Below are 72,089 nucleotides of genomic sequence, written 5' to 3' on the forward strand. Positions count from 1 at the left end.
AACCATGAGGTTGCGGCTTCGATCCCTGCCCTTGCTCAGTGGGTTAAGGATCGGGCGTTGCCGTGAGCTGTGGTGTAGGTTGGAGACACGGCTCGGATCCTGTGTTGCTGTGGCTCTGGCGTAGGCCGGCGGCCATGCTCTGATTCGACCCCTAGCCTGAGAACCTCCATATGCCGCGGGAGCGGCCCAAGAAAAGACAAAAAGATAAAAGAAAAAAAAAGAATCATAAGCCCTTTATATTGGATATTAATTGCATGAATTTCATTTTTTGCTTTTGGAATAAGGGAAATAGATCCAGCAGTATTACTTTCAGTTACCAGTGGAAGAAGGAGGCTCAGAAAGGATGACCTGCTCGGTGCTTAAAACAACAACAACAACAAAACTAACAGGACATAAGAGACTAGATGCTCATCTTCATGATCATTAGGTGAGGGATCTGTCCAATACTTTCTATCATTCCCCAATGGTATCATTAAAAAAAACTCATTGGGTATTCCCACTGTGGCTCAGCAGATTAAGAACTCGACACAATGTCCATGAGGATGTGGGTTCAATCTCTGACCTCCCTCAGTGAGTCAAGGATCCAGTGTTGCTGCAAGCGGTGGTATAGGCTTGCAGCTTCAGCTCTCATTCAACTCCTAGTGGGAACGTCCATATGCCACAGGTGTAAAGAGAGGAACAATAACAACAAAAAAAACTCTTTGAAATTAACAGTCTTTGAGGCAAACCATGGTTTTGTTGTGGAGGACATTTGGTTGTGAGTAAAAGGTGATGCTCTAACATGTCCACTCTGCTCCTGGATAAACTACATCACAAAAGGTGGTACTGTTCTAAATGTATGTTTAAATAAGTAGGTCTTTCTTTAAGCACATTGAATTTTTCCAATGCCAACAGAAAGCAACTAGCTCTCTAAAGTGTTTATAAGATATCAATAGCAATGTCTAAAATGTGTGTTAGAATCAGGATAAATGTAAAGCTTTTATATCACAATAACCTGTCTTTCTGTGCTCAGATGCCCAGCACGGTGATTAAGTTTTCTATCCCCAGCCTTTCCCTGTTCTGAATCTTGACCCTACATGCCAAGGAGAGTCACTGAAACTGTTTTTAACTAATTTGGGTGTATGCTCTGCTACGATTAAAAAATGATTTTTTTGTTTCAATAATAAAATACTGAATGTATGGAATGTTCATGTGTGGAACTTTATACATGGTATAGAAGGGGATAGACTTGCTTAGTTAGAGGTAGCTAAAGTCAGGGGTAGAGAATGACCAATATCCTTTATAGAGGTGGACAAGAGCTGGAATTTCATTTGGTCAGTGATTGCTGTTGCATAATTCCCAAGAGCATGAAATCTAGTATCAGAGTCAGGTTCATCTTAAACTGCAATTTGAATCTTAATGATTTAGTGTAAATAACTGAAACTATTTTTTTGTTTGTTTGTTTTCAAAAATCTAAAATGAGTATCAGAATAGAACGTCGTGGTGTGTTGCTGGAGTTAAATGCCTGCAAAATGTTTACAAACTTCCACACATAAAATATGCTTTCATTAAATATCATGTCCTTAATCTAAAAAAGTAATGCAGTTAGCCTATAATAAATCTTCTACAACCTATATCTTTGTTCAATGTGTAACATTCCAAAACTTGTAAAAAGTGCTGTTGAAGATGTATTATGTTCTATATCATTTCAGATGAATTGAGCTTCTGTTGTATATTCTGAACTCAACTCAGCCTCATGGAAAATCAGAACAATGTCACAGAATTTGTTTTCATGGGGCTCTGGGGAAATAAGACAATAGAGCTATTGTTATTTTTCTTGTTCCTGCTCTGTTACCTGGCTGTCTTAATGGGGAATTTCATCATCTTACTCACAATCACATGCAGCCATCTAATCCAACAACCAATGTACTACTTTCTCGGCCACCTTTCCCTCATGGACCTCTGCTACACCTCTACTGTGGTCCCCAGGCTCATCAGAGACTTAGCTGCAGCGAGAAAAAACATTTCCTACAACAACTGCATGACCCAGCTCTTCACTGCCCACTTGCTGGCAGGTGTGGAAATATTCATCTTGGTGTCCATGGCTTTTGACCGCTATGTTGCCATCGTCAAGCCCCTGCACTACCTGGTCATCGTGAATAGGCAGAGGTGTAACATGCTAATCATAATGGCCTGGGTTGTGGGGTTTTGGCACGCTATTGCTCTCCTTCTCATGGTTCTCAAATTACCTTTCTGTGGTCCTAATCAGATAGATCACTACATATGTGATGTGAAGCCTCTTTTGAAACTGGTGTGCAGGGATATTCATGTTGTGAGTATCCTAGTGATTGCAAATTCAGGGATGGTGGCGGTTGTCATATTTCTTGTCTTAGCAGCTTCTTACATAGTCATATTATATAATCTTAGAACACACACCTCTGCAGGGCGACGCAAAGCTCTCTCGACTTGTAGTTCTCACATAACAGTTGTAGTGTTATTCTTTGTGCCCTGCATCTATACTTATGTTTTACCTGCAGGTAGTGAGAACAAGGATAAGGAAATCTCTGTGTTTTACACTGTGATTGCCCCCATGCTGAATCCTCTCATCTATACCCTGCGAAACGTGGAGATGAAAATTGCTATGCGGAAGGTATGGTCCAAAGTGGCACATTGGGTTTAAAGTACATAAGGTAATATTCATTGTGCTCTTGAAGCCCAGTCCCTAGGACATTTGTCGTGTGATGTATTATAGAAAGCATCTAAGCCTTCTTTGGGGAGTTGGACTAAATGAACTCTGACTCTATATTAGCCACAGAATCAAGGTACTATGATTGCGAATGCAATATGCTCTTTAAAGGGTCCAACTAGTTCCAAGTGAGACACCTGAATTTGAGGAAGGCAAGAAATATCCTTCTAAAGTACGCTTCAGATCTTATAGGCCTCTCCAAAAATTGCTAGGGAACCCTATTTGCCTTGTTACAAAATCCAGCCTTCTCACCTGTCCATTGAAATCTTCCAAAACTGGTCTGGGTATAACTAGCTAATCTCAGAAGTCACCTCATGGAAAGAAAGTATGATGTTACAATGACAGGCTCTGGGGTCAGGAAACCTGGGTGACTACTGGCTTTGTAAGTTTTTATGTCTTTGTCTTGGCAATCGGCTTTAATTACGTTAGTTTCCATTTTGAAATATCTGTGAAATTAGGTGATATTATCCTTCATAAAGATGTAATAATAATTGGGCTAAACGTGTGAGTTTTTGCAGGGGCTGTGGGTACCAGAAACTCGTGTTAGTTACTTCTTTTCGTTCTTTACCTTTTTCCCCTTGATTCCCTAGATGTTCCATCCAGCTGCACTGGGCCCCTCATAGTCTCTAAACACACCTTAAATTCTGTTACCTCTATGAGTTTTTTCTTCATACCCTCGGACTATAATGCTCCCTCCCTACACTTTAAGGTCCACATCTTACATTTAATTCATATTTCAGAACTTATTCAGAAATATTTTGGAGATCCTTGTGCAGGTCGGAAATATTGATGATTACTTCTCTGTTCTTTTTATTACTTTTCAGCTGTACATTTACTGCATGTCAAATAACCTTATGCCCTGCACTTGTGTTTCCACTTATGAAATGCATTTTATCTGTTTGACTGAGACAAAGAGTATATGCTATATCTTTATCTTGCTTTGTATCTCTCTGTTTTCTAGAACTACAGATTGATAGAATTAAGCAGTTACAGCGTTAAATTCAAAGACATTGTATTCCCTTTTTATTTGACTGTATACATTGCACTCACGAAGCTAGAATTTACCTTTATGTCATTAACAATTATATATTAATAATGAAATAAGTAATATCAGAAAGGCTAAAAATTTAACTTAATCCCCATGTAACTGTGGGGAAGGGAATGGAATTCATAAGACTCTCGGTCTGCTATAATACCTTTTAATTAATGTTATGCAGTGAGGAAGTACCTCTATTTTAAATATTGTTTACCCCCATGTCCTTTGACTCACATAGCCTATTTGAGCTCTGGTTCATGGTTCCCATTTGTATAGACATTTCTCTCGGCCAAAAGGCTTGCCTTTTCTCAACAGAAGGACAACATTGCTTCCATACAGTTCTCTGCATGAAGTTATTTCTGCCCTGCAACCATGGCAAAAGCCAGGAATAACCATAGATGCAGCAGTGTTTGTCTTTATTATCAGGAATCCTTCTTTCACTATTTCTACTCAGAATTTTCACACATTTGACTAGTAACTTTTTTTACTCCTGAAGCCATGTAAACTTCTGGAATATCAGTGGAAACATTCTGTCAATTCCATAAACAATTATCTCTGACTAGTTATTTACTCATAGTTCTGTTTCATCTGGTTTAAGCTCATAATTATCAGGAGTTCCTGTCATGATGCAGTGAAACAAATCCGACTAGGAACCATGAGGTTGTGGGTTAGATCCCTTGCCTCGCTTAGAGGGTTAAGGATCTGGCATTGCTGTGAATTGTGGTGTGGGTCACAGATGCAGCTCAGATCCGTTGTTGCTGTGGCTGTGGCATACAACAGCAGCTGTAGCTCCAATTGGAACCCTAGCCTGGGAACCTCCATATGCCACTAGTGCGGCCATGAAAAGCACACACACACACACAAATCACAATATTAAGATAGTAAACACACACACACAGATATATTAGGTTTATATTAGTATTAGAATTGTATGTATATATATATATATATATATATATATATATGGATTACATTTTTAAAATATATAATATGTATTTTTGTGCCTGTGTGTGTGATGATTTTTCTGCCTGTGTATAATATGGGGGGAAGTGTATGGAGGATCATAGGATGGATCAAGGAAATATGCAGTCCCTTCAGAAAGAATGCTCTCCAACAAAAACAACCAAACAAAAAAACACTTTTTATTATCACATGTTTTCTTTTCTCAAAGGATCACAAGGTTTTTACCGGCAAAAAGTATGACTATACTATATAGTAATATATTATACAAGTGAGCTCACAAAGAAGTCCATGTCGAATTAAAATTAGTTACCTATCTGTTAGGTGCTCTTCCTAGGATTCACTCTCCAGTCTACAGATGCCTAATATCTTCAGAAAATACATGTCATGTAAATGTATAGTACTTGTTAAGATATTTTGCTTAATACATGAATGCAAACAGATAATATTTAATACATATTAATGGTGGTAAGTATAACTTAAGAAATGCCATCTATTTATATATGAATTTATTGGCAACTTTAAAAGTAATCATTACTAAATTTTATTAAAGAAGTATTCCAGGAGTTCTTATCATGGTTCAGCAGTTAACACACCTGACTAGGATCCATGAGGATGTGGGTTTGATTCCTGGCCTCATTCAGTGGGTCAAGGATCCAGCGTTGCTGTGAGCTGTGGTGTAGGTCGCACATGGTGCTTGGATCTGGCGTTGCTGTGGCTGTGGTGTAGGCCAGCAGCTGCAGCTTTGATTTGCCCCTAGCCTGGGAACCTCCTTATACCATGGGTGCAGCCCTAAAAAGACAAAACAAAAAAAGAAATTTTGTCTATTACTATAAGAATTTACTGGAAATTTAAATGCCTGTATACCTATATTTTATTAATAAATAATACACCTGCTAATGAACACTTAAATTGCAGAGTCATGTTATTTAAAACATTAGGCTCGAAGAACCTTAGTATCGTGGAGGTGGCCCAAAGGAAAGATTAGAGGCAAATCTTACAAATGAATTCATATAATCCATGAAATAAGAAAAATTAGCAGGGAATTCTAGAAAAAAAGAGGGGTATAGAACAAAACCAACTCTCAGCAGAACAATTTCAGACGACTTGTGACAAACTCAGGAATAAGGCTTGTAAATGAGGCACTTGAATGTATTTCTAATCAGTAACCTTTGATAGGTGTGTGTCTGTGATGGGTAGAGAGGTGACCACCTATGTCCTTCTCTGTATTGACACAAGTGAGCTCGAGTGAGGCTTGATCAACATTGGGCTAAATGATGTTGAAACCATCAACCAGTAGAACACTGGGTTGCGATGCCCCTTCATTCTGAAGTTCTAGTATCTCATTTTCGAAAGTTTACTTAACTGTCAAAACCTAGAAGTAATTATTAAATGGATCAAAACCTGTTTCTTTCACTCACAGAAGGCACACAACCTTTGTTGGTGCTGTTTAACAACTCTGTGTGCTAGTCATGTTAACTTCTAGAGGCTCAAGTTCTTAGCACAATAGAGGTAATTCTATTTGTTATGGCGAGATGAAATTATATAATAAAACTGAAGCATGAAATAATCTGAATAAAGTGTTGTTAAAATGTGTTTTAGAATGATAAACATTCTAAACATTGATTTTCTTAAGTCTTATATATTCGAGTATGTGGATTTGAGTATGAAAGAAGGGATTGGTTACCTGAACTTCAGGCTGAACATTTGGGGCTGAATGTATATGACCTGCAGAAAGGAAGTGGCATGGATAAAAACAAAAGACACATACACCCACATGTTCATTGCAGCTCTGTTCACAACAGTCAAGGCATGGAAACCACCCAAATGTCCATCGACAGATGATTGGATTAGGAAGACCTGGTATATATACACAATGGAATACTATCAGCCATAAAAAATCCAGAATAATGTCATTTGCAGCAACATGCATGGAACTAGAGACTCTCTTACTGAGTGAAGTAAGTCAGAAAGAGAAAGACAAATACCATATGATATTACTTATATCTAGAATCTAATATGAGGCACAAATGAACTTTTCCACGGAAAAGAAAATCATGGACTTGCAGAATAGACTTGTGGTTGCCAAGGTGAAGGGAGCTTGGAGTTAATAGATGCAAAGTATTGCCTTTGGAATGGAATAGCAATGAGATCCTGCTGTGTAGCACTGGGAACTATGTCTAGTCACCTATGATGGAGCATGATAATGTACGAAAATAGAATGTGTACATGTATGTGTAATTGGGTCACCATGCTGTACAGTAGGAAAAAAATTGTATTGGGAAAATAACTATTAAAAAATGGTAAAAGAATAAAAGTTATACTGTTCAGTTAGCGCTTATTTCCCCTGATATTTTAGGTCATAAATAGTTTCTTCTTTGAAATGTGTATAAAAAACAGACTGGCAGAGTTCCCACAGTGGCGCAGCGGAAACGAATCCGACTAGGAACTATGAGGTTTCGGGTTCGATCCCTGGCCTTACTCGGTGGATTAAGGATCCGGTGTTGCCATGAGCTGTGGTGTAGGTCATAGATATGGCTCGGATCCTGCGTTGCTGTGCCGTGGTTTAGGCCAGCAACTACAGCTCTGATTCAACCAAGTGCCGTGGGTGTGGCCCTAAAAAAACAAAAAGACAAAAAAAATAACATGAAAAATAAAACTTAAAAAAAAAAAAAAAGACTGTCTATTCTTTCCTCTTTTCTGCTGCTTCCATTCCTGGACCATCAATTCTGTGAAAGTTCGTTCCTGCCAAAAATTAACCTGGTTCCCGTCCTGTGATTGCAGGTCACTGATTTTATTATGTAGAAGGATGTAATCTCCCCATGAAGGTTACTCTGCATAAAGATTCATATTTGAATTTTAGCTGCCCGCTTTGGTTCTCTTTATCTTTTCTCGTCTCATATTTTCCCCATATCTAACTTACACTATTCTATGCTGCATGATTTCCCCTCTTTTCCTTCAGAAAGCAAGTTGAGAGCAGGGCAGGCATTTCCTGAACTATCTGTCTGACTAGAGAGCCTTGTGGGGTCTCCAGAGAAGCGGTGACTAAGCCAGGCTAACGCAAGGATGGGGAGAAGGCTGTTGTCAGGCAGTGCCCACGACCTCAGGGACATTACCGTGGACAACAGTGAAGAGGCTTTCGGTGAAGCTCTGTTTAGAAATGCTTCTGGGAATGTAATTTATTAGACTATTCAAAGGCTTATTAATTCTTGTGTTGTATATAAGTCATATTCTCTTCTGAACTAAATTTCTTTTAGGCATCAGTGTAAAATAAGTGACTCCCAGGGCTGAAAATGTATGTTTGCTTTTGTGAGAAAATCAAAATATTTATTTATTTATTTATTTATGTGTGTATGTATTTATTTATTGAGTTGGGAGATCCACTGGTTCTTATGTCCCACTCCCCATGCAAACATTTAAAAATTTCGAAGACATGTTGATTTTCAGAATAATTTTAGATGAGTATCCTACCTGTCTTTGGATAATTGGTTTATAAATCACTCCTTTTTATTTCGGATTTAAATACTGGGAAGAATGAACAAAGTGAGCATCTTAGGAGGAAATTCTTCGTAACTGAACCTAAAATTAATCTTACAGCCCCTTGTATCTGATGGGCTGTGAATTAGTGTGTTAACCATGACACTTTTCTGAAGAATATTTTACCAACTGTGCTTTAGTGTACTTATACACCATTTAAATTTATTCTCTTTAGCTTAATTCTTAAGACTGTATTTTCTCATGTACCATAGGATGATTTGATTACTCTAACATTCTTAACTAACTTTAGTTTTAGTTGTACATTATGCACAGGCAGAATTCCAGTTTCAGAAAAAAACAGATGAGTTTAAGTTATAACATCTTCAAGTTGCAGTTTTGAACCCTATTTTGTATTGTACCTAATTGTATTGAACCCTATTTTGATGCTTTTATATTTTCCTTCATGTCCTTATCAAGGAATAGCCCAGTTTATGCTTGCACGTATCGAATGATGAGTAATTTTCTAACTTTCAAAAGCCTTGCCATCCTAAAATGGACTAGATCCATCTGATTCAATTAAGGTAAGTTTATAGCAGGCTATGATCTAATGCACCTGTAAGAAAATTGAACATATGCTAGAAATCCTACTTTAACTATAAGAGCAATTTCTCTTATTATTTTGCTAGCATAGTCTAAAAAGAATGCAGGATTTTTGTGCAATGCTACCAAAGAAATAAAAGTGATAATTTAACTATATTTTTAAAGTATTACTTTTAATACTTTAAAAACATCAATTTAGTGATTAGCACTAAGAAATACCCTAGGACAACCAGTCTCTTAGAGTAATTTAATTTTATTTTATTTTGTCTTTGCTAAGGGCCGCACCTGCAGCATATGGAGGTTCCCAGGCTAGGGGTCGAATCAGAACTGTAGCCACTGGCGTACACCACAGCCACAGCCACATCAGATCCAAGCTGTGTCTGTGACCTACACCACAGCTCAGGGCAGTGCCAGATCCTTAACCCACTGAGCGAGGAAAAGGATTGAACCTCCGTCCTCATGGATGCTAGTCAGATTTGTTTCTGCTGAGCCACAACGAGAACTCCTAATTTTATTTCTTTTCACTAACATATTGTCAAAATTAAAAAATTTCCTGATTGTCCTCATAAATGTATGTGTAATATTTTTAAAGTTTTCTTCCTTTCTTCATTGGACTTAGTTATAAATCTGTGCCTGGCAATTTCAGAAACTGTTCCTTCAAAAAATACAAAAAGTGAAATAAAATGTATGGTTTGGAACTCTGTATGAGACTGGAGTTTTGCAAATTATTTCTTGTCATATTTATATTAATTGTAAGATATATCCCTGTAATTATTCATAAAGACACATTAGGTGATCTGGTAGTCTGTCACCTTGCATATTTTTTTTTTTTTTGAGATTAGGACTCAGAAGACTCTCTCTCACTGTTACCCTCCATGACACCTCATCTTCCTTTGCTTTCAAACATGGGAAATAGCCACAAATTGAGTGGAAATTGAAATATCTGCCCTCTGGTTTTAACAATACTTTACTTTCTTATGCCAAGAAATTACTTCGATTATCTTGCTCTGCGTCTCTTTTACTGAAAATTGATGGTACGGATATATCAAGGGACACTCAGTTTAAGTTGTTCGCTAACATATCTAATAGTTATTTTTGCATCAATTTGTTGTAGCTAAATGAATGTATCACTGGCGTAAACGTTATGCTCTCTCCTAAACAAGGAATCGGCATTGGCTGTAATAAGGCAAGGAGGAAATTGATCAATGAAACAAAATTTACTAAACTCTATTGGGATGCTGTGAACTGTTGAACACTGTGAGCCTGATAGTTATCTTTCCTTTAAAAAAAAAAATAGAGGTTAAGATGTGTTATAACAACATTTGACTTAGGAAAAATTTGAGGGTTTTTTTTTTTCCTAAAATTAAAGTTGAATATTAATTTGAAATAGAATTTGGAATTGTAGCTCAGCAGGTTAAGAACCCAGCATAGTGTCCATGAGGATGCAGGTTTGATCCCTGACCTCACTCAGTGGGTTAAGGATCTGGCATTGCTGTGAACTGTGGTGTAGATGGCAGATGTGGCTCGGATTTGGTGTTACTGCAGGTGTGGCATAGGTCAGCGACTATACCTCTGATTGCACCCCTAGCCTGGAAAGCTCCATATGCCATGGATGTGGCCCTAAAAAAGACAATAAAATAAAATAAAATGTAAAATAAAGAATCCGGCATTGCTACATTTTGCGCCATAGGTTGCAGATGCAGCTTGGATCTGGTGTTGCCTTGCCTGTGTTATAGACCACAGCTGCAGCTCTGATTCAACCCTTAGCCCAGGAACTTCCATATGCTGCAGGTGAAAAAAGAGATAAAAAGAAATAAAAAATAAAAATAAAATCAAATTGGTTTCTCATAGCATTGAGCATTTTCAGCTGCTGTACTAATTTACCTATTTACAGTGAATTTGTAAGTCAATGTGCATGATGGCTTCCAAGTAACTTTGCTACAAAAGCAGTCTGTATTTTATAAAGTCCTCTTAGGTGCCCCAGATAGGGTGCCCACATCTGACCAGACTCTGGTTGAAAGTGTACTGTAGGATTTATATCTCCACAGGGTATCAGGTAACCCCTCAACACCTTATAAAATAGCTCCTGGAGAGCACTCTCTATATTTTATATGCTCTTTACCTCTGTATAAATAATATCTCAAGATTGTACAATAGATGAAAATTTTAAGTTTTCCTTCCATTATTGCAACAAACAGATCCTTTTGAGCTTTTTCTGTATTAACTTTTTAATTGAATTTTATTATATTTATTGCATATAAAACTCATACAATTCTTGAAAAAGTTATGAAATATGAATTGTTCAAATATGATCAGGCAAATTATCTTTAATTTGTCATTTTCCATCAGAAATTTTGATTGATTCTACATACAAGGTTTTTCTGTAAATAGGAGAAATGAATGAATTTGTTGATTGTTTTTCACAAATTCACTCAATTGAAATTTATATTTTGCTGCATAGTTTCAACCTTCTTTACTTTCAGTGTTCCCGAAACTATTAGTTTCAAACATCCAATTTATATTTTTTGTTCACATGGCAAGGGTGATCTTTTTTAAACAAATTAAGTAATTCAAGTTGATATAATTTCAATAAATTTGCATTCTTGAGGATACAGTCCCAAATAAAACAGAAAATCTGTCCATATCATCCTGGAAGAAGTGCAGTTGACCCAATGGAGAAAGCTTATGTATTTAAAAATGTGTATATTTTAAAAATTATATAAATTAAATTTTGTCATTATCTAAATAATTAACAACAATAAAATATTTTCTCTATCATTTAAATATCCTATGGTAATGTTGAAAATTAACTTCATTTTTCCCATGATGACATTATTTCACAATAAATTTGTAAAATAAGAGAAAAAATGAACTTAAATCTAAGAGATAACTAGTGTTACTACGAATGGATGTTGTTTTTCATAAAAGTAAAATTATTATTTATGATGCCAGTTTTAAATGCAGATTCATGATTTTTCTTTCCAGATATTTAAGCCCTCTGTTTATAATAGATGACAATATGAATTATATGGAAAGCCAGAGCAATGTCTCAGAATTCATTCTTTTGGGACTTTCTTCTGACCAGAACATACAAACATTTTGCTTTGTGCTTTTCTCATTCTGTTATATTGGCCTGTTGATAGGAAACCTTCTGATTCTTATTTCTATTAGATGTAGTCCTCTTTCTCAGCAACCTATGTACTATTTCCTCAGCCACTTATCTTCCATGGACATCTGCTATACCTCTAGCGTTACACCCAAATTAATTGGTGACCTGCCTGTGGAAAGAAAAACCATTTCCTATGGTAATTGCATGTTTCAGGTCTTTTCCATGCATTTCTTTGGGATGATTGAAGTCTTAATTCTTACAGTCATGGCCTTTGATCGCTATGTTGCCATCTGCAAACCTCTCCACTGCATGAGTATCATGAACCGGACAAGATGCAATTTCCTAGTCTTAGCTGCTTGGGCTGGTGGAGCCGTTCACTCCTTTCCTCAATTTTCTATGATAATCCAGTTGCCCTTCTGTGGTCCTAGTGAAATTGATCACTATTTTTGTGACATCTTCCCTTTGCTTAAAGCTGCCTGTACCGATACCTACATCACCGGTGTCATTATGCTTGTCAATTCGGGAATGGTGACCTTAACGACGTTTGTGGTTTTATTTTTTTCTTATGTCGTTATATTATTCACTTTAAGACATCACTCAGCTGAAGGAAGGCGCAAAGCCCTCTCCACCTGTGGCGCTCACATCACTGTGGTAGTTTTATTTTTTGGACCTTCGATCTTTGCCTATCTTCGACCTCCCACCACTTTCCCTGAGGACAAAGTATTTGCACTGTTTTACACCATCATTGCTCCTATGTTTAATCCCTTAATCTATACGCTAAGGAATTCAGAGATGAAAAACGCCATGAGAAAAGTCTGGTGTCAAACATCATAGGTAAACATTTTTATTAAAAGAAGTCTGGAGGCACCTAAATGTGGAAGAGCTAACATCTATCTCACAGATTAATTGGCCATTGTTGTCATTTTATGAATGACAGAAAAAAGGACCTTAGTAAATGACACTTATTCAACCACACAGAAAACAGACTTGACATTTAGTTAAGTTTTTGGGGTTTTAAGATGGTGTGAGGGGGTTTACATGCATAAATGCATCTGGCTACAAATTGAAGCAATGATAAATAAGCAAAAAATTTGATGCAAAAGTGAAAATGTTAATAATTTCTTAAAAAATCAGTTTTAGGAGTTCCCATCGTGGTGCAGTGTTTAACGAATCTGACTAGGATGAGTTTGAGGGTTCGATTCCTGGCCTTGCTCAGTGGGTTAAGGATCTGGCATTGCCGTGAGCTATGGTGTATCCCTGGCCTTGCTCAGTGGGTTAAGTATTTGGCATTGCTGTGAGCTGTGGTGTAGGTTGCAGACGCGGCTGGGATCCTGCGTTGCTGTGGCTCTGGCATAGGGCGGCAGCTACAGCTCCAATTAGACCCCTAGCCTGGGAACCTCCATATGCCGCAGGAGTGGCCTAGAAAAGGCCAAAAAAAAAAGATCAGTTTTAGGAGTTCCCTTTGCAGCTCAGTGTAAACAAACCTGACTAGTATCTATGAGGATGTGGGTTCGATCCCTGGCCTCGCTCAGTGGGTTAAAGATCCAGCATTTCCGTGAGTCATGGTATAGGTTTCAGATGCGGCTTGGACCCTAACTTGCTGTGGCTGTGCCGTAGGCTGGCAGCTACAGCTCAGATTCAACCCTAGCCCAGGAATTTATGTATGATGGAAGTTTTAGGTGCGGGTCTCAAAACAAAACAAAACAAAAATCGGTTTTAGTGGCAAGTCTATATGATGTTTCATCTGATGCAATATTCTGTATAACAAGGGAGCAAATCAACAGTTTTAATACTGAGTTTAATTTATGATAGGATCTTCACCTAACTGACCTCAAGTGGTATTTAGAAATAAATTACACAATAAGAAGTTTGTATAATAGAATTTTATTTAAAGAGATTCCTTGGTGGTAATTCTCTTGCCTTCCCATTGAGAGAAAAAAAAATAAAAAGATGGAGTGAGGTTAGTTACTCAGAATGTTGAAAACACACTCACTGATCAGCCCGGTGGTCAGAATTTTTTCAAATCAATAAAGGAACATAATCATAAAGTGCAAAAAATTAGTAGGAAATCACTAGTTATGAGATTCAGAACCTTACATGTTACATGAGAAAAACATCAGCAAAAAATAAATATCAAACAAACTACAATCAAAAAGCACTATGACACAAATCTTGGAAATGAGCACCAACAACAAATTGTCTTTATGACTATCATGAAAAGAGACAACCGAGGAATATTTCTTAGAGAAACCTGAAAACTGTTTTTGATAACAATTTTTTGGGTGCATCTCAAGTAGGATGCAAAAAAAAATTATCTCTTACAAAACAGCAAATGCCATAAGAGAAAAGATAGTGGATAATGGAATTATATGAAAAGGAAAATTGAAATATACAAACACTTTTTAACTCTGTTAGTATAAAGCAAATATTACAACCTTTATAAATATAATTTATATGGGGGTATAAAAAAGAGGAGAAAAATAATGAGGGAGATACAGAAAATTGACAGAACACTGTAAACCAACTATAATGGAAAAAATAAAAATCATTAAAAAAATGAAAACAGACACACAAACAGTCAAACTCATAGAAAAACAAATGGGAATTCAGGTTACCAGAGGTGGGGTTGATGAAAGGAGGAACTGGGTGGGGTAGCCAAAGGTACAAATTTTCAGTTATAAAATAATACTAGGGATGTATTGTATAACATGATTAGTATAATTAGCACTGCTGCATGTTATATATGAAAGGTTTTAAGAGAGGAAATCATGAGTTTTCACCACAAGAATTTTTTTCTTTTACTTTTCTTTCATATCTATGTGAAATAATAGATGATCACTAAACTTAATGCAGTAATCGTTTCATGATGTCTGCACGTCAAATTATTATGTGTATACCTTAAAATTATACAGTGCTATTGGTTAATTATATCTCAATAAACCTGGAAGAAAAATGCAAAATATATTAAATGGCACATTTATAATTAAAGTAAATAAAGTGATATTTATTGTACCTTTTATCATGGGTTCCCCAGGACATTTATTTTTGAGACGTTATAAAAAGTATGTTTTTCTTGAGAAGTTGGACTAAATACCTTCTGACATTGTATGAGCCAAAGAAGCAAGTTCCTGTGAATCAGATTCCAATCTGCACTTTAAAGGATCCAACCAGTTCCGGGTGTGACCACCTGGATTTAAAGAACACAAGATATGTCTTTCTAAAGCGCATTACTGATCATATCCATACTCTAAAAATTTGTACGGAATGCTCTTTACCTTGGAATAAAATCCAGTCTTCTCCTTGTTCATCAGAGATTTCCCCACTTTGGTCCAAATCTGACTTTAATGTCAGAAGCCACTGGTTGGAAGAAAGTATGGTGTTACACTGATAGGCTTTGGGGTCAGGGAGACCTGAGTGACTTCTAACTCTCTAAGGTTTTACCTACGGGTCTTGGTAATTCGCTTTAATTATGTGTATCCATTTTTTAAATGCCTGTTAAATGAGGTAATATTATACTTTATAAAGATGAATACTTCCTGGGGTAGCACATGAATTTTTAGGGTGGCATATAGCTACCAGAAACTCATGTTAGATAGTTTTCTTCTTTCCCTACATTTTTCTCTTTGTTTTCCTTTTGCTCGGATGCTTCCATTCAGCTACACTGGACCCCTCTACATTCTCTAAATGTACTAGTCACCTCAATGAGATTTTTCTTGTCTCCTCTGCTTAGGATATTCTACCACCGTGCTTTAAGGTACATATCTTAGGTACAGTTCACACTTCAAAGATTATCTTGTTCAGGAAGATTTCGTAGATTGATCAACAGGGCAGACATACGTCTGAGTCCTTCCTTATTCTTTTATTGCCATTCAGCTGTGCATTTAACCTGTTTCAAATAATACAATGCTGTATGCTAGTGTTTCTTCTCATTAACTGGGTTTTTCTAATATGACAAAGACAGAAGATTATGTACCATATCTTAATTTTCTTTTATCTCTTTTTTCTAGCAATAAACTTAACAGAAATCAAGATGTAAACAAGCAGATACTTAGTTAAATACAAAGATTTTATTGTTTCTCCTTATTTGACTGTATACGTTGTTCTCACAGATCTAGAACTTTTCCTTATACCGTTAATCATGCATTAATAATTATAAAAAAGTGATATCAGAAAGGCTAAAAAAGTAACATCTATCCATTTCCCAGTCATGGAGTGATTGAAGTCCCACAGACTCTCAACCCCTAGTAATGTCTTTTTAGTTATTTATTTAATGCAGTAAGGAGGTACTATTATTTTAAGTACTATTTACCTCCTATTTGAACCTCATAGCCAAGCTCAGCTCCTTGCTTTGGTGGCTATTTCATTAGACATTTCTCTCTACCAGGCACTTGCCTTTTCTCAAGTGACTATATTGCTGCCACAGTTTTTTCTGTTTTCCTTTCTTTTCTTTTCTTTGAGATGTTATAAAAAGCATGTAAGCTTTCCTTGAGGAGTTGGACTAAATAACTTCTTTTCTTTCTTTTCTTTCCACAGTGTTTTCATTTCCTTTCTTTTCTTTGCTTTTCTTTTCTTTCTTTTTTCTTTGTCTCTTTTCTTCTCTTATTTGGCTGCCCCCAGCAGCAGTGTATGGAAGTTCTGAGCAGCAACTCTGGATCCTTAACCCGCTGTGCTGGCCCAGGGATAGAACTGGCATCTCCACATAGACAAGTAAAACCATTAGTCCACTGCACCACAGTGGAAACTCCTCACACAATTTTCTTGACTGAATTACTCCTGCCCTACAACCAATCAAAATCCAATGAAAAAAAAAAAAGACATGGAGGTTGTATGTAATGTTTATCTTTAATGCCAGGAACCCTTCTTTTAATGTTTCAACTCTTACAAACTGTAAATAATTAATATAGGGAAATCTCAATTAAATAGAATTGGGAAATCAGAAGAGGGGAGCTTTCACACAAAGGAAGACTTTTCTTTCCTGGCAGGGACTCAGCCAATGAAAAGCCATAGGCTCTTCATTTACTATAACTTTCCTAATGTTTCCTCTCTCTAAGAGAGTTTTTCTCAGAGTTCCCGTTGTGGCTCAGCAGGTTAAGAGCCTGACTAGTATCCATGAGAATGCAAGTTCCATGCCTGGCCTCACTCTGTGGGTCAAGGATCCAGCATTGCCACAAGCTGCAGCATAGGTCACAGGTGCAGCTCAGACCCAGTGTTCCTGTGGCTGTGGTGTAGACCCAGTGTTGCTGTGGCTGTGGTGTAGGTCTGCAGCTGCAGCTCTGTTTCAATCCCTGTGGCTTCGATTCGACCCCTAGCCTGGGAACTTCCGTATCTCATGGTTGGGGCCCTAAAAAAAAAAAGAAAAAAGAAAAAGAAGTTCTTCTTCTCATTCTTTTGGGGGACTTGCACATGGATCACCATGGTTGCAGACCCCAAATTGCAATTCTGCACTGAACCTGAATATACTCACCTCTGCTGGAGAGAAATCTGGCAGTCTGTTTGTTTCAGGTCAACAGACACTTTCACACATTTAAATAATAACTTTTCCTTTTTTTTTTTCCTCCTGGAGCCATTAAACCTAAGTTATATGAGGAGAAAATGTTCTGTCTATTCAATAGGAAATAGATTTGACAAGTTTTTCTCAGTTCTGTTTGATCTGGTTTAATGTAACACTTTCCAAAAGTATTTGGATTTTTTAAAGTCTAGATACACATGTTCTGAATACACATGTTATAGGCACATCATTTAAATTTCAGGACTCTCAGATTCCAGGCTGGGAAAAATTTAGAAGTCTTGCATGGGACTTTAAGGAAATAGTAGAAGTTAAAAGTTATGACAGTTTTATGGCAACTTCCTGCCTCAAACTCTCCCTATTTCTCCCCCTTTTCCTCAACTTTATACCTGTCTCCATGTATCCCCTAAGGCTGATTTATACACCTCTGGGCTATTCTAGTGTTCTCTGCAAGCAATACCTGAGAGAGGTCCAGGGTTGTGGTGTCACATGTTCTGGATATTTCAATCTTTTCTTTTTTTTTTTTTTCCTGTCTTTTCCTCTGTACCTGTGTTTTGAACTTTCCAAGGACACATTGATTTCACTAAGTATCTCAGACTAGCTGCTTCCTATGATAGTGCACACAATAGTCTTAGTTTATTCAAGTTCTAGAACTTTTTCTTTTCTTTCTTTCTTTTTTTTTTTCTTTTTAGGGGCCTTTTGTCTTTTTTTTTTTTTTTTTTTTTTTTTTTTGTCATCCCGTGACATATGGAAGTTCCCAGGCTAGAGGTCGAATTGGAGCTATAGCAGCCAGCCTACACCACAGCCACAGCAACACGGGATCCAACCACCTCTGCAACCAACACCCCAGCTCATGGTAAAGCCAGAACCCTAACCCACTGAGCCAGACCAGAGATTGAACTTGCATCCTCATGGATACTAGACAGGTTCATCACCACTGAGCCAAGAGGGGAACTCCCTAAAACTTTTCTTTTACTAAATTTGAATTGGTTGCGTCACAAGGAAAACTGGACTAGCAGGTAACATCAGAGGTAGATGGAGGGTCTTTCTTAGGTGTTAAGTTTCCACATTTCGGTTCGGATCAAGGTTCAGAGCCACAGGATTAGAATATCTACTCACAATGAGGTGATTTTGAGGGGATGGGATGTGCCAGATGCCTTGACCTTAAATATAAGCTCTGTAGTGAGTAAGAAATATTTGTGGTGGTCTAGCTGCTTGACCTTGCACATGGCCCATATGACATTCCTGTTTTAATTCTTGGTATATAGTAAATATCCCATGTGTGGGTTGAGGGAATTCACGTGAGAATCTTGAGGCCCCCTGAAGGTACATTTTGGCACATTTACTCTCCTAAATCCTGACCTGTCTAGTTTGCTGCAATTCTTACCCCATGAGCTTCATTCATATAGGTACAAGTTTTAAGAAGACTGGCTTTAGAATTTTGGGGTTCTAACTAAAATGGTTACAAATCTCATGTTAAGTTCAAAGAAAATTTATCTCTTCTTATTGGAGTTTAATTTGCTTATTACAACAAGATCTGGGTGCTCTAAGTTTGAGCCACAGGCTCATGTACTGTATTGTTTCTCTAATCTCAGGTATGGCTCTCTGTCTTGACACTTTTGGGGTAGTCATGCAATTTTATAATATCATAAATAAATATGTAAAAGTATAGTTGCTGGAACATAGAATGTAGAGATTGGGTAGATATTGCCAAACTGTACAAATTTACAATACTATCAGAAATATGAGTTCCATTTCACCATTAAGAATTTGCTTTTTTCCCTTTTCTCTATTTCCTCTTAATTAATTTTAATAAAATTTTCTGAGTTTGATTAATTCTTTCAAGAACCAACCATTGTAATTTTTTTCAGTTCTGTATTTTGTATTGTTATGTCATGAATTTCTTTTCTGATTTATTATGTCCTTATTTCCATATAGTTTGGATTTAACTTAATTTCTCTTTTAATTTAACTTCTCTTCCTGAAACTTGATTCCTAGTATATTTATAGAGCATTGATTACCAAACATAGTTGCTTTTAATGATAGACTACTTTTTTATTTTATTTTATTTACGTTATTTTATTTTGTTTTTTTAGGGCCAAACCCATGGCATTGGAGATTCCCAGGCTAGGGGTTGAATTGGAGCTGCAGCTGCTGACCTACGCCACAGCCAACTCAACACCAGATCTGAGCCACATCTGCAACCCACACCATAGCTCATGACACACTCGATCCTTAACCCATTGAGCGAGGCCAGGGATCAAACCTGCGTCCTCACGGATACTAGTCAGGTTCGTTAACCACTTAGCCGTGAAGGAAACTCAAGAATACCTTATTTACTTAGGATCACTACATTTTCAAAGCCTAGAAGCAAGCCCTAAATTTAGAAATACCCATTTTTTTGTATTATGTTGTTTAATGACTACTTGAATTTGTTATTTAATCTCTGAAAACTACTGTATTTTACATACATAATAGAGGTGATAATACATATGTCAAAATACACATTATTAAGTATATTAAAATACAGTGAACATGAACTTCCCAGTAATCGCTCAATACATTATTTTATTATCTTGCTAGGTAGTTTGATCCAATGAGATTTGATACCATTAAATTTGATTTTTGGTGTTCCCTTGTGGCATAGCAGGTTAAGGATCTGGCGTTGTCACTGCAGAAGCTCCAGCTGCTGCTGTGGCACAGGGTCAATCCCTAGCCCAAGAACTTTTTTTTTTTTTGTCTTTTTGCCTTTTCTTGGGCCACTCCCGCGGCATATGGAGGTTCCCAGGCTAGGGGTCTAATCGGAGCTGTAGCCACCGGCCTACGCCAGAGCCACAGCAACGCGGGATCCGAGCCATGTCTGCAACCTACACCACAGCTCACGGCAACCCGGATCGTTAACCCACTGAGCAAGGGCAGGGACTGAACCCGAAACCTCATGGTTCCTAGTCGGATTCATTAACCACTGCGCCACGATGGGAACTCCAGGAACTTCTACATACTGCGTGCACAGCCAAATTTTTTTTTTTTTAATTTTCTTAAGTTTTAAATGCATGAACAAATGCTTATGCATGTGGTGTAGAAAGAGAGACTAACTAAACTTCAGTGCATGCAGACAGGATTGAGTCGAAACAACCAGTAAATATTCAGTGATAGGAAAAAGAACAGCAAGGTAAACAGGATAATACTTGCTTCCTTCCTCTGATTTTCCCATCTCTTTGTTACCTAATGATGCCAAGTTTAGTGGGAAAAGACTGTTTATATTTTTATCTTTTCTTTTTCTTCCAATCCCCAACCAACGGTTCCAGTAATGCTCATCCCTAGAAACAAGTAACTTCATACCAATTATGATATTGTAGGTCATCGATTTTACTGACCTGTCTACTCTGCATGCTTAGGATCTTGATAATGGTCCATGCTTGGAATGTAAATACCTGATTGGTTCTTTCTCCTACCTCATCTCCAGTTTGCCTGAAACCTAACCTAATACTATTAGAGGCTACATTAGTTTACTTCCTATTCTTCAGAATGCTGGAAGAGCATAGAGCAGTCAGATTTTCCTGAACTGCTCTGGCTATAGACTTTTGGGCCTCCACGGAAACAATGCCTGGAAACAAACAAACAAACAAAAAAACAAAAAAACAAAAACTAAGGGAAATGTGGAAAGTAAACACCCAGGGGAAGCAGGGACATGACCATGGAACAGTGGCTTAGCAACATTTGGCCTGGATCTATTTAGAAATGCCTTTGAGAATATCATTGCTTAGAGCTTTCAAAGACCTATTCATTTCTGGGTTGTCAGTTAAGTTTATATTCTGTTCCTTTCAACCAAATTTTCTTGGAGCATAGGCATAAAATAAATGACTCCTAGGGCCTGAATACCTGTGTTAGCTTTTGCAGGAATTTAAATATATTTTGTTTATTTTTTAGTAAATTAGTATTAAGATGTTAAATTGGCATTCTCACTTCCTAGCCGGCTTTGCTGAGGCATAAATATTCACGTCTCCTGGCAACACTGATAGTTCTAGTGAATATTTAAAGTCCATTTCCCTTGCAAACCTGAAGAAGTTTTAAGATGGGTTGATAGTTCTGAAATATTTGTGGAGAATTAATCTGGATGTCTTTGAATTTCTGGCTTGTAATTCCATAAATATTACTGCAGATTTTTTAACTGGAGATAAACTGACAAAGTGAGTATTTAGGATAGAACTCTTTTTGATGCATCCTAAAAATAACCTGATATCCGCTCAGAGTTGATGGTGGTGAATTATTCATGTCACCTTGGTTTGGGAAGGGTCCCACCAACCAGGTGCTAGGCTAATTATATTATCTTTTATTTCTTCTATATAATTTCATTTAAAGGATACAGTTTTGTAGCATAGGATGATTTGATTACTATAAACATGTTTTACCATACTTTAGTTTTATTTATGTGTTATATATAAGCAAAGCTGTTGATAAAAATAATAGAGTTAAATTTAAAACATTTTCTAATTGGCAGTGAATTTTACTGTGTCCCATTTTTGTGCTGTCATCCAATCCTTTATATTACTGTTAAGAAATATCCCAGTTTACGCTGGGATAAATAATTTCCTACATTTCAAAGCACCTGTCACCCTAAAATATACTAGTTTCATCTGAAGCAACTAAGGTAAGTTTATACCATTCTCTATGCTGATGCGTTAAAAAAAAGTTTGGGAGTTCCCGTCGTGGCTCAGTGGTTAACAAACCCAACTAGTATCCATGAGGAAGCAGGTTTGATCTCTGACCTCACTCAGTCGGTTGAGGATCCGACGTTGCCATGAGCTGTGGTGTAGGTTGCAGATGCTGCTCAGATCTGCGGTGTAGGCCAACGGCTACAGCTCCAATTTGACCCCTGGCCTAGGAACCTCCATATGCTGTGGTGCAGCCCTAAAAAGACAAAAAAAAAAAAATTGAATATGTAGTGGAAATTTTAATATAATGTAAGAGCTTATATTCTTATGCTAATAGCTTGAACAAAAGGGCACTCTGAAATTTTAGAAGGTATTCCAAAAAAGTAAAGTGAGTGTTTGATTATATTTTCATAGTGCAAAAAAATCAAGCTGGTGATTAGGATTAAATATTCCCTAAGGGGAAGAATCACATCAAACTAGCTTAAAGCTTTTGCTAACAGATTACTGAAATTAAAGTTTATCTGGTTAATTATTAAAACTATGTTGCGAATTTTTTTTCTTTATTTTTCTCACTTGTCTTAATAGTGTGTATGTGCATAACAGTTTCTGTTTCTAAATGAATCACTTAAAGAGGAAAGACTATGTAAAAAAAAAAAAAAGTGTTATGTACCACTTTGTCACGGGAGTATTTCACATTACCTCATGTATTCCTCATTAGAAATGTGAAGTATGCTATTATATTATAATGGTAAAATGAGTAAAGTGAAGCTTAAAGAGATGAAGTAGTTCCAAGATCACACTAGACATCTTAACATTCCTTGATGTTTCCACATCTTTCTGTGCTGCCCCTGCTCTAAACACATGTTCAGCAATTGCCTGATATTATTTTACAAGTTGTGACTTTAATTTTTATGTACGAGTTTTCCTTAATATCTCTGGGATCCAAGTGTAGTTTATATGACAGTGATTCTCTTCTCCTGAGTTTCCCCTTTTCTCCCTGCTGACAACCCTGATGATAAAGCAACTTCCCTAGGATTATAGGATGAGATTTTTAAATGCTATTGTAGATTAAATGCCAACGATAATCTAGAAACCGAATGAGAATCTTGACCTAAGCATTTTATATTTAGCTAAAACCAAAGGACATTTATTTCAAAGTGATTTAGAATCAGAGCATTCTGAAATACATATTCACATTAATCCTTTATCTCTTTACATACATAAAATCAGACAACAAACTGTCCGATAACCCATTATCTTGCAATTTTCTTCTACTCAGGTAAGAATTCAAAATAGTGTTTTCTTTGCTATCCTCTGAGGCACCCTTCCCCGACCCACTTCAGCCTCAAGGATGAGATGTAGCCCCAGATAAGGCAGAATCAGGACTTCTCACTTCTAACTTTCGCAGTGACTGACAACTCAGCAATGGTTGCCTTAGTTACTTGTGTTGTCTTCTTTGTTTCTTATGTAATTACTTTATTCTAAAACCCAGAGTAATTACTTAGATTCTCTGGATCTGACTTTCTTCTGTTTAAAATCAGAGATTCGGATTAGTCAAGCGATTTTTACCTTTAAAAATTGTTCACAGTCTACTTGTATAATAGTCATTTTTAAATTAAATCATTTTAGGCAAAATAAATGTATCTGAAAATTAAAATTATTTTTCATTTTATTTACCAAAAATCAGTAGCAATTGCAACAAGTAGAAAATAGGTAGACCCTTACCCTGCCTAAAACTTTTCAATACTCATTGGTTAAGGTTAGCTAAAGAACATTCAATGATTGATAATTATTCTTAAAGAGGAACAATCTGAAAATTACTCCTATGCGAATTGAGACTTTGAATAAATTATAATAGTTGATGTTCCACAGTACAAATAGTTTTTCAAATGCCTACCTGATAACTCTATTGCATCTATAATATTCTCCAAGACTATAAAACACAAATATTGAATTTGAGAATTACTAGGTGGATAGTTTTGATATAACCTTGTATAGAATCATCCCATTTGTTTTTTGTTTGTTTGTTTGTTTCTAATAGACATCACGGGGCAAGGATTTGACTGTACCATCACATCCAGACTAAGATAGAAGGTGTAGTAGCTTTTGCAAACCCATTTATAATTCCTCATCAATGAGTAAGGTAAGTCCTAGAAATGCATCATCTCTATCCTCCATTTATTTTGCTCTGATTAAATAATGTCTTAAGATTATGCATTAGAGGATCCGGCGTTGCCCTGAGCTGTGGTGTGGGTTGCAGACGCAGCTCGGATCCCGCATTGCTGTGGCTCTGGCATAGGCTGGTGGCTATAGCTCCGATTTGACCCTTAGCCTGGGAAACCTCCATATGCCTTAGGTACGGACCTAGAAAAAGATTTTTTTAAAAAAAGGTTATGCATTAAATATATAAGATGAATAACTATGAATTATTTATTTGTTATTGCACAAATACCAAATGTGCTGCCTGACCACAAAGTCTGTCTAAAGTTATCTTCTGTATCGCCTTTTGATGAAGATTAGTTAATTAGATTGTAAATAAAAAGTATGTAATTTCTAGCAAATGCCATGGCTATGCTAACCTAAAAAACTTGGGAGGAATTCTTGTGGCTCAGTGGTAACGAGCCAGACTAGTAAACATGAGGATGCGGGTTCCATCCCTGGCCTCGCTTAGTGGGTTATGGATCCAGCATTGCTGTGAGCTGTGGTGCAGGCTGGCAGCTGCAGCTCTGATTCCACCCCTAGCCTGGGAATTTCCAAATGCCACAGGTACAGCCCTAAAAGGACAAAAAACAAACAAACAAAAAAAACCACTTCGGAATTTGCTTTCATCTGTCTTTTAATGACTGCCATCACAAATTTCACTAATACATTTTTTAAATTTTTATTCCTTTTGACTATACCTGAAATATCTTAATTTTCCCAGACCAAGAATCAAATCCACACCGTGAGAACAACCCAAGCCATAGCACAGACAATGCTGGATCCTTAACCCACTGAGCCACCAAGGAACTCCGGTATATATTTTTTTAAATTGCCTTTCCACATGAAATATAAATAGGATAAATGAATGAATTTGCTATTTTTTCACAATTTCTCTCATTTAATGCATTGTTTCTTTTGCTCTTAAATATTCTTTACTTTTAATATAACAGCAATTATAATGTAATATCACATTGATTTGGAATGATTTATTGTTAATATTTATTTACATGCAAAAAGAGTGTAATCTATAGGAATTAAAGTTTTGTAGTGTAAGCTAGGACATTTTCAAGCATTTGCATTTCCTAATGATTCACTGCCAGATAATTCAGGAAATTTGGCCAAATATGATAGAAAAAGGCAAGTTAGCTTTCATGTATTTGAAAAACATTTAAAATATACACAGAGATTCATTTTGACTTAGGTCATTTTTTTAAATATTTCTTTTTGCTAAGTAACGTAATAGTCAAATTGCTTTTAATTTTCAAAATTCTGTTTAAATATCTAAAATAACTACTGGTAAACTATTACATCCATGTCAAGTTGTTTTTAAGTAAACTTTTCATTATTGTATTCACACTGTTAATTTTCACCAAATTTATGTTTTATTCTTTTCAGATACATAATTCATTTATATGTAACAAACACCACACTCAAACATATGGAAAACCAGAGCAACATCTCAGAGTTCATTCTTTTGGGACTTTCTTATGATCAGAACATACAAACATTTTGCTTTGTGCTCTTCTCATTCTGTTATATTTCCCTGTTGGTAGGAAACCTTCTGATCCTTATATGCATTCGATGCAGTCCACTTTTTAACCAACCGATGTATTATTTCCTTACCCATTTATCTTCCATTGACATCTGCTATACCTCTAGTGTTACACCCAAATTAATTGGTGACCTGCTAGTGGGGAGAAAAACCATTTCTTATGATAATTGCATGTTACAGGCCTTTGCTATGCACTTCTTTGGCAGTATCGAGGTCTTTATTCTTACTGCCATGGCCTTTGATCGCTGCATTGCCATCTGCAAACCTCTCCATTACACGCTTATTGTGAACAGGACAAAATGCAATCTTATAGCCTTGGCTGCTTGGGCTGGTGGAGCGGTGCATTCCTTTCCTCAATTGTCTATGACACTCCAGTTGCCTTTTTGTGGTTCTAATGAAATTGATCACTATTTTTGTGACATCTTTCCTTTGCTTAAAATTGCTTGTACTGATACTTATATCACTGGTGTTCTTGTGGTTGCCAATTCAGGAACAATAGCCTTTGTAAGTTTTGTTGTCTTATTTGTTTCTTATGTTATTATACTATTCGCCTTAAGAAATTACTCAGCTGAGGGAAGACGAAAAGCCCTCTCTACCTGTGCGTCTCATATCTCTGTGGTCATCTTATTTTTTGGACCTTCAGTTTTTGGTTACCTTAGACCTCCTATTACTTACCCTGAGGATAAAGTATTTGCACTATTTTACACCATCATTGCCCCTATGTTCAATCCCTTAATCTATACATTGAGAAATACAGAGATGAAAAATGCCATGAGAAAAGTTTTGTGTCAAAGATTATTTTCAAAGGAATCACACAATTAACTTGAAAAAGCTATACATAGTCAACTTTATAAAAAGACGATGTCTCTATGTAAATTTAAAAAGCAAAAAATATCTCCTATATGTTATATTCTGTCACTATTTGAATGGAATCTTTGAGGAAAATAGGAGTTAGAAATTTAAAGGAATAGCAAAACCTGCACTGACAGTAATTTGTGCATACCAAATTAATTGGAAACTTGGCTAATTTTGTGGGGTATTATGGTGGTGTAGGAAGGGTAGCCTGCAGGGAAAAAAAGACAAAGAAAAAATTGTAGATCAAAGCAAATAAGGCAACTCTATACTGATCATTATTATCATTACTTTTTTTGTCTCTTTAGGGCCGTCCCTATGGCATGTGGAAGTTTCCAGGCTAGGGGTCGAATTGGAGCTGAGCTGTCGGCCTTTGCCACAGCCATAGCAACATGAGATCCAAGCCACATCTCTGACCTACACCACAGTTCACCTCAATGCCTGATCCTTAACCCACTGAGCAAGGCCAGGGATTGAACCTGCATCCTCGTGGGTGCTACTCAGTTTTGTTTAGGCTGAGCCAATGCAGGAACACACTGATCATTGACTATTAAAGGAAATTATAATTAATTATAATTAATTAAAGGAAATTAAAATTAAAAATGTTGGGCTTATGGGTCAGAATTTAGTAACACACATTAAGTGGAAGTAGGGAAGTTGAATTATAAAATAAAACAACACCTTAACTTTTGATAAAACATTCACATATGTATTTTCTAGTGATTCTCATATGCAACAAAAAATAAGTATACTAGAATTTGTTTTACCGTGTTTCATGATAGTCGAATTCTCCTGACTTCACTAAAGAAATTGGTAAAGACAAAGGAAGAATTAATAATTCAAGAGGGTTAAAACATAATTGCTCTTTCTTTCCCAGCTATTAACCAGAATATAAAACATTTACATAAAGCTTACAGGACTGAATAATAAAATGTGTTCACAAATGCTCACCCCTATAAAATGATAAGTAAATGCCATTGAATTCAGAATCTAAGACCTTTTCAGCTATAAGGAGGAAAAAACAATCTAACAGAAGACAAATAATATGTGATCTAAAGTCAAACAAAAGATTCCCAATGTTTGGGTTAAGAATCTGACTCCAGGGGCTTGGATTGCTACACAGCTGCAGTTGTGACCCTGGCCCATTGTAGAGGGTTAAAGATCCAGCATTGCCACAGCTGCAATGGTGGCAGCTGTGGCTCAGCTTGGATTCAATCCCTGGCCCAGGAAATTCTGTATGCCACAGGTGTGGCCATTAAAAATAATAATAATAATAAAGTGTTATTATTATTATCATATATAGTCAAACGAAGAAAGTAACCAGGACATTTTGGTTGCACACAGATAGTCATTATTCATAATCGCGAAACCTTGTAAACAACTAAGACGTCTTACTCTAGATAAGTAAATGATTGTGGTACATCCAGGCAGTGGGATATCTTTCAGCACTCAGCTGAAAATAAATGAATTATCAAGCCATGAAAAAATAAGTAGGAAACATAATACATATAAGTGAAAAAGTGAGTCTAAAAAGGCTACCTACTGTATGATTTCAAGTATATGACATTCTGGAAAAGGCAAGCCAATCGGGAATCAAAAAGATCAGTGGATGCCAAGGGTTAGGGGAGAAGGAATGATGAATAGGTGGAGAAAAAAGATTTTTATGTCAGTGAACCCCTCTGTATATTACTCTAATTATGGATAATGTCGTGATACATGTCAAAACATATAAAACAGCAAAAGAGTGAACTCTGGTAAGCTATGAATGTCAGATGATAAAGTTGTGTCAGTGTAAGCTCTTTTGATTTTAACGAACACGTTTCTCTGGTGGGAGAGGTTGTCCTTTTGTGAGGACAGGGGTATGTGTAGGCTCCCTGTACTTTCCCTTCAGTTCTGCTGTGAAACTAAAACTGCTTTAAAAAAATAAATTTTATTAATTAAGTATATACATTGTGTATTTTTCAATTAAGTTATTTGGTATTTGGTTGTTGAGGTGTTGGACTTTTTTATATATTCTAATGGTAGATCCTAGGAGGTATGTGTCTTGCAGATATATTCCTACATTCTGAAGACTGAATTTTTATTTTATTCATAGTCTTGTCACTTCAGTGAGCAGATGCTTTACATTTTGATAAACGCTATATTATCTATTGTTTATTTTATTGCTTGTGCATTTTTTTGTCAGTCATTTTTTCAACACCATTATCTGAAGAGACTATTCTTTGCCCCATTGAAAGGTCTTTGGCGCTTCTTGTTGAAAATCAAATGACTGTAGATATACAGCTGTATTTCCAGACTCTCAATTCTGTTTTTGGCAAATAGAGATGGAAAACAGGTAATTCATTGCCAGAGGCTAAAGGAAGGAATAAATGAGCGACTGCTTACTGGGTGCAGACTATAGCTTTGGCATGAACATTAGGGAAAACATTTTGGAAATAGAGGTGAGGGTTGTACAACTCTGTGAATGTACCAAATGTCACCTAATTGTCTGCTCTGGTTAAAGTGGTGACTTTATATTATGTGAATGTTATCTCACTAAAACAAATCATATTTATATATCAAGTAGTATTACATTTATGTATTTCCAAATTAAAAAAAATACACACCATGGCACAATTAGTATATCAAATCATCTTTGCAACTGAAATGAGGAGGAGACTTCTGGTAAATATTTTCTAGAGAAACAAAGGACAATTTCATGAAAGGCCTTTTTTGCATTGTAGGATTTAAATGAAGGATTTAAAAGATCTCAGGAAACACAGCAAATGTCATGAGAGACAATATACTGCCTTATAGGTTTTTATGAAAAGGAAGATAGTTAAAATACTGAAAGAGTTTTAAAATATATAAATGCAATGCCAGAAGTTCCCGTCGTGGCTCAGTAATTAACGAATCTGACTAAGAACCATGAGGTTGCGGGTCCGATCCCTGGCCTTGCTCATTGGGTTAAGGATTCGGCATTGCCCTGAGCTGTGTAGTTTGTAGATGCAGCTTGGATCACAGATCCCGAGTTGCTGTGGCTCTGGTGTAGGCTTGGCAGTTGCAGCTCCAATTAAACCCCTAGCCCGGGAACTTCCATATGCCGCGGATTTGGCCCTAGAAAAGGCAAAAAGGCAAAAAAAAATTAAAAAAATAAATAAATAAATGCAATGCCAGCGTTGTGATCATTCTAGAGATGCTGTGCAAAGAAGTATAAAGGGCAGAATGAATTATGAGGGAGGCAAAATGAAGTAGAGCTGCTAAAGCAAGAGCAATTGAACAAATTACCATCTCAGCAGTTTATAATAGAGAAACAAAAACTTCACCAGATTTAATTTTCTAGACACCTTCTATAGTGTTTAATTACATAGCTGAACAAAACAATAGAACTGTCACTAAAAATGAAATAGAAGTTTAGATAATTAAACAATAGATTCTTTTTCAAAGGAATCTTTAAGAGATGATCATTTAGTTTTCATTATGACGTTTTCTTAGTAATCTGAATTTCTATTTTTGAGCATTATTAGTGATTAAAAATTATTATTTGAGGGAGTTCCCATTGTGGCACAGTAAAAAAAGTATCTTACTAGTATCCATGAGGATGCCCATGAGGACACAGGTTCAATACCTTGTCTCACTCGGTAGGTTAAGGATCTGACATTGCCATGAGCTGCGGTGTAATTCACAGGCCAGGCTAGGATCTCATGTTGCTGTGGCTGTGGTGTAGTCTGGTGGCTGTAACTCTGATTTGACCTCTAGCTTGGGAACTTCCATATACTGCAGGTGCAGCTCTGAAAAAAGAAAAAAAAAGGTTATTATTTGGAAAAAAATACTGACCTAGCACTAGTGGCATTTTCTTATATAAATCTAAATATAAATTCAATTTAAATGAGACTTTAGCATTATATAATACCCAAATCTTGGATATATTTAGTTCTTTTAACAAGTTGAGAGCATTTTTCAAACTGAGATATAATTGACATATAACTATATAATAATTTTTGTTCAAAGTAATTATTTTGGTGCAATATCACAACAATAAGTCTAATAAACATCCATCATCCACATATTTACAATTTAAAAATTCCCTTTTCTTATGATAATAGTGCTCAATATTTACTTTCTGAACAACTTTCAAATGTAAAATACAATATTATTAACTATAGTCATCATTGTATACCAGGAAGAATTTATTTATTTTATAAATAAATTTTATGACTGAAAATTTGTTTCAGTTATAAAATTAACAAATTAACAATAATTATAAAAATTATAAAATTTGTTAATATTTCATTCCCTTCACCTATTTTGCCCATGCCTCCACCATCCACAAATCTATTCTCTTTATCTATGAATTCGGTTTTTTTGTTTGTTTTAGGTTGAACATATAGGTGCGTTCTTATTGATATTTGTTTTTCTTTGTCTGGATTTCTTCACTTAGTAAAATTCTTCTCAAGGTCCACCCATGTTATGGCAAATGGCAGGATTTCCTTCGTTTTTATGGCTGAATAATATGTACATCACATTTTCATTATTCATTCATCTGATGGAAGACACTCAGTTTGTTTCCATGTCTTAGCTATTGTGAATAATGCTTCAAGAAACATGGAAATCATATATCTCCTTGAAATAGTAATTATATTTGTAGTCTCTTTATTTTCCACACTCCGATCCAGGATACCTCCCCTCTGCACTGTGGCTTCTCCGAGAATGCAAGATGATGACACAGGAGACCATCAGCTTGACAAAACTCTCTGTACAGATGCCCCACTGCTGGACGCCAAGGGAAGACTGATTGTGTAGGTGTCTGTACAGGCAAGTTTCAACAAGTTTCTGCAAGTCACAGAAATAGTGACCAATCACATTTGGACCACAGAAGGGTAAACTTAAGGCCAGAAAAATCTGCGTTTAATCATGCACAAAGGACCCATCCCAGGCTACAGCCACCAGAACACCAAAATCAGTCACTGTGAGAATTAGAATCAAGGTCTCCAGGCAGCCAAAGAAACGGAATGGAAAGACTTGGACCGTACACTCACTGAAAGAGGTAGTGGTCTTCTTCGTAAGGACATCCACAGTCATTCTAGAGGCTACACGTGTAGAAAGGAAGTTATCAGAAAAGGATAAATAAAAAAGTAAGCTGGTCTTGATGGTAGCAATAATTAGCAAGTTACCCAACAAATAGAAACTCCAAATAGAAACTCAAGGAAATGGCAACCACTGTTTTATTAATGTTGATAGATAGAAGGTTGGTTAGAGGAAAATCCATTAATAGTTAACGGCAACTGTTTTTCTGGACACTGCATGCTCATATATAATCACAGTGAAAAATCAGAAGACGCCTTGGATTACAGAGTATGAAATCTTTCTTTTTTTAAATTGAAATGTAGTTGACTTACAATGTTATATTGGCTTATGGTGTACAACAGAGTGATTCAATATGTTATATTCAACAAAATAATATTTCCCTGTGCTGAACATTATATACTTGTAGGTTATGATTTTATACATAGTAGTTTCTGTCTCTTAACCCCATACCTCTATTTTGAGTTTCCTCAATGTTCCGATAACTTTCATTGTGAAGTGCTAGAATCCCTCATTTCCTAGGGGTTAGTATACTTTCAAGGCCTGGAAGCACGTAGTAAATAGGAAAACCTATTTATTTCATTCACAGAAGGCACAGTGACCTGCTGCTTCACAGCTGTCTGAGCAAGAAATTAAACCTTCTTAAGTGCGTTCTTATCAGCACCACAGTGGTGATATTACCTTAGTCAAAATATTAATTACTTTGGGGATAAAAGATGTAATAAACTTTAAGCACAGAAATAATATTTCAACAAACCCTTTTTTAAAAATTATTTTCATTATTTTGTATGAGCTACAAGAGCATAAAAATTCCTAAAGTTTAATGTCTGAAGGATAATTTTAATACATGGATTTATATATGAGATAGAGGACTTAACTTCCAATGTGTACATTTTGGGCTAAGCCTACATGACCTGCAGAAGTGAAGTGGCATAGAATGTTTTCCTTTCACCACCCATCTCTTTTATCAATGTTAATCTCTGGCAAAAAAATCAACTGGTTCCTTGAATCAACTGGTTCAACAAGGTGAGAAGTAAAGTTACAGCAAGAAATTGCCAAGAGACACCCAGTTCAGGTCACTGATTTTAGGTCACTGATCTTTCAGGTCATGGATTTTTATTGATCTATTTACACTGAGCATGAAGTTTCCTTCTGCTTTTGTTACATATTTGGACTCTAGCTGTTTATCTTTGGTGCTGTTTTTCTTTCCTTCATTCAGCTTTTCCTGAAAGCTGACTTAATACCGTCCAAAGCTGTATTATTTTTCCTCCTTTCCTTTAGAAAGCAAGATGATGACAGGGAAGACCGAGTTTCCTGAACTGTCTGTCTGAGTAGAACGTTTTGGATCCTCCAGAGAAACATTGTCCTAACTATGTTAACACACAGGTGAGAAGTAAAGTTACAGCCAGAAAATGCCTAGAGACACCCAAGTTCAGTACCCCGGACAGCGGCTCAGAGGCTCTGGTAGATGTCTGTTTCTAAACTTCTCTGAAGCTATAATTTCTTAGAAGTTACAAAAGACCTATTAATTCTTGCATTGTCATATAACTTTATATTCTGCATTATGAACCAAACTTCCTTTAGTTATAGGCACAAAATAAATGACTTTCAGGATTTAAAATATATGTTTGCTTTTGCAAGAATTAAAAAAAACCCAACTTTTTATTGGGGTTCTGATATCCACTTCTTGCATCCCTGACATTAATGAACACTTAAATTCCACCCCTTCTGCAAACGTATATAATGTTCTAAGACAGATCGAGATTTTCAAAATAATTTTATAGACTCGATCTGAGTGTGTTTGAATATTTATTTTTAAATCTCTGCATTTTATTTCAGGTGTAAATGCTGGAGAAGAATTAGCAGAGTGGGTATTTCAAGAGAAAATTCTTCTTAAAATTCATTACTTAGAACTGATGGTCAGATAATTAGTGAATTAACCATGCCACTTCTTTTTGGATAATAATTTAAGAAATGTGCTTTAGAGTACTTATACATTATTTAAATTTATTATATTTTATTTAATTTCAAGGCTGTATTTTCTCTTGAAGCATAAGATATTTGATTAGTATAAAATTCTTAGGTAACTTTAGTTTTAGGTATACAGTATTCACAAGCAGAATTCTAGTCGAGAACAAGAACAGTTGAGTTAAAGTTATAAAATCTTCAAGATAAAGTGAATTGTATTGAGGCCCTTTTTGATGCTTTTATATTTTCCTCCATGTTCTTATCAAAGAATAGGCTTATCTATGCTTGCATATCTCCAGTGATAAATACTTTCTTAACCTTCAAAAATATTGCCACCCTAAAATGGACTAGATTCATCTGATTCAATTAAGGTAAGTGCATATTTGACATATGTAGGAGAAGATTTGAGCTTATGGTAGAAGCTTTAACTATGAATACAATCATTCTTATTATTTTGATAGTGTAACCAAAATATAATATAAAAATTTGGTGCAATCCTACAAAAATATAGAGCAGTATTTTAACTGTATTTTTATAGTATATGGAAAATTTCAGCCTCATCATGTGTGTTCACCAATACCATAAGAAAACCAATCTCTCAGTAATTTTATTTCTTTTTACTAATAGATTGGCAAATTGAAGTTTATCCTCATCATTTCATTAAATCCCTGTTGTGATGTTTTTGGTGTTTCTTCACTGGTTATAATCATGTCCATGGTAATTTCAGAAACAGTTCACTTAAATACAAAACTATACAGAAAACTAACATGTGATTATAAATCATTTAAGACATTGGATGAACATTATTTTCTGTATAATTTTGTAATATAACTTGATTATACAAATGAATAAATGAGGCTTAGAGAAATAGCAACAAACTCAGAATTCACAAAATGTATCGAAGAAGAGTAAGTTGATTCCGTTTACAGAGTTTCTTAAAGTTTTGATATACAGAAAAGGAAGATGTTTAATAAAATTGGTTAAGAAAATATTTGGATAATGTCTATGCTTATACTGAGTGACTGACTTCTCATAGAACTTTGGCAAGATGGCTCAGATTTTAGGTTCTACATCTATACTAACTAATTCACTACACAATTATACTGAACAATTAGACAAATATAAGGACATATTTCACTTAATATCAATAACCTGACTTTTAGACATATTTAGATAATGTGATGTCTTTTTATAAGGAGATGATTACTTCTGTAGGAACACGATTTGAATTAAAACAGCTCACCATTCCGTTTATTTTACATCTCCATATTTCTACCTCGTTCTTGCTGCCGCTGTTGCAACCACTTGTAGAGTGCGTAATATTTCTCCGTCACATCATTTATGTTTTCAGTTATTTGACAACTTGAGAAAATGTGATCAAGAATTTATCCAAAGATAATGATTCTCTCGTCTGTCTTACACTTCCCTATGCTAACAGCAGTGATCGCAATAGCATTTTCCTTCAAAGTTTGGATTGGGATTTTTAAGAGCTGTGGTGAATTATACATGTATGATGATCTGGAAAAAGACCAAGAATCCTACCTTCACAAAATGCATATTTTGCTAAAATTGACAAAATTATTCAAAATAATTTGTAATTGAAAATCCTGAAACATACACTTACATAAACTACAAGATGTATTACCATAAGTATCTCTCAGTTTTTATGACAGATTGAGTGACTTGTTAGTCTGTCACCTAGCATACTTTTTTCCAATTGGGATAAGGATTTAAAAGTTTCTCTCACTTTTATCCTCCGTGACATCTCCTCTTGCTCTGCTCACGAGGATGGGATGCAACACAGATTCAGCAGGAATCAGGTTTCTGCCCCCAGATTCACAGGGTATTAACTTCTGATGCTAACACAATATTTAGATTATTTTATTTTGGTCTCCTTTATTAATAGTAGTGGTTTGGACATAATGTGTGATACCCTATTTAAATTTTTCATCAAGCTAATTATCTAACAGTTAACTCTAAATCAATGTCTCTTAGGTAGATACTTATATCTGAAAAATAAACAGTATGTCATCTCTTAAACAGGGAATCAAAATTAGCTGTAATAAGGTAAGTAGAAAGTTGATCAATGGACCAAAAATACATCAAACTGTACTTAAGTACTGCTAAATGTTGAACACTATGTCTGAGAATCATTTTTGCTTTGTTAAAAAAGTGGAGGTTAGGAAGCCTTACAGCAATACTAGACTCATAGGAAGAACAAATGGAGTTTTTTCTCCTCAATGAAATTGGAATTACAATTAAAAATTTTAAGTAGAATTGGTTTCTTATAGGATGGACCAATTTAAAATGTTGAGCCAATTACATATTCACTATCTAAATTGATCTTTAAAAAAGGTTAGAATTTGTGAATCACTGGATTTGATGGCTTCTAAATAATTTTGCTAAAAAAGCATTCTACATTTTTTAAAATAGCCATCCAAAATACCCAGATATGGTACCCAGATATGGCCAGACTAAAGCTGAAAGTGAACTATATAGTGTTTGCATCCTTACTGGATGTCAGGTAGGGGAGCAACAGTGCACTTAGAAATTCACTGAGGTTTTGCTTCCTGTGTCCACAGAAGGATAGGTGTCTGCATGCTCTCCTGGGGCCCCGGGAGGGTTGGAGAAGCTGAGATGTCACTCGGCCATCAGGCCCCAGCTCAGCCTCCTCTTCTGAGGTCCCTGAAGCTCCCACCTACCACACTCCCTTCTCTGAAGGCCAGTAGCATTTTCAATCGGCAAACACTTTTTGGTCCTTTTTTCCCAGGGTAATCATTTGTGTGCCCATGTGCCAGACACACATGTGACTTTCAGCGCTTGGGACCCTTGAATGCCGGAATCAGAGGGAGCCGTGGAAATCGCCTTGTCCAACCCCCATTTTAGAAATGAGAGTTAAGGCCCAGAGAGGGCCAGTGACTTGCCCAGGGTTGCACAGTACTTGAGAGGCAGGCCTGATATTCTGGGCTTGGACTCCCTGTCCAGTGCGCCTGTCCTTTATCACACAGAGTGAAGTGATGTAGGAACTTCAAGGACCCAAGGTGGGGAGTGTCCTTCCCCTGCCTTCCGGCCAGAGGCAGACAGACCCACCTGTTTTGTGAATCTGTCTGGTTTCCACACGTGGTAGTTGTTGGCTTCAGGAAAGAAGCCCCAGAAGCAGAGTTCAGGGAGTCCCCACACCGTCCCCCGCAAACACATGGGTTTATGTCACCAGAGCATGTGCTGCCGTGACCTCTGCGCCTCCGCGGCTGGTAGTCTCAAAAAGCCAGCAGTGGAACAGCTGGTCTAAGGGTTTTCGAACGTTGGTCACTCTGCCACACTTCCTGAGACGCTCCCCGCGCCCACGCCAACCTCAATCAGGGCGTTGCTGCCTGGTTTTCTATTTTACAGCATGGGCTCCTGCACACAGTGACATTTGAGGAAAGAAGTCAGTGGGGAAGAACAGCCTGAAAGGCACTGTGAGCCTAGTTTGCAGTGGAGAGGAACAGTTGACTCTATCAAGACCCTCCAGTTTATGGGGACCCACTCCCAAAGGCCGAGGCTAGTTTTATGTGCAGAGCTGTTTACGTCTCTTCTGTGTCCTCCCCCCCACCCCCCCTTGACCCTGTTGTTTGCGAACCCCTCCTGAAGCGCCTTCCACTTGGCCTTTCCCCAGGTGTCATCTGTGGAGCAGTTTTTGGATGTATCTTTGGTGCCCTGGTGATCGTGGCCGTGGGAGGTTTCATCTTCTGGAGGAAAAAAAGGTGACTCTTGCTTATGTTAATAATACCCTACGTTTATGTATTTATTCATTCATTTATTTCTGCTGCATCCTGTGGCATATGAAAGTTCCCAGGGTAGGGGTCGAATTGGAGCTGCACCTGCGGGCCTATACCACGGCCACAGCCACGCTGGATCTGAGTCGTGTCTGTGACCTGTGCTGCAGCTTGAGGTGACACTGGATCCTTAGCCCACAGAGCGAGGCCAGGGATTGAACCCCCATCGTCACAGACACCGTGTTGGGTTCTTAACCTGCTGAGCCACAACGGGAACTCCTAATACCCTGCTTTTCAAGGGAGCTTTGTATTGTAGATAATCAGATATTCACACAGATGGATGAGATGGGATAATGAGCCCCCAGGTCCCTATCATCCAGAGTCGTCACCGTCTTATTTCATTTCACCCCTCGAGCTGGAGGGTTTTAAAGCCTCAGGTCGTGGGAAGCACTGCAGCAGAAGGTGCTGCTTTCAGATGGGTGTTCTAGTTCACCAGTCAGTGTTAAGAGCTTCCGTTTTAGAGTTAGCTAAGCTTGAACACAGCGTCCGTCTCTGACCAGCTTTGAGGATGCTTGGCCTTCATATCTTTGATAACCTGTGATACAGGGAAGGTAACAGTGCCTAACTCTTGATGCTCAGGGGCATTAAATAAACTGCTTCTGGAGTTCCTGTCGTGGCGCAGTGGTTAATGAATCCGACTAGGAACCATGAGGTTGCGGGTTCGGTCCCTGCCCTTGCTCAGTGGGTTAACGATCCAGCGTTGCCGCCGTGAGCTGTGGTGTAGGTTGCAGGCGTGGCTTGGATCCTGCGTTGCTGTGGCTCTGGCGTAGGCCAGTGGCTACAGCTCCGATTCGACCCCTAGCCTGGGGTCCTCCATATGCCACAGGAAGCGGCCCTAGAAAAGGCAAAAAGACCAAAAAAAAAAAAAAAAAATTTGTAAGGCTGCACCTGCAGCATATGGAGGTTCCCAGGGGGGTCCAATCAGAACTGCAGCTGCCGACCTACACCGCAGCCACAGCAACTCGGGATCTGAGCCACATCTGTGACCTATGCCACAGCTTGTGGCAGTGCCAGAAGCCTTAACCCACTGAGCGAGGCCACATCCTCACAGATACTAGTCAGCTTCTTAACCGGCTGAGCCACAATGGGGAACTCTGCCTCCAGGATTTTTAGAGGGTTTTGGTTGATGGACTTGGAGAATCTCAGAAGCGCTGGGATACTATGGTAGTTTGGGTAGTTTTTCGTTCACCTCACTCCCTTACGTATTGATACACACACTATTTTTTGTCTTTTTGCCTTTTCTAGGGCCACTCCCACGGCATATGGAGGTTCCCAGGCTAGGGGTCCAATTAGAGCTGCAGCCGCCAGCTTATGCCACAGCCACACCAACGCGGGATCCGAGCCGCATCTGCAACCTACACCACAGCTCACGGCAACGCTGGAACCTTAACCCACTGAACGAGGCCAGGGATTGAACCTGCAACCTCATGGTTTCTAGTCGGATTCATTAACCACTTGTGCCACACGTGAACTCCCAGACTGAGCTGATTTTTAAGACCTCTCTTGTTCCCCTCATGTGAGACAAAGCAGTCAGTCCATTTGTACTGAGTGCCTACTATGTGCCAGCCACGATGCCTCAGCAGTTGAGGGTTTGCCCGTGAACAAAACGGGATGGAGTTCCCTGGTGGCTCATTGGATGAAACATCCCATGTTGTCACTGCTGTGGCTTGAGTCACAGCTGTGGAGCTGGTTCAGTCCCTGGCCTCGGAACTTCTGCATGCATCAGGCACTGCCAAAACAAACTCAAAAAGCAAAAAACCCTCGGAAATCTCTGTCCTTCTGGAGCTTACGTGCTGGTAAGAGGAGATAAACAACGTATGTATATAAAGTTTTTAGTTTGTTAGGTGGTGAAAATATGGAGAAAAATAGCATTTCATACCCAGAGGCACCAACTTGTCATCTTCACATGACAGGCAGTGCAGCTCCCTGGAGTCAAGGAGGAAGTGGGGCAGGGTGCTCTCCACTCAACCCCTGCTTTATTTCCTGTTTGGACCTCGCAGTGCCCACTCCTCGGGCCCATCAGGGAGGCAGAGGGGGCACAAGTCCTGCCCAGAACAGTGGGCAGTCCAGAGGGAAGGGCCAGGGCACGTGTGATACCAACGCAAAACGAACTCTGCAAAATGAAAAAGCCCACTAAATAAAGTTCCCGGGGGCGGTTTAAAGGAATAAGTGACAAGGATCCCAGGAGCATAAGAGTGGGTGGCTTGTGCTGAGGCTTAAGCGCGAGTTTAGCGAGAGGATATAAGGGGGGAGGCAGGGGGCGAACGGCCCACTCAGAGGATGGTGAGAGCATTGGGACGTGAGCGTGCAGGGAGCGGGGAGGGGTCGTGAGGTGGCCGCCGAGGACCCTGGCCGGGAAGAACCCTGGGACTGGATAGTAAGCCTGGTTGACTGTTGCGGTCTCACCTTCAAAATGCTGTACCTTCACCACAGCCACAGCAACAAAGGATCCAAGCCACGTCTGCAAACTACACCATGTGTAGGCAGGCAGCTGTATCTCGGATTCAACCCCTATCCTGGGAACTTCCTATGCAGCTGGTGCGGCCCTAATAAAAAAAGCACAGATCTGGAGCACATGACAGTGTTAATTACTCTGGACATGATGCATTCCCTCATTGAAGATAGGAAATATTTAACTTAATGAATTTTATTGTATTTATAGTTGTACAGAGGATAGAAAATGTTTTATTTTTTCTTTTTGCCTTTTTCAGGGGCCACTCCCGAAGCATGTGGAGGTTCCCCGGCTAGGGGTCTAATTGGAGCTGTAGCCACCAGCCTACACCAGAGCCACAGCAACACGGGATCCGAGCTGTGTCTGCGACCTACACCAGCTCACGGCAACGCCGGATCCTTAACCCACTGAGTAAGGTCAGGGATCGAACCCGCAACCTCATGGTTCCTAGTTGGCTTCATTAACACTGGATCCTTAACCCACCGAGCCACAACGGGAACTCCAGAAAATGTTTTATTTTAAAAAGGATGCAGCCTAGAAAGATTCAGAAAAAGGATAGCTATATCTACATTTATCTCTCTACTTACCTGTGTATCATCTATCCATATAACTGATTCACTTTGCTTACACCTGAAACTAACACAACACTGTAAATCCACTATATTCCAATAAAGTTGGAATATAAAGTTCCAATAAAGGTGCTTCTGGATGTAGGGTGGTGTGTAGGACCATTTGGGTCCAAGAGTTGGGGGGCCTTGTTAAGGCAGCTGCCCAGCAGCCCTGCGCTGCAGCGTATCAGCTCTGGCGACAGCCCCTGTGGCTGCAGTGGATCCGCTCTTTTACTGGGCGAGAAACCAAGCGAGCACTCAGGGAGTTGGAGAACTCAGGTTTATTACCCCAGCGGGCTCCAAGAAGATCCTCTCTGGAGTCTGAGCCCCAAAGAGGTTTCACAAGGCTTTTATGCTCTAGTTCTTCCGAGTCCATGCTTGGCTGGTCGGACTTGAGCGAGGTCAGGCAACGTCGTAGATGCGGAAACAAGTTTACAGAAGCAGATGTGTGGGGGAGGGGTGGTGGGGACACTGGGCTGGACTTGGCTTCGTCATCATGGCCGGGGGCTCTCCTTTCTACCTTTTTATTGGGACATTTTCTCCTACAGCCTGAGCACTGGTTCTCCCCTCCCCTTGTGATTTTCTCTGGAAATCGCAGAACGTTTGTACTTATAAGCAGTAGGTGGCGCAGAGCTGAAGTTTGCCCAGAGTGTCTGGCCTGCAGCACCTGTGGCTTCTGGAATGCATGGCCCGCGGGCCTGAGTGGAGCCCGGGCACAGGTGGATGTCTTCTTGCTAAAGCCGAGGAAGTTTAGAGGCAGTTCCCTAAGAGGGCATCTTCTCACAAGTGTTTTGAATGGTCATCTGACCATTACACTTTCAATTGGAGGGTTTCCAGGGCCTGCTGCTCCCGGAGGGTGAATTCAGGAAGCAGAAGGTAGGAGTTCCCAGTGTAGCTCAATGGTAATGAACCTGGCTAGTCTCCATGAGGATGTGGGCTTGATCCCTGGCCTTGCTCAGTGGGTTAAGGATCCGGTGTTGCTGTGAGCTGTGGTATAGGTCACAGACACAGCTCAGATTCCGAGTTGCCCTGGCTGTGGCCTGCAGCTGCTGCTCTGATTTGACCCCTAGCTCAGGAACTTCACGTGCTGCAGATGTAGTCCTAAAAAAAAAAAAAAAAAAGAAGAGGGCAAGTAAATTTTCTGCGCATGGGAGTATCGTTATCATTGGTTGTCATTTTGATGCTGGTGCTAACTGAGACACTTAGCATATTTCCTGGGACACATTCAATCAACATCCAGTAAACGTAGCTATTTATCAACTTAAATTCGTGTTGATCATGTGCTACGGGCTGGCAGAGGGCCCTCGACATGTGCTTTTGTGAAAAACAACAGGCATGATCTCTGCCCTTGTGGAATCGGAAGGCCTGCGGGAGAGACTGGAAGAAGGAGCCAGACCTGTCTCTGATGTTACCCTGCAGCTGGAGTGACAGGCCGGCCCTAGAGGGAGTGGGCAGGGAGGTGGCATGTGCCCAGCCCCTGAGGCAGGAAAGAACTCTGCACTTCTGAAGAGCAGGGAGAAGACTTGGTCTTTGGGGCATGGCTGGTGAGGAAGCTAAGGGCCCAGCATGAAGCTGGAGATGCCATTGAGACAGAATATGAGCTCAGGTAGTCAGTGGAGGAACACGGGTTCTGATACCCACTTTCGATACGGATATTGATTAACCTTTGTGGCTTAAGGGCTCCAGGGAGAAACACCTCCACAGGCCTTGTGTTATTATAGGAAATGCGCATTCCCCACAGGCTTTGTTTACTGCAGGAAATGCAAATCTCTAGCCCACTCCTCAACTGATAAAAAGGAATGAGAGGCATGGTGACTTAATCTAAGGAAAGAAAAGGACAAAGAAACCATAAAACTTACAGGGGACATTTCCACCCCTAAGAGCCTATTGGACAAGGACTGATATAGGGAATTGAGCAAGGCCAATGGGAAAAAAACCCACATCTTTCTGCACCCCACGTTGGTACCCCCCATCTTTGAGAAATAAAAACCCCTATAGGACAATAAAGAAGGGGGCTCTTCTCCCCACTCCCAGCAGCCCTGGGAGCTTCTTGCTTTTCTTTAATAGAGACTTGGCTTGCTTGCTTCCTGTGTGTTCGTGGAGTTCATTCTTCAATTGCTGTGAACAAGAATCCGGATTCCGGTATCATTTTTCCGGTATCGCCATCAGGGGTCGGTGGCCGGCCAAGTGGGCCTTCGTGAGCTGTGGTCAGGAGATGGGAAGTTAGTCTAGCAGCGGTGGGAGGGGCAGACTGGAAGCTGGGAAGCCTGTTAGGGGCTCTGGTTTGGGAAACAGATGATAGCTTTTGTTTTTTAGAGTATAGTTGATTACAGTGTTGTGCCAATTCCTGCTGTACAGTATAGTGAGCCAATCATGCATATATACACATTCTTCTTCTCATATGACCGTCTACCATGTTCTACCCCAAGAAATCAGATATAGTTCCCTGGATGGATGATGATAGCTTTTGAAGGAAGGGGTGGTGAATTTAGAGAGATGGGTGCATTTCTTTTCTTTTCTTTTGGGGTGTAAGTTCCCAGGCCAGGGATGGAACCATAGCAGTGACAGTGCTGGAAACTTAACTGCTAGGCCACCAGGAAACTCCAAGTAACAGGGATGGAGTAGACACAGGTAGTTGTAGAAGTCCCGTTACAGGGAAACTTGGCCGACATTGGGAGACCTCTGTGAGTAAGTAAATTGCTCAAAAAAGCCATCAGAACCAGGCAGGTTTGTTGCATTAGTGGAGCCTTGAGAATTACCTCAGGTCACTGGGTGGGGGATGGGAGGAGGCCTGCATTCCTATTCGGACCAAGGGCAAGAGTTCGAGGACCACGCTTCCTTGGATTTGAATACACCTTACCAGATACTAAGGAGGAGCTACTCCTCCCAGAAAGGAAGAGGCGGGCTTTTCCAACCCCCACTCCCCTTGGATGATAAAAACTGTGTAGCCCACAGGATCCTCGGAGCAGAGTTTCCGTGCCTGCCCGCTTGCATCTCTCACAAGTGTCCTATCCTAATAAATCTATTTCTTGCCTATCGCTTTGTCTCTCGCTGAATTCCTTCCATGCAGAGACATGAAGAAGCTGCACCTCAGTAGTCCAGACACAGGGTGAGTGATTCTAATTTAAAACCTTGGGTTCAAGTCCCAATCTGGGTTTAGGCTGGGTTCGAGTCCCGGCACGTGGGTTCAAGTCCCAATCTGGGTTTAGGCTGGGTTCGAGTCCTGGCACGTGGGTTCAAGTCCCAATCTGTGTTCTGGCTCGGTTCAGACTGTTAATACTGTCAGTGTCACAAGGGTGGGTCTGAGATATGTGAAGATCATGGGCTGGAAACTTCTCTCTTCTCTTGGGCCCACAGATGTCAGTGGAAGTGACAGTACTCATTTCAAACCTAGTCCAATATGAAATTTCACTTGACTTTTCTCCCCCCTCCTGTCCGTCAACCATTGCCATGACAAGAACACCCCTGGGCACTTGCCCTGTGAACCTGGGCCCCAGAATGAATGCATGTGGAACAGAGCTGCCCAGCCAAGCCCCCCCAAACTCCACCTTGGAGCAGAGCTACTTGGCCCAGTCCTGCCTAGGACAGCTGTGCCCTAGCTGACCTGTGGATCCAGGAGACTTATTTATTCCATAAGAATCTATGACTTTGGGGGCCTTTGTTATGTAGCATTTTTGTGGCAATAGCTAACAAAGGTGCAACCCCCTAGATAAGTGATTGGCAGAACTGGGATTTGAATCAACTCCAAAGTTTGGTTCTGAGTTGTCTCTTTCAACAGTAGATGATTTCATTTAAAATGCAGTTTCTTTTCAAAGGCCATTAGGAGAAGAACCTGGAGGTGAGAGCAAACAATAAGGATTTGCCTATACCTTTATCCTGGGGGCCTTTGCTAAAGATTTGGTGAGAGTTAGCTCTGCTGGGCTTCCTGCTGGGCTGGGGGAGCAAATCCACACTCTTTATGCTTTGATTCAGGCCAAAGTTGTCCCAGAATTCTTCTGCATAAACTCTTGTTTTGGGGGAGGCAGGAGGGTGCCAGAAACCTTCACAGTCTATCAGTGACCTGTTGTTCTATTACTGTACTGTTGAAAAACCAGGCTAACCTGCAAAACAGCCCAGCTTTCAAGTGTTTCCTGCTCCTAGCACTTAAACTTGATAAAGACTGCCCAGGTGCAGCATCATGAGAAGTCAAAATCAAGCGATCACCTGGGCTCATAACCTGTAAAACTGAAGTGAGGGAAAAAATGTATAGAACTATAAGGGAATAATTCCATTACAAAATTAGATAAGCACATAGGAAGGGAAGAAAAAACAACTCCAGAATTATGTAATGGTAGCTTTTATTTTTATTTTCTTCTGCCTAAATTTTTAAAAATTTCCCAGTGAGTATAGAGGACTTGTTAAGACTAAAATTTAGCATTTTTTCCTTGGCTCAAAAAGATAAGATATTTCAAGAGGTATTTGTCCAGGTTTACAAAGTTCTTCAAAATGAGTGTGAACCCAGACTTTTTGGACAGCCTCCTGTTGCTAGCAGTTTGTTAAAGGTGAAAGTGAAATTTCTGGAGGTTAGATTTTGAGCTGTTAAACTGGAGGAAAGAGGGGACCCACCTTCTTGCTCCTGGCTAAGTGTGAGTCTGCCCGGTTGGAGGGCCTGGTTGGTATCTGGGGAGCAGATGAGCTGGCAGTGAGAAAATAGGATTACCCCTGTTCTTCAAAGTGAAACCGAGCAAGGCCCCACTGGTCCCTGGGCGCACAAGCCTTTCTTGTGTCCCCCATTTCTTGTTTTTAGGGAATAAACTTCAGCCTCCATGACCTTCTCTGAGTTCCAAAGGGCAGGGTCAAACAGTTGCTAATCAGGGAAGGGGGGCGGGGGAAGATACAGAAACAGGGAGGAGCCATCAGGAAACAATAGCACAACTTTGGGGCAGGGTCCTGGTTCCTCCTCAAGGAATATAGATCACAGTCTTTGAGTTCTTCTGCAGAACAACCCCCTAAGAAAAATGTTAGATATTTATGAAGCGTTCTTTATTCCGGAAAGACCCCCAGACCACTGAACACCAGCTCTGAAAACAATGCCAGCTCGTCTCTAACCTCATCCTTATCTGTGGCCCTATTTTTCATTCCCAAAACTATAAAACTACCTCCTGATCTCTCTTAAGGGGGACACAGTCTTTGAGGCTTTCGTCTGCTGTGACCCTCCTTTGCCTGGCAAAACAATAAAGCTATTTTTTTCTCCTTCACCCAAAACTCTGTCTCCACGTTTCTATTTGGCATGGGTGAGCAGAGGCTGAGTTCTGGCAACAGAAGTTATTGCAGCCCTTCCATCCTTTCTGGGATTCCACAGCTCCCTTCACGGATGAATGTGGAAGATCCCTGGGCCCTCTGGATTAATACATGAGATCCTAGGCTTTATCTTCTAAACGATAGTTATATCCTAAGTCACTTTCCTGCAGGCGGGGGAGGGCTTCTGACTGGAGTTCACTGCTGTCAGTTGTTGGCAACGATTTTGGAAGCTGCCACCAGGTGGCGCCAGAGGACTGTGCTGAGAAAGCAATCTTTAATTCGGCTGTGAGACGGTGGAGAATAGCTTGAAAGAGGAAGGAGATGCTTAAAAATCAACAGCGGGGCTGAGGAAGTGCCCTTGCCAGCAGCCAGTAGCTTTTTTCCTTATACTTTATATGTTCACGGTAAAAAAAAAATTGGGAAATTTAGATGTGAAAAAGAAGGAAAAAATAAAAAATAAATGCCATATGGTCTCCAACCAGATGGCTCCTAAGGCTGCTGGTTATTCACACTCCCCTCCAGGGCTGGTCTGTGTGACCAATAGGATATGGCAGAAGTGATGATCTGTTACTTCTGGGGTTAGGATGTAAAAGACGCTGCCGGAGTGCCCGTGGTGGCTCAGTGGTTAACCAGGAGGTTGTGGGTTCAATCCCTGGCTTTGCTCAGTGGGTTAAGGATCCGGCTTTGCTGTGAGCTGTGGTGTAGGTCACAGACGCGGCTCGGATCCCGTGTTGCTGTGGCTGTGGTGTAGGCCGGCGGCTACAGCTCTGACTGGACCCCTAGCCTGGGAACCTCCATATGCCGCGGGAGCGGCCCAAGAAATGGCAAAAAAGACCCCCCCCCTCCCGCCAGAAAAAAAAAATAAATAAAAGATGCTGCAGCTTTTCTGGCTCTGGCTCCATCTTTCATGGGCAAACCTATGAGAGGCCCTCATGGTGTGGAGGGAGCCTCTTTGCCAACAGCCAAGCGATCTTGGAAGCAGCATCTCCAACCACACGAAGATTGATGGCGGCACTGAGCCAACAGCTGGTCTGCAAGCTCTCGCGAGAACTCGAGCCAGGACACACCCAGCGAAGCCACTCCCCGTTTCCTGATGCTCAGAAACTCTTTAGGCTTTTGGAGCCAGATGGAGCTGGTTTGTGACCTAGCTGACCACCTACTACTGGTGATAACTGTGGACGAGCCACTCCACATCTTTGAACCTCTTCATCTGGAAAGTGTGAGTAGTAGCATGTGCTCAAAGCTTCAAATGAACTAATGTGCCCCCAGTTCAAGATGCTGCTTCTTTACATAGGCAGAGGCAGAACGTTTCCTTGGAGAAAATCTTTTTGTTCTGAGAAGTTATCGAGTGCCCTGCTTAAGTATGCAGAGGTAGTGAGGACAGGAACTTACTATTGTTATGTCTGTCCTGAGGCAGAGCAAAAACTGCTTCTCCCCTTGGTTTGCAGAATTTTCAACAAATTTCTTAAGGGGCTTTCTGGGAAGGAGAAGGCTGACCTTCCCCCCACCCCCAAACTTTAGGTCTCTGAGATTTGCAATTAAGAAAACCTGGTTTGGTGGTTTGACCAAGATCCATCAGTATAAAAAAAAATTTAGAGACCCACCCCCCCCAGAAGGAGCCCACCATGAGGGAAAGGGGAACCTATGTTGGTGAGGTAGGTTCAGCACTGCAGTTTGGGTATGAGGCTTTATTTTGTGTAGCATGTGCCTGGGCTGGAAGCTTCTTTGGGGCCACTGTGTTTTGAAGAGCAGTAGCTGCATATGTGACAGTGAACAAAGATAACTGTGACCTTGGACTCAAGGTGGAATTATACTGTGGCTTGGCAGGAGTCGAGCCTTGCAGCAGCCACCACACATCCATCTGATTACACGGGACCAATTACATGGCTACGACCAAAGACCAATGCCTGGGCATATTTTATATTCTTCTCTCCCCTAATTGGCCTTTAGAAGCAGGAGTCCTTGGGCCTGAGTGCTCTTAGGTAGTTTGGTATGAGGTGGGGGCCAGCTTTCTGTGAGAGAGAAAGGACTTCTGCTCTTAAGGTAGAGGTGGCCTTGAGCCATTAGTTGGGTAAATAAAAGATGGGGTTTAATTTGAATTTTCCAGATGGTGAAAAAGATTACATGAGTTAGTTGGGTAAACTAACTGGTGTTTTACTAACTCCCAGATCTGAACGGTTTAATCCCTGTGTCACAGGTTTTGGGTGTTTCATTGTTGTTGTTCTCTTTTGACAGCTGCACCTGCGGCATATGGAAGCTCCCAGGCTAGGGGGGTCGAATCGGAGCCAAGCTGCCAGGCTGCACCACAACCACAGCAATACTGGATCCTTAACCTGCTAGGCCACCAGGGAACTCTCAGCTGCTTCTCAGTGTATGATTTTGTAGACCTGACAGGGAAACTGGGAGATGCTGTGTCCCAGTTTTGGTCCACACGATGGTTACAGGAGTCGGGAACTGTGAGCTCATAAGCGACTTGCACGTTTAGCAGGGATGTGTTCTTGTAGCCTCCAATCATGCCTTTAATTACTTACCTGAAGCTCCTGGGGATCTCAAGCAGGTAAAAGTTCTTAGCTCTGAAGAACCACCCCCTCATGGGATAACACTAATTTGCTCCTTTGCAAACTTTTCCTAACTCTTTGCCTCAGCTCCTGAGGGCATAATTAGCTGCCAGAGGTTGTCATCACGCCAGAAAGCCTTGGTGTGGCCTCCAGCAAGTGGAGGACTGGTTGATCCTCGAACTCACAAAATAGAAAACTAATTGGTTCTTTTTCTTCCTTCGATGATCATTGTAGCAGCGAGAACTTTTTCTGTTAAAGGCAAAGAGGTCAACATCTGAGTTGAGCATTAGTGGAAACAGCTGAGAATACATGTAATTTTTTTTTTTTTTTTTACATCCATGGTGATATTATATTACACATACTGTTTTTCAACTTGAAAAAAATTTACTGGTATCTTTTGGAGCGCTTTTATTTTTTTATTTTTTATTTTATTTTTTGTGTTTTTGCCATTTCTTGGGCTGCTCTGGTGGCATATGGAGGATCCCAGGCTAGGGGTCGAATTGGAGCTGTAGCTGCCAGCCTACGCCAGAGCCACAGCAACGCGGGATCTGAGCCGCGTCTGCAACCTACACCACAGCTCACGGCAATGCCAGATCGTTAACCCACTGAGCAAGGGCAGGGATCGAACCCGCAACCTCATGGTTCCTAGTCGGATTCGTTAACCACTGAGCCACAACGGGAACTCCTTGGAGCGCGTTTAATATCAGTGCGTGTAGATATACTCCTTTGTATTAGCTCTGGTTGCCATAGCAAAGTATCATACTGGGTGGCTTCAACAACAGGAATTTACTTTTCATAGTTTTGGAGGCTAGAAGCTCAAGTTCAAGGTGCTGGTGGATTTGGTTCCCTGGTGAGGACACTCTTCCAGGCTTGCAGGGGCTGCCTTCTGGCTGTGTCCTGATGTGGCAGAGAGAGAGCGGGGTTCTTTTTTCTTATGAAGCTGCTCATCCCATCATGAGGATTCTACCCTCATGACCTCCTCTAAACCTGATTCCCTCCAAAGGCTCCATCTCAAAATGCCATCAAATTAGGGTTTAGGGCTGCGACATAGGAATTTCTGGCATATGCAGTTCCGTTCACAGCACTGTTCTTTTTTAATTTCTGTTTTTTTTATTTCAGCATTGTTAAGGTATGGTTCACAGATGAAATTGTAAGATAAAAAAGTGTACATCGTGGTGATTTGATATTCCTAGACCTTGTAAAAGGATTCCCCCATCTACTTAACTGACACATCCATCGTCCTACAGACTCCCGTATTGATCTTTTTTATTTGGTTGTTCATTTGGTGAGAACATTTAAGTCCTACTGTCTTAGTGAATTTCAAATATGTAATACAGTGCTGTCAACTCTAGTCACCATAGGATGCACTAAATCCTCAAACTTTGTTCATCTTATAGCTGAAAGTTTGGACCCTTTTACCAACCTCTCCCTATTTCCCCCACCCCTCAGCTCCTAGAAACCACTTTTCTACTCTGTTTCTGAGTCTGATTTTTTTTTTTTTTTTTTTTTGCTTTTTAGGGTCGCACCTGCAGCATATGAAAATTCCCAGGCTAGGGGTCTAATCGGAGCTGCATCTGCCAGCCTACACCACAGCCACAGCAATGGGGGATCCGAGCTGTGTCTATGACCTACACCACAGCTCACGGCAATGCCATATCCTTAACCCACTAGGCGAGGCCAGGGATCACCCTGCATCCTCATGGATACTAGTTGGTTTCATGACCTGCTGAGCCATAATGGAAACTGCCCTCAGTGAGGAGCTTTATGACCAATATGTTAAACTTTTTTTTTTTTTGTCTTTCTGCTATTTCTTTGGGCTGCTCCCACGGCATATGGAGGTTCCCAGGCTGCCAAAGCTGCTGTAGCCCCTGGCCTACACCAGAGCCACAGCAACTCGGGATCCGAGCCGCGTCTGCGGCCTACACCACAGCTCACGGCAACGCCGGATCGTTAACCCGATGAGGAAAGGCAGGGACCGAACCCGCAACCTCATGGTTCCTAGTCGGATTCGTTAACCACTGCGCCACGACGGGAACTCTTAAACTTTTTATCAGTAAATAGTTTATCTCCATTTCATTAAAGTCTGTTTCTGAAGGTTTATCTTGTTGAACATATTCCTCTGTTCATTTCCCTTGATTCTGTGTTAATTTCTATGCATCAGATAAAATAGCCACTCTTCCTGTCTTGATGGAGTGGTCTTTGTAGGACATGAAATTTATTTTCAGCCTGGCCTGAACTTTCGGTTGTCTCCAATGTTTTTGATGGTCCAGGCTGCTTGCTTCATTTTTCGTGGCTCTCAGTAGCTGAGGGTTTGCCAAGAGCTGTCAGTGTCCCAAAGTCAGCACCTAGAAGCAGACTGATTAAAAGCTGGGCTCTCAGGCAACAACTTTTAAATTGTACAAATAAGCTTCTTTCAGGGAACGACTGGGAGATGGGAGTTTTTTGCTTGCTCCCTCTGCAGAGTTCAGCAGAGGTAGCCACGGCAAATACTCACGTGCTTGAAGAGTGACTCTTTTGTTTGCTGAGGTGTTCTGGGTTTCATGGGCACAAGCCCAGTTGGCTTTTGGAGCTAGGTGTTTTGGGGTACATTCCTTAGGTGGAAGTCCTAAAAGTTGGGATACAATATTGGGTCCAAAAGAGAGAGAAAGAAGCTAGGAGTTGGGAGGTCTTCCTGATTGCATGTTTCTGTGCTAGGGAAATGGTTTGTGGTGAGAGTGTGTCTCAGCCTTCTGTACTCATTTCAGTGTGGGTTTTTTCTTGTTCACAGCAATGTGTAGGAATCACTCAGCTAGTTTTTGGATTTCTTTCAGAAGGAATTGTCCATGTGTAGTTGTAGATTTGGTGTGTCCATGGGGTAAGGTGAGTTTAGGAACTTCCTATGTCACTGTCTTGAACTGGAACCCATAGCACCATTCTTTTAACTGTTTCATAGTATTTGATTTTATATATGTTCCCAAACGTATGTGTATGTGTGTGTGGGTTTGTGTGGACTAATCTCAAGGTTAAGCTAATTATAGTCCCTATTTTATCATTGATCCATGTAAGGTCCCTCTTGTTTTAAAATTTATTTTCACTTTATTCTTTACTCCCAATCTGTATTAGTTTTAGTTGGGTCCCATAGTGAAGTACCATAGATTGAGAGAGATGCAAATATGTATATATATAGTAATTATATATAGTAATATATATGAATGTAATCACATCTATCTATTGAGCTATCATCTGTCTATATCAGGAATTGACTTCATAGGTTATGAAGTCTGAGAAGTTCAAAGACCTGCCGTCCACAAGCCGGAGACCCCAGAGAGCCAATAGTGTAGTTCCGATCTGAATCCAAAGGCCCGAGCATCACGACTGCTACTGGTATGAGTCCAAGTCCAAGGGCAGGTGAAGACCTGTGTCTCAGCTCGTGTCAGGTGGAGAGAGGGAATTCTGCCTTCCTTTGCCTTTTCTGTCCTATTCAGGCCCTCGAGGGACTGGATGATGCCCGTTCTCACTGAAGAGGGAAATCTGCTTTGCTCTTTCTACTGAGTCAAATGCTAATCTTTTCCAGATGCATCTTCTCAGCCACACCCAGAAATAACGCTTAAGCACATATCGGGCATCCTGTGGCTCAGCCAAGTTGCCACATAGAATTAAGCATCATAGACATCTGCTAAGACTCAGCGTTATCTGCATCCAGGCGGTAGAAGAGGAAAGAGCAGGGAGTGGGTTCATGGGAGGCTCAAAGTGGTCCACGTCACTTCTCACATTCTAGGGGAGAGGACTTCTTTACATCCACTCCCGACCACAGTAGTGGCCAGCAACATGGTCTAGCTGTGTGCCTAGAGAAGGGCAGCGCCCCCATTTCAGTGGATGGTGAGTGGTCTTTGCCCTAGTTACTAATTTACGTTCCCACCAACAATATCCGTGGGTACTACTCTCCCACTCCACCAATAGTGGATATTATCACACTTTTACATTATTACCAAACCGATGGTGAAAAATCATGCATTGGAAAGCAATTTATATTTTCTTGATTACTTGTAAGTTGAAACATTTTTCCTATTTTGTTGGCTACTGACATTTTTCCTCTATGGATTGTCTTTTCAGAAACTTTCTTGTTGAAATATTTCTTATTTGATTTATAGGAGATATTAATTAGTATGTAGTGATCTCTCATTCTCCTTTGCTGATTTGGGTTCCTCTTATCTATACAGCTCTGAATATCAGCTGCCTCCTCCTTCTGGCTCTTGGTTTAGGCTGTTGGTCCTGCAGCACTTGTTCAGGGCTATCTCATCATCGTAACCCCCAAAGACCCCCTGACCTTCAGCTACCTTTCCTTTCCTCTGTGGAACTAGCCGGAACTCCTGGATATTTTCCTATCACATGGGAGCTCTATACAATTTAGTTACTATTTTGCTGTACTTTATGCCTATCCATGCACCAATGATTTCCTAATTTCATTATTTAAAATTCCAGGATATTTTAATATTTGCTTGTAACATTTTGCCATTAAAAACAAGGTTTGTGAAAGCAGGACTTGCAGAATAGAAGAGTAAGGAGCTCATAAAACTTATCTCCAAGAAACAACAATAAAACTGGACAAAATTATCAAAAATAATGGTTCGAAAATTCTAGATATTGATCAGACGCATACCACAAATTGTGAAGTATTTATTCAAGAAAATTTGCCCAACCTTGGGAAGAAGACTGGGAGCCTATGGCCATTTTATTCTGAGGCTGCTCCCACCCACTCACCCTCCAGTTAGATGGTGTAGAAGTTCCAGACGGCAGAGCATTGTGTTGTACGAACAGGCGGCTCCACTTCTGGAGAGAGTTGACTTTCTTTCTTTGGAGCTGAGTGAGAAAGTTTCATGCCTATGCTCATCGTTGAAAACAGCAGCAATGCCAGTGGCAAACGATCAGAGGTCATTCCTGAGGTCTTAAGACTTGTTAGGCAAACAGCAGTTTGGAAGACAAGTATAAACAGGAACGTCTAGGGGATGAGGTCTCGTCTCCGTTTTCTTCTTGTTTATTGCAGAGTAGAGCGACCCACTGAGGCAATTCCTGAAGGTCCCCTCAGCGGACAGAAACCATGATGAGCCAGCGTGGAAAGGGCATCTAGAGTACAACCAGGGGACATGCACGAGTCCACCCCGAGCCTTTCACGATTGTCCTAATTGTCTTGCCTAATTGTCCTAATTGTCCTTCCCTTGTCCTAATTTGGTGTACAGTTGATGTTCTCTCCATAGGGGACCTGGTCACTGTTCAGTGGGATGATGTCCATCGAGCCATCTCATCTGAGTCCTAAAATGTTTAACTACTACTATGCTCTTGATATACGGTGGTAGAAAACAAAGGAGGGGAGAAAGAATCAGCATACGACAAGTGCTTCAGCTCCTGCTTCTGTAGCCAGTGAATAGTCCAAAACTGCCCTGTAGTCTGTACTCCCCTTAGACAAAAGCATGAGGGTCCCCTACTCCAGGCGGTGTCCCAGAAGGCTCAGTGCTTTGGGGAGTACCTTCTTGACATTAAAAAAAACAAAAAGAACACAAAAACCTGCATTCAGTGCTAGAGGGAAACCAAAGTTTATTTCCTTAATCCTCAGGAGGGAAAAATGGAAAAAAATGATCCACCCAGAACTGTTCACATCTCTTGGGTTTCAATGATGAGAGGCTATGAAGGTGCTAGGCAGTTAGATATAAACAAAATGTATGTTTAGTACGCTGGTAGTTCACAATTTAAAATATACGTTTTTATCTATCCATGCCACTGTTAAACAAGTTAGGCAAGCCTGCTCAGAAGGTAGAACTCACTTCAAGTCATGCAGAAAGATTTTCGGTTATTTTAGTATTTGCATATATTTTTTCCCCTTGGAATGTAGGATCTCGGTCAAAGGTTGTATTGCCTAGGCAGCATCTCTGGGGTTGAGTTCGTGTGTAAAAACTTACTGGGAAGTGCTCCCACGATCAACATCTGTCAAAGAGTGAAGGAAGCAGATTTGGGCAGAGGAATAAGATGAGCCATGATGCAGTAACAAAAACGATCTTGGATGGTCCCACAGGGAACTTTAGAGCTGGAATGGCCTTGAAGAGTTGTTTCAAGCTGTTTCACACCGTCTCATTTTACCATCACATTGACCATTCTTGAATGCAGCCTGCTGGGGGCTGAGGATGTGACGTTGGTGCTCCCCTGGAGGAAAGGTATTATCTGGAGAAGAATGAGCAGCCTTCCTCCTGGCAGCTGAGGGAATGAGCACGTCCATCCGGAAGGGAAATCTGGGTGGCTCACCACAATGTCCACTAAAAACCCTTTCCTTGAACCCAGGTAGCCCCCCATAATGAAGATGGGTTTTTTTTTTCTTTTTCTTCTTTTACTACTGAGTCCAATATAGCTTCTACTGTAATGTCAACATACACAATTCCCATCTATGAACTGTCTAAAGACAATTATGGGAGAGAAACACTTCAACCTTAAGCTGAATTCTTGAAATGAGAATTGTCTAGACGGGTGAAGTTCTAAGTTAAGGGTAACAACAACATCCAGGAATGCAGCTTGACCACGGATGAAATGCTTTCACCTCCACTTTCATCTCATTTCCTATATAACCCTGGGGAGTCATGGGTAAGGTAGTAGCTTCATCTCTCTTTTCAAGTGAGGATACAGGAAAGGCAAATGTTGGTGAAATGAACTTGAGACTTTGTTGTTGGTATCACTCCTTTGTTAGAATATATATATAGATACGTGACATACCGCCTCACTCAGAGGCTATTGCTAGAGGCAACAGTTCTGTGTCATGAAACAGACTGTGTTTGGTGTCAGATTTTTCTATAAAAGTGTTTAGTCCACTCGTGGCTCCTCGTAGGGAATATCTACTTGATATTGGAGTGCCTTTAGCATGTCTCTAAAGTCAACCACTGGTGATTGGTAGGGCAGACCCTCCAAACCAGATCTTTAGACATCAAATGCAAGACTCTTCCTATGATCCTTAGGTATTTGTGTGATAGGATTGAGGACTGATGACTGACAAATTCCCAACAACATTTTTGGAAGCTGGTACAACTGTACCAATTCCATCGAACTTCCCATCAGGGTCTCTCCGATTTCTGCCCAGCAACCTCTTGATCCACAGTCTCCTCATGGCATTTTTCACTTCCACGTTTCTCAGGCTGTAGATTAGAGGGTTCAACATGGGTGTGATGATGGTGTAAAATAAAGCTACCATCTTGTCCTCCGGGAAAGTGGTGGAAGGCCTCAGGTAGATGAAGATGCAGGGGACAAAATACAAGATGACGACAGTGATGTGGGAAGCACACGTGGACAGGGCCTTGCGTCTCCCCTTTGCTGAGCGGGTCTTGAAGGAAAGCAAGATGACTGTGTAAGAACCCACAAGGATGACAAAGGAGATGAGTGAAATCATGCCACTGTTGGCCACCACAATGAGCCCCACCACATGTGTGTCTGTGCAAGCCAGCTTCAGTAAGGGGTGGACGTCACAGAAGTAGTGGTCGATCAGGCTGGGGCCACAGAACGGCAGTTGGACAGTGAGCATGGTCTGGATAAAGGTATGCACAAACCCTCCGAGCCAACAGGACACCACCAGCATGGAACAGAATTTCCAGTCCATGATGGTCAAGTAGTGTAGGGGCTTGCAGATGGCCACGTACCTGTCATAGGCCATCACTGTGAGGATAAAGATCTCTGTGCCACCAAGCAGATGGACAAAAAAGAGTTGGGCCATACAACCAACAAGAGAGATTCTTTTGACCTTGACTTGAAAGTCAGTGATCATCTTGGGGGCTGTAACAGAGGAATAACAGATGTCAACAAATGACAGGAAGCTAAGGAAGAAGTCCATTGGAGATTTGAGATTTGGGCTCCTTTGAATAGTCGTTATAATTAAAAAATTTCCAGTCATGAGGGTCATATAAAAGAGTATGAACAAAAAGAAGCATATTTGCTGCACTTCCTGATTTTGGGTAAGACCCGTGAGGATAAATTCAGTAACATTATTTTCCATGGAATTTGGCAGTTAATAAGAGGTGAACACTGTGATTTTTTTACCTGTGGGGAAAAATACAAAGGAAAATTGGCTGTGGACACACGATACTATAACATTGTTATTATTTTTAAACAATTATTGACAAAATTTCTCCCTTATGGTATTTGTTTTGGTATAGTGTTTCTTAAAACTATCAGATATTGAGGGGTGGAGTGCAGGGAGAAAGAGAGCGAAGACAAATTTGTGGAGTTCAAATATATTTAGGAGTGGATCCTGGGTTTTCCACTTAATAGTCAATTATCTGAATCGTCATTGCTTCAGAATTGAAATTAAATCTACCTGTTAAATCAGGATGCCGAGTGACAACCTTCACTCTCTTTCCTCCAGGATGCTTTTTACCTACGTTCTAGTTGATGTATGGGAGCTATAAAAACATACACACATACACACATTTGTGATCAAAAGCATATGTCCTCAAGTATACAGCTCTGTGTCAGGTGTGGGATGTAACTGGCCTTTTATGTGGCTCTTTGTCCTTCTACATTCCTGACAGCCTGATTGGCTTTATCATATTTTATTCTGGAAATTTGCTTTTTGTCACTCCTTTTTATGTTTGAAAGCTGGGGAAAATGCACAGAGGCTTCACAAAAAGGAGCTACCATTTACAAGATGCTCAAGATTTCAGATTCTAGTTGATATTCATTGTTATAGGGAATGGGGAGATGGTTCTCAGCTAGGTTTAGTGGTGCCTCTGTCCATGGCCAATTTTGAGATCTGGAGCAGGTTACTTACCTGTATAGAGACCTAGTGTCTTTGGTCAATGGGTTAACCCTACAGAATACTAGGGTCTCCTCCAGCTGTAATCTTTTTTTTGTTTGTTTCTTTCTTACTCATTTGCCTCTGATATCTTTTTCTTCTTCTTTTTAAAATTATAGCATGATTTATTTACCATCTGTCATCTTATGTCATGAAATTTGAGATGATCTTTTCAGTGCAAAGAATCACTGTCATTGAATAGGGTTTATTTCACTCATTATTTTTGTGTTCCTTTGAACCAGAAGATGTGTGAAAGTGGGGACAAAGTGCACCTATTTTTGTGTTGCCTCAGTGCACATACTGCTTCAATTAGTAGGGCGAGTCATTTAAACCCTTGAAACTCAGCTTCTTTATCCTTTAAAAGGAAATGCTACTGACCATTTCAGGAGAATTATTTCAAATACCAATCCTAGCCCAGCGTATAGGAAGTGCTAGCTGAATTATGCTTTTTGATTTTCCAACTACAAGGCCAGTACATACATTTTATTATGAAAAATTTCAGATGCATTCAGTGGGGATAAGTGCTCCTGTATTTATTACACAGAATAAAAAGCAATTCATATTTTACGATATATTCATCCACCATTTTTCATTCCTTTTGTTCCAACGTATTTTAATGCAAATTTTAAGTCATCATGTCACTTCAGCTTCTATTGCTTCAGTATCCATGTCTCTAAAAAGAAGGAATTTTTGGAGTTCCCATCATGGCTCAGTGGTTAATGAACCCGACTAATATCCAGGAGGATGTGGGTTTGATCCCTGGCCTTGCTCATTGCTTTAAGGATCTGGTGTTGCTGTGAGCTGTGGTGTAGGTCGCAGACACGACTCAGATCCCGCGTTGCTGTGGCTGTGGTATAGGCTGGCAGCTACAGCTCTGATTTGACCCCTAGTCTGGGAACCTCCATGTGCCGCGGGTGTGGCCCTAAAAAGAAAAAAAAAAGAAAAAAGAAAAATAAGGAGTTTTCTTTTCTTTTTTTTTTTGTTTCGTTTGGAAACTTTTAGGAGTTTTCTTATGTAAACACAAAACATGATCACATCGGATAAAACTACCCATAGTTTCCAGGTATCCATCAATTCCTGTTCTGCTGGAACCACGTTTTGTTCCCACCTCTCCTTAGCTGAGGGCCTCCTAGGTCTGCTCTGTATGATATGGTAGCTCCTGAGTGCTTGAAGTGAGGGTAATGTGATTAAGAAACTGAAGTTTCAATTATATTTAAAGTTAAAAAATTACAGTGACATAAAATATTTTGACATCATAAAAATTTGGATATGTTGGGTTAAACAAATGATTAAATACTGCCGAAATGAATCCCCCTGTTTGTTTTGCCTTTTCCCCGCCCCCTTTTTGGCTGCTCCTGTGGCATGCAGAAATTCCTGTGCTATATCACAGCAGTGACCCAAGCTGCAACAAGGATGGTGCCAGATCCTTAACCTGCTGTGCCACAAGAGAACTCCTTCTTTTGCTTTTCCAGTGTAGCTCCTAAAACATTTAAGATGACAATGTGGCTTTTGTTCTGTTTCTATTCCACGGTGCTGTACTAAGGGTTAGGCCCTGGTGTCAGTGCTCGCCCATATCACCTAATTTAATTCTTGTTATATCTATGAAGTAGGTAGAACTAGTCCCATTATTCACATAAGGAGTAAAACCTGGAAAGGTTAAACTTAGTTTGCTAAGTTTATCCACAGTCAGGTTACTAGTCATTGGTGGAATGGAGATTCAACTGTGATATATTCTCTTAGCCTGTTCTGTGTTATGTCATTTCAATGCACAATTTCCATTGGCTTTTTAAAAATATTGATAATAGCTTTGGGATCTTCTTCATTGTTCAAGGGTCTCTGGGACAGGAACTGCTATTTTAATTAACCCAAACAAAATGTAATTAACCAATAAGGATCCGGTGTTGCTGTGAGCTGTGGTGTAGGTCACAGATGTGGCTCGGATCCCACATTGCTGTGGCTGTGGCATAGGCCGGTGGCTACAACTCCAATTCTACCCCTAGCCTGAGAACCTCCATATGCCACAGGTGTGGCCCTAAAAAGACCAAAAAAAAAAAAAGTAATTAATTAACCAAGATAGACACCATTACTCTGTGATAAGTTAAAGAGGTCCTGATACCTGTGCCCTTGGAAGGCCTACTGGCTTTGTAACCAAACAGAAGTTTCTGCTGTAGGATGGGCACATTCAAACTCTCTCATCATCCTGCCAGACTCTGGGCCTCGGTAGCATCCTTTGTCTCACTTTCCCTCCCCCCACTGTTACCTGTCACATGGTGCTGGGACTAGGCATGGGTTATTTTTTTTCCCATATGAGTTATCACAGAACATTGGGGAGAATTCCTTGTGCACTACAGCTGGTCTCCATTGGCCATCCATTCCAAATATCCACAGTGTGCACATGCCAACCCCAAAGCCCCAGTCCACCCCTCCCCCTTCCCGCCATGTCCCCTTTGGTAATCATAAGTTTGTTTTTGAAACCTGTGAGTCTGTTACTGTGTTGTAAATAAGTTCATTTGTATCACTTTTTAGATGCCACATATAAGTGATATTATATATATTCTCTGCAGTACCTTTCAACCTGTTGATGAATAAGAAAGGAGGCAAAATCTAATAATGCGTGAGGCTTTGACTTCACCAAATGCTAAATTCCACTGCCTTTACTAGATGCTGAATCCTTGAAAAAATTGTCAGCAGACTTTTCCTGAAAGAGGTGGCTTTCCACAAGTCTGCAGTAGAGACGTTTCTTGACTCCTTTAGGTATCCTCTGTTTATTTTGATCATAATACATAGAATTACCATCTTTTAGATTAATTGTGTGTCTCCCCCAGTAGGCATAGACTGTGTTAGGTAAATGCAGAGACCATTCCTCCTTGTTTGGATCCCAGCACTCGACTTTTTTTCAGGGCCACACCTGCGGGATGTGGAGGTTCCCAGGCTAGGGGTCCAATTGGAGCTGTAGCCACCAGCTTACTCCATAGCCACTGCCACACCAGATCCGAGCCACGTCTGTGACCTACACCACAGCTCACAGCAAGATCCTTAACCCACTAAATGAGGCCAGGGTTTGAACCTACGTCCTCATGGATCCTAGTCAGATTTGTTTCTGCTGAGCCATGATGGGAACTAGCCATGACAGGAACTCCAGCACTTGACTTTTGGCGAGCACGCAGGTAGATTAGATACTCAGTAAACTTTGTATGAGGGAGGGTGTGAGGGAGAAAGAAAATGAGAATTGCTGATTTATAAATCTTTCTAGATGGCCTGGTTTTAGCACTACCCATTGTCTAGCATAGAATACTTGCTAAAAGCACAAACTCTTATCAGATAGAGCTGGATTTTCAACCCCAGGCCACAGGAGTTAGCAATTGTGAGGCTTCACATAACTTTGTCTACTTTGGCCTTCTCCTGTAAAATAAGGATACTTAGTTCTTGCCTCACAGAGTTGGTGTGAGAATTAAAGCAGCTAATATATATAAACTTAGCTCAATATCTCTTCCATAGAAAGTACTCAAGAAATGTTACTCTTATTTTATCCTGCAAATCCTAAAGTTGGGCAGTATAAGTAAAGCAAAGGAGAAAGGTGACAAAAGTGACTTGACTTACCCGGAGCGCATGAAAATCTTCCCAGCATTTCCCTACTTTTGGGTCCTATGAATCCTCTTTCCCGCTATGATCCTTCCAAACACTATTCCTATTCAACTAGTCCTAGGTTTCTGTAGGAGATCGTGTGTGTGTGTTGTTTTGAAAAATAATCCGCCCCCCATTTATTCCTTAGCATTACTGCCTTGGTCACAAAGCAAAGTTATCAGCTTGGGTGTCTGATGCAAAGCTGTTTGACATTGTCAGGCTCTTGGCGAGTGCTCAGTAGACAGCAAGGACAGAGGGTACATGCAACAGAAAAACGTGACTTTGAGACCGTTCTGAAGGTGAACTTACGCTCTCCCTGAGATCCAGAGTAGTTCCTCAGCTCAGTGTAAATTCTGTCAAGAGTCCTGGTTTAAGGCTCCTTCAAGTCCAAGTTCTGTGGCTTGAGGAGAAAGAAAAGCCCCGAGATCCTCAGAGGATGCAGTGTTCTCTGTCGCTGTCCTGAGTAATGAGCTCCCTCGAGCCTGCCAAGTTGCTTCCCCTGTTGAAAGGTCTTACTCCAGATACACAGAACATTCCCCACTGCATTGGTCAAGTGTGGGGACCCACCTGGGAGAGAATCCATTTTCAGAATGGATTCCCCTGCTTTTTATAGTCACTGGGGATGGATCACCCTGCATTTCTTGCCTGATAACCTTTCTTTAAAATAACAATGGATTCCACTGGTTAAATACTTACTACATGTCCTGCATTCTTTTAAGCACTTTATGTGCATTGCATGGTTTCTTTTATTTTTAGGGTCTCAGTTGAATTTTGAAGTAATCAGGATTTTTTTAGAGGCTACCATCATCATCCCATGGATGACCTATTCAATATTATTTATAGAGTTCCCTGGTGGTCAGGTGGTTAGGATTCAGCACTTTCTCTGTGGCTCAGGTTCAATCCCTGGACTGGTCTGGGCACTGCACATTGAGCCACTGCACAATGGGGAAAAAAAAAAAAAGAGTTTAGGAGTTCCTGCTGTGGTACAGTGGGTTAAGAATCCGACTGCAGTAGCCTGGAGGCTCAGGTTCAATCCTGGGCCTGGTGCAGTGAGTTAAAAGTATCCGGCATTGCCCTAGGTCACAGCTGCAGCTTGGATTCCATCCCTGGCCTGGGAATTTCCATATGCCACAGGTGCAGCCATAAAAAAAAAACCAAATTCCTGTGAGTAAAAATGTCATCCTAAGGTTAGACCTAAAGCATAACTAACAGCTATGTGTGTGGGCTTTCCCTGGCCCATCTCATTATTTATTCTGGAAAACCAGGAGGTAACTGTGTATCTTACTGTGCTTCAAGTTAGTTTTTAACGTTTGAACACTTTTTCATGAATTACATGCCATTTAGATCATTTTGGAATGAAGTTCTTTTTTTTCTTCTTTTTAGGTTACCTTTCTTTTGTTATTGATCTGTGTAGGCTCTTTTTCTGTAATCTAGATTTTTTAAAAAATCCAGGTACAAGTCCCTTGCCATACCTATATCTCTGTCTCTATATCTGTGTTGTCATCTCCTCTCTCAACTTTGCAGCTTGCTTCTTCTCGTTGAATGGTGCTTTTGGATGAATAAGATTTCTTAATTAAACATAATCTAATTTATTGCTATTTTCCATTATGATAGTTGTTAGGGATGGAATGTCTGTGTCCCCCCCAAACTCATATATAAAATCCTAACTCCCAGGGTCAGTTGGTGGGGTGAGGCCTTTAGGAGGTGGTTAGGTCATAAGGGTGGAGCCCCATGAAAGACCCCAGGAGGACGAGCTTTTGCCTTCCCCCTACGTAAAGACACAGCAGTGCTTTCTATGAACCAAGCAGTAGGTCCTCACCAGACGCTGAATCTTCTGGTGCCTTGGTCTTGAACTTCCCAGCCTCCAGCACTGTTAAGAAATAAGTTTCTGTTGTTTATAACTTAACCCAGTCTGTTATCGTGGCCCTAAAGGATAAGACAGTAGTCCTACTTCGGTCCTCTTTAAGAAATCCTTCCTTATTTCGTGTTCATAAAGATATTCCCCTACATTAATACCTAGATGCTTTACTTTTCAAGTTTAGTTCTAAAATATCCTGCAATTAAGTTTGGGTATTCTCTGAAGCTGGACCCAAGACAGATTTTTTCCCCCATATTTATATTCAACTGAACCAACACCTTTATTAATTTAATTAATTAATTGATTTTGTCTTTTCAGGGCCACACCCACATCACATGGAGGTTCCCAGGCTAGGAGTCCAATCGGAGCTGTAGCTGCTGGCCTATGCCACAGCCACAGCAACACTGGATCTGAGCTGTCTGTGACCTACACCACAGCTCATGGCAACGTTGGATCCTTGACCCACTGAGCAAGGCCAGGGATCCGAACCTGTGTTCTCATGGATGCTAGTCAGATTCGTTTCCACTGAGCCACCACGGGAACTTCTTATTTTATTTTTTGCTTTTTAGGGCCACACTGCAGCATGTGGAACTTCCCTGGCTAGGAGTTGAATTGGAGCCTCAGCTACTGGCCTGTGTCACAGCTACAACAACATTGGATCCAAGCTGCATCTTCAACCTACACCACAGCTCTTGGCAATGCCAGATCCTCAACTCAGGGAGTGAGGCCAGGATCAGACCTGCATCCTTCTGATTACTAGTTGGATTCTTAACCTGCTGAGCCACAACGAGAACTCCCAACACTCTTTATTTCAGAGCCTGTCCTTTATCCATGGCTCTTCTGTGCACATTTGTAAGAAATCCTATGTTCACAAATGTATGTGTCTGGACTTTCTACACTTTGCTATTTGTCTAATGTCTATCTTTGCATCAATATCTGTTTTAACAACTATAATCTTATAATAAATACTGATTATCAGTAGTATAAGTTCACTAATCTTTATCTTATTCAAAGGTGGTTTAGCTGTTTTTGGCCTTTTGCATTTTCATGTATATTATGGAATATTTTTGTAAATTTTCACAAAAGTACCTATGGGATTTTGTTTGGGATTGCCATGAATCTATTGATCAGAGCAAGTTGTGAGTACTTGGCATTTTAATAATCTTGGGTCTTAAATGGTTAATTCCTTTTTTTCTTTTTTTTTTTTTTTTTTTTTTAAGGCTGCACCCACAGCATATGGAAGTTCCCAGGCTAGGGGTCTAATCAGAGCTACAGCTGCTGGCCACAGCTACAGCCATAGCAACGCCAGATTCGAGCCATGTCTGTGACCTACACCATAGCTCAAGGCAACTCCGGATCCTTGACCCACTGAGTGAGGCCAGGGATTGAACCTGCATCCTCATGGATACTAGTTGGATTCATTTCTGCTGTGCTACAACAGGAACTCCCTTAAATGGTTCATTCTTAAATGGTATACCTCACTCTATTTAGGTATTCTTTAATTCCTCTAAATACTTTCTAATCTTCAGTGTGGGGTCTTATGATACATTTTGAACTTAGTCCTAGATTTTCTACTTTTGCATACACTATGGGAAACTGGATAGGAAACACTGGATGCAGCCTGGATCCAATGTTGTCCTAGCTGTGGTGTAGACCACCAGCAGCTCCAATCCAATCTAGACTATCAACAGAAAAAAATCTAGTAAATAGATAAATTACAAATGTATAACTTGCAGAGTAACCAAATATCTTGAAATATAGGGAAAAACACAAACCAGTCCAAAGCAGAGATGAAGCACAAGCTCTGGCTCTGTGGGGGGCGGGTATTGAAGGAAGAGATGCCAGGAGCCGTACAGATGGATAAGAAAAGTAAAACTAAAGAAAAAAGGTTGCCTAAAGGCTAAATGTGGGCTAGCATGAGAACACAGAATGCCTGAAGGTGACAAACACGAGGGGAATTCATGCTGACTTGTAGTATCTTCTCTATGGAGATGTTCCCTAGGTGCTCATAAGAAATACTGGGGACAGGGCATGAGACTGGAGAAAATCTACACTGGTAACATAAACCTGGGTAAGGAGAACAGCTGGCCCTGTGGGACGTGCAATAAGCCTCAACGAGACCCTTTCTCTTATAGAACAAAACCTTAGGACTTCACATGAAGATTCACGGGGGCATGGTGAATTGTAATAGAAAAGAACATTCTCCCCTTGAGGAGGAGGCGGAGAGAGGCCAGGACCTAGAATACTATGTTAATATGATCTACCTTCTTTGCTTGAGGGAGGGGTAGTAAAAACCGCAATACAAGACCCATCAAAGAAACACGTCCAGATTTGGCTGTCATAACAAACATGGTGACAGATGACTACTACTTCAGATGGGCTCAACAGCAGACTCGACACAGCAAAGAACAGTGATCTAGAAAAGAGGTTAGTATTGGGAGTTCCTCTCATTTTGATTCAGTGGGTTAAGAATCTGACTAGTATCCATGAGGATGCATCCCTGGCCTTGCTCCTTGGGTTTAAGGATTCAGCGTTGCTGCGAGCTGTGGCATAGGTCACAGATGTGGCTTGGATCTGGTGTTGCTATGGCTGTGGTGTAGGCCAGCGGCTGCAGCTCCAATTCATCTCCTAGCCTGGGAACTTCCATATGCCACAGGGCAGCCCCGAAAAGAAAAAAGTTTGCATCTACCATCCCCAAACTCCCTGTCCATCCCATTCCCCCCCCCTCCCCAGCCCCTCACCAAGGTGAGAATGGCTGTCATTAACAAGTCTACAAATAACAAATGCTGGAGAAGATGTGAGGAAAGGGACCCTCCTTCACTGTGGGTGGGAATGTAAATGGTACAACCACTATGAAAGACAGTATGGAGGTTCCTCAGAAAACTAAATATAGAACTACCATATGATCCGTGGCAGTTTTGATTTTGTAGCGTGTTTCCTGAATCTTAGGAATAATCTATTTAAAAAAATAGTTTTTTATATAACTATTAAATATTTCAGAAACATTTGGAAGCTACCAATAATAAATAATTCTAAACACTTAGAATACAACACACAGAGATAAGCACTAATACTGTTTATGAGTACATTACTTGAGTTTAAATACATCTTCACTTTTGGCTTTTTTTTTTTTTTTTTTGGCTATGCCCACGGCATGTGGAGGTACCCAGGCCAGGGACTGAACCCATGCCACAGCAGTGACAATGGTGGATCCTTAACTGCTAGGCCACCAGAGATCTCTAATCTTCACTATTGGACTTTAGCATTTTCATTTTCCTGGTTTCATTTTTGTTGCAACATTTTCTTGGGGGGAATCATAGGTAAGATAGCCATAAACCCAACTATGGGGTAGCCTCGAATAAATATGTAGGTGTCTCTCAGACTCAGGATTCCAACAGTAGGATGAAAATAATAATATTGTAATGGTTATAATGCTTTGATGCAACTGACAAAATCTTATTCTTTGTATTAAGAAAAAACCTCATTTTCTCATGTAACTAAAAAGATCCAGAAGCAAAGTAGACTCTAAGTGGGACTTGATTCACTGGCTCAGTGAAGTTTCTCTCCTCTCCATCTTGCCTTTGTTGTGCTGGCTGCCTTTTCCAGGTCTCCTGTGGTGGGTCTCTGGGAAGGGCATGATTCCTCTTTGTCACAAAGTTGCTGCTGCTGTTCTAGACCTCACAGATTCATCACTCAAAGCTATTTAAAGCAAATGATCCTGTCTCTTCTGATGTGTTCTGCCCAAGATAGCAGAAGCTTCTTTCCTGTGACTCCCTCAAATGCCTCCTTGTCCTTGTCTAGGTTACCGTCCATCCCCAAACGAATGCTGTAGCCAAAGGGGAGTTTACGTATGTCGGCTTAAACCAGTCAAAACCTACCTCTAGGTGATCTTCCAAATTACATGGCTGGGATCGGGGCAGCGTGGTTTCTCCAAAGCAAAATCTGGATAGTTTTGACATGAATAGAGGAAAATAGATACTGTGGAAGAAACAAAGAATGTTCAGTAAGAAAACTTGCCTTGCGGGGTTGCTGTGGCTATTGGAGACAATGGCTGTGAAATGTCTGGCATAGTGCCTGGCACATAGGTAGGTACCCAAGAAATGGCAGTTATTATTTTTGTGAGCATCTTCATCACGTGTGGTGATATTTAAGTTGAAGTGACCTTGAAGCATAGATTGTTAGAGATGGGACATGGAAGACAGTCTAGTCCAATTCTGTCCTTTTATGTCTGTAGACTGCAAACCAGAGATGAAGGAACTTGCCTAAAGCCATTCAATTTACAGCCTCTTCCCCTGGGCCAGTCCTCTCTTCTCCTTTCAGGTTCATACTCCCATGGTAATTCAGAAAATTGGGGCAAAAATTCTACTAATGTCATGTTTTTAAGCTTGTCTCTCGGGGCACAAATACTGCGTTTTAAAACTTCTCCAAGTTCTCTAACTGAATTAATTGAAATAAACGTTGAATATTTTCCTAACCTACAGTTTCTTGGAAAAGTTGCACACTAGAGACAAAACCTCCATGGGGAATTTGGTCCCTTGATCACAGCATGTGGCTCAATTTATTTTAAATAGGTTCAAACATCTCAATGTTGAAAAACAATCTTTGGTCTTCCAGCGAGTGTTTTCTAAGCCCACAACGGGATCTCAAACTTCCTGGTTAGCTATTTTTCTCTTGCTCTTTCTGTTCCTAAATAGTTGAGCTGAAGATTGGTCATGGGGCTGATTTCCCAGATCTTTTCCTTTGTGATTTATCCGTATCACCATAGGCTGTGCACTTTCCAAAAGATCACAGGAGATACAGTGTTGTGGGATAGTATTAACATTGACACCGTTGGAGCTCCCATCATGGCCAGCGGAAAGGTGGAACCAAGAGGTTCCAGGTTCAATCCCTGGCCTTGCTCAGTGGGTTAAGGATCCAGCGTTGCGGTGAGCTGTGGTGTAGGTTGCAGAAGCCGCTTGGATCTGGTGCTGTGGCTGTGGCTGCGGCTGGCAGCTGCAGCTCCAACTGGACCCCTAGCCTGGGAACATCCATGTGTGGGGAGAGTGCAGCCCTAATAAGACAAAAAGACAAAAAAATTGAGGAGGCTTAAGCCCCAGTGGTGCCCCAACAAACCCCCTCGTCGCTACTTCCGCGCTGTCCCCCAAGCCACGCGGGGGGCGCCCCGACTGCAGAGGGACAGAGCTCTCCATCTCAGCGCTGGGCGGGAGCCCCCAGCACTGCCAAAGAAAACAAGGATTGATCAGCTAGAAAGGAATGTTTCTCACCTGCTAATGAACAGGAGGCTCAGTACCCCCACCCCCTCCCGCCCCTCCCCCTTCGCCACATTTCCCCCCCCCCCCCCTTTCCTTTTCAGCGTCTGCTGGGGCCTGGAAGGCTCCGGGCTGCGGTCCAGCCTGCATCGGCGGGGCGGGCCCGGGCTGCCTCCACGAGCGCCCAGCCATCCTGGGCTCCATCCTAGCGATCTCGATGGAGGTTCCTGCAGCGTTTTTCCCAGCTCTCCCTGTCTTTTTTCCATGGGATTTTTCTTTCCTTTTTTTAGGCGGAGGGTTGCCATATCCCTCAAATTAGGAGCAAGGGGAGAAAATGAGAAATTCTGGTTTCGCTCCACCTCTGCTCCACCCACCCAGGTTCTTTCCAAAAAATTTAAAAAAGATTAGAGCTGGAAGAAGTCAGCAGCAAGGCAAGCGTTCTCGCCCCCCGGCTGCTGCCCAGGCCACACGTCCTGGGCGGGCAGCGCTGGTTGCTCCCTCGTGGGTCTGTTTGTCTGCTGCTGCTGAACTGGGGGCAGGGCACTCTGGGTGGGGTCTCCGCAGAGGCTGTCGCCTTGATACTGGAAAGATGTTACTAGAATTCAGGTTCTTGTTCATGGAGCTGGAAAAATGAACTTCCTGCATTCAGCAAGCAAGCAAAAGTCTTTATTACAGGAAAGCAAAGAGCCCCCAGCACAGACACTGGGAGGGGGAGGAAGAGTCCAGACATCATTCCTTTTTCCCATTGGCCTTGTCCAGTCACCTATATCAGGCTTTATCCAATAGGGGTTTTAGAGATGGATATGCCCCATAAGTTTTATGGCTACTTTGTTCTTCTCTCCCCTAGACTGGGAGCTGCCATTCCTCTCATTCCTTCCCTATCAGTCGAGGGACGAATTAGAGATTAATGTCCACCTAGACATAAAGCAGATATACTTTCTATAGAAAACAAGGCCTGAGAATGTCACTTCCTGGACCTCCCAAATCTTAGGTATCAATCAACAACTATATCAAAGAATACATCGAAACCCATGTTGCTGTGCTAACTACCTAAATAATTATTCATTACGCTGCCTCAGCCTCAGAGCTTTATCCTCAGATAAAAATCAAACAAAAAGCGAACCAAAACGCTCATTGGGGCCACCTTCAGCCATCTTGCGTGTATTATTATTATTTTAGGACTAATCTGTTTAATAAACATAGCTGTGTCTCTAGCCCCCTCCCCAGCATCCTGGGCTCCCTACCCCCTTTTCATAATAATCTCAAAAAAAAATTGACATTGTTAATTGGCAACAGCAATCACAAAATCAAAATCACTTGAAAGAATCCCAGTATCTCAGAAATAGCACCTCAGCAGTTTGACCAATAAGTAGTTGTGTGACAGCGAGAAAGTCAGTCAAACTCTCTGGCTCTCAGTTGCTTCCTGGGTCAGCTAAGGAGATTGGATTAATGGTCTACAAATTTCTTTTTAGCTCTAAAGTGCCTCTGGTTTCACCTGGTGCCTTAGCTGAGATGGAGTGGCAGAGCCTCCTGGGGGCCTTTGATGCAGAGGAAGAAGAACAGTGGAAGAGTCTTGCTGTGAAGAGAGCTTTCGGTGTTCCAGCGCTCGCTCATTCAGTCTCAGCCCAGGACATCCATTTAAATGAAAAGTTATTACAACAGAGGGAGAAATAGTCCCTGAGCCTAAAGAGAAGACCCTTCATGTTCAACTTCTTGCTCTAAGACGGAATCACCGTACAAGGTAGGTAATTGGTGCCCAGGGGATGTCATTGGCTGAGTGTAAGAGGCTCTGAATCGTTGCGTGTCTAGGGTGAGTCCCTTTTCCCGTCTGAGCCTCAGTTTCTGCCTCTGTAAAAAGGAGAGGATAAAGTTTTGTTGTTGTTTTGTTTGCATTCACGTTCTGCAGTTCCATGAAGTAGCACTTGGGGTCCAGGGTGAGCCGAGGGAAGGAGCCCTTTGTGATGTGATGTTGCACCCATAGCAGCGCGTCTTCCAGGCTCTCTATCACTTTCTTATTTTCTCATCGGATTTCTGTCACTGGAGCTTTACGTTAGAGGATAAAATTCCACCTAGTTAGGGTCTAGACCATTGTTTACCTGCCTAGGCTTTTACGTACAAATCATGGATTATCTTGTAACCCTTGATGCCAGGGTGCGGGTTTTATTTGGGGACGTGCTGGAGGGAAAAGGAGGTAATTAACTACCAAGGAACGCTTTCTCTCAGGGAAGGGGGGAAAAAGAAAGCAGAGAGAATGTAAATGTGAGGAAGTCTGAACTAGTCATAGCTATGATTTATTGAGAGCTTCCTATTTGCCAGGTAAGTCTAAGTGTTTTATATATTCTATCTCATATCTAATTCTTATAACAGCCATTTCAAATGTGAATTGTCACCCATTCCAAGCAAATGAGCTGTTTCCAAGGACACATGAGATGTGGATGATAGAGCTAAGAACTGGCTGCCAACTGCAACACTCACTCTTATAACCACTACTCTAGACCGATCCATGAGAAGAGTGAAAGGTAGCTTCAGAGGCCCATGAACCTGGAACTATTCCCTCAATATGAAAAGTCGAAGTCAAACATTTTAGCAAGAAGTTGATTTAATTCAGTTGTATCATCTTGGCAGTTTTGCTCAATGCCATGACATTATTACATGTGGGTCAGGACCCTAGAATGATTCCTGATAGTCCTCACAGTGCCCTACGCTCTGCTGTTGGAAAGCACTGAGCAAATGGAAGAGGGGTGGGATAAGCGGCTGGGGAAAGAGCAGGGGCCACAGCACACACATCATGGAAGGGACTCCGCAGTTGTTTTTTTTTTTTCTCTCCCTGTGGGAACCAGCAAGACATCAGTAGAGATGTTGTGTTGAGATGTTGTGTTTTTCCTTTTGTGAGGATGGGCGTAAGAGACACAATCTGACTGTTTTTTTGTTTTTTGTTTTTGAGGGCCACATCCACGGCATATGGTTGTTCCCAGGCTAAGGGTCGAATCGGAGCTACAACTGCAGGTCTATGCCACAGCCACAGTAATGCAGGATCCGAGCCTCACCTGTGACCTTGCACCACAGCACAGGGCACTACTGGATCCTTAATCTACTGAGCAAGGCCAGGGACGGAACCTGTGTCTTCATGGATACTAGTTGGGTTCCTTAGTACTGAGCCACAACAGGATCTCCCTGATTGATCTTTTAAGAGGATCTTGCCGATTCTACTATCTGGAGAATAAACCTTAGGAGAAAAGAGTGGAAGCAGGGAGAGCAGTAGTAATCCAGCCATGAGCTAATGGCTTGGACTACGTTAAATGGATATGCAAGGTACATGGGAATGCATTACTTTTTATGAAACCTGGGTGTTACTTTTCTCTCTTAAAAGTTGGCTTTCTTTACCTCTGGGGGCAATTATGACATTTGATTTTACTTATTTTATGATTAATTCCATTGCCCACGTATAAGAGGCTCCAGGAACTCCCCCTGGAGTTAATAAGCCTTCCTATCCCATCCCCTAATTTTGTTGACTACTAGAAGAAAATGGAGTGACCGTCTCTGTCCTGTTTCAGCCCTCACTGCGTCGAGACTCGGGTGTCTATTCTGGGCTGTGAGGTATGTAGATACATTTCTTCACCCAAGGATCATCAGGCCCTCTTGTAAGAATACTGCGGCATGAGAGATGGAACCAACAGCCAAGGCTAGGTTTCCCTTTGAACCACACGAGGGAGGGTACTGTAGTATTTTGATCTTCACTAGAAAAATGTCATTCACGTGTGCTCTTTCCGGTCCTGATTTGCCCTTCCTCCTCAGGCCTATCTCCTACTCATGCTGGGGGAAGCTTTCCTTTCCTTTCTGGATACGCCTGGGTTTTAGCCTTGACTCAGCCATTCTCCTGTCGTGTGTCTCCGGGCGAGTAGCATAACCTCTCTGAGTCATGGTTCCTCATCTATCAGTTCACCACCCCACAGTGGCGCAGGAAGATTTAAATGAGGGATGACTGTACCGTGCTTACTGCCGTCCAGCATGCAGGAGAAGCTGAACAGAGTGCAGCAGGATCTGCTGTTGTGGTTGATGGGCTGACAGCGAAAATGGTGAATGCCAGTTACCCACATGCTTCAGTTTCCTCCAGGCCCCCAGACTGGTTCACAGCCTCT

The 72,089-nt window shown here is 40.7% G+C and overlaps 4 protein-coding genes across 4 annotated transcripts; 3 read left to right on the forward strand and 1 right to left on the reverse strand.

The window, feature by feature from the left end:
* Window positions 1–1,735: 1,735 nt before the first annotated feature.
* Window positions 1,736–3,355, forward strand: LOC125124482 (olfactory receptor 4P4-like). The gene is given in 3 exon segments (XM_047774592.1): window positions 1,736–2,645; window positions 2,648–2,669; window positions 3,316–3,355. Coding segments are annotated over 3 exon segments (972 nt in total).
* An 8,471-nt stretch (window positions 3,356–11,826) lies between these two features.
* On the forward strand, window positions 11,827–12,741 carry LOC125124483 (olfactory receptor 4P4-like). The gene has a single exon (XM_047774593.1). It carries the CDS (start codon window positions 11,827–11,829, stop codon window positions 12,739–12,741), a length of 915 nt encoding a protein of 304 aa, XP_047630549.1.
* A 12,967-nt stretch (window positions 12,742–25,708) lies between these two features.
* On the forward strand, window positions 25,709–26,644 carry LOC125124069 (olfactory receptor 4P4-like). Its single transcript, XM_047774244.1, has one exon. The coding sequence runs from the start codon at window positions 25,709–25,711 to the stop codon at window positions 26,642–26,644; it is 936 nt and encodes a 311-aa protein (XP_047630200.1).
* Window positions 26,645–55,389: 28,745 nt separating this feature from the next.
* On the reverse strand, window positions 55,390–56,421 carry LOC125124484 (olfactory receptor 4S2-like). The gene has a single exon (XM_047774595.1). The coding sequence runs from the start codon at window positions 56,419–56,421 to the stop codon at window positions 55,390–55,392; it is 1,032 nt and encodes a 343-aa protein (XP_047630551.1).
* Window positions 56,422–72,089: the final 15,668 nt, after the last annotated feature.

The sequence above is a fragment of the Phacochoerus africanus genome, chromosome 4 (assembly GCF_016906955.1).
Source record: "Phacochoerus africanus isolate WHEZ1 chromosome 4, ROS_Pafr_v1, whole genome shotgun sequence".
Taxonomy (NCBI): domain Eukaryota; kingdom Metazoa; phylum Chordata; class Mammalia; order Artiodactyla; family Suidae; genus Phacochoerus; species Phacochoerus africanus.

Coding starts and splice junctions, on each gene's coding strand:
- LOC125124069 (XM_047774244.1), top strand. CDS start 25,709: ATGGAAAACCAGAGCAACATCTCAGAGTTCATTCTTTTGGGACTTTCT.
- LOC125124484 (XM_047774595.1), bottom strand. CDS start 56,421: ATGGAAAATAATGTTACTGAATTTATCCTCACGGGTCTTACCCAAAAT.
- LOC125124483 (XM_047774593.1), top strand. CDS start 11,827: ATGGAAAGCCAGAGCAATGTCTCAGAATTCATTCTTTTGGGACTTTCT.